This window comes from Lipophrys pholis, assembly GCF_963383615.2.
Source record: "Lipophrys pholis genome assembly, chromosome: 4".
Taxonomy (NCBI): domain Eukaryota; kingdom Metazoa; phylum Chordata; class Actinopteri; order Blenniiformes; family Blenniidae; genus Lipophrys; species Lipophrys pholis.
In genome coordinates, this window is record NC_137637.1 from 15,964,502 (window position 1) to 16,036,003 (window position 71,502).

At 41.6% G+C, this 71,502-nt stretch overlaps 5 protein-coding genes across 7 annotated transcripts in view; 2 read left to right on the forward strand and 3 right to left on the reverse strand.

The window, feature by feature from the left end:
• Positions 1 to 18,794: 18,794 nt before the first annotated feature.
• Positions 18,795 to 27,535, reverse strand: arl8bb (ADP-ribosylation factor-like 8Bb). The gene is made up of 7 exons (XM_080461755.1): positions 27,304 to 27,535; positions 24,970 to 25,050; positions 24,722 to 24,795; positions 24,544 to 24,637; positions 24,104 to 24,171; positions 21,601 to 21,671; positions 18,795 to 20,741 (listed from the first exon to the last, which is right to left on the reverse strand). The coding sequence occupies exons 1-7, from the start codon at positions 27,424 to 27,426 to the stop codon at positions 20,692 to 20,694; spliced, it is 561 nt and encodes a 186-aa protein (XP_080317881.1). The 5' UTR covers positions 27,427 to 27,535; the 3' UTR covers positions 18,795 to 20,691.
• Positions 27,536 to 30,788: 3,253 nt separating this feature from the next.
• On the reverse strand, positions 30,789 to 49,794 carry synpra (synaptoporin a). The gene is made up of 6 exons (XM_080460646.1): positions 49,569 to 49,794; positions 49,413 to 49,478; positions 33,782 to 33,906; positions 33,485 to 33,683; positions 33,123 to 33,314; positions 30,789 to 32,388 (listed from the first exon to the last, which is right to left on the reverse strand). Exons 1-6 carry the CDS (start codon positions 49,584 to 49,586, stop codon positions 32,161 to 32,163), a joined length of 828 nt encoding a protein of 275 aa, XP_080316772.1. The 5' UTR covers positions 49,587 to 49,794; the 3' UTR covers positions 30,789 to 32,160.
• A 4,450-nt stretch (positions 49,795 to 54,244) lies between these two features.
• On the reverse strand, positions 54,245 to 60,574 carry zbtb49 (zinc finger and BTB domain containing 49). The gene is made up of 8 exons (XM_080461768.1): positions 60,511 to 60,574; positions 60,042 to 60,230; positions 57,752 to 58,881; positions 57,613 to 57,659; positions 57,453 to 57,526; positions 57,128 to 57,210; positions 56,416 to 56,577; positions 54,245 to 56,186 (listed from the first exon to the last, which is right to left on the reverse strand). The coding sequence occupies exons 2-8, from the start codon at positions 60,191 to 60,193 to the stop codon at positions 55,459 to 55,461; spliced, it is 2,376 nt and encodes a 791-aa protein (XP_080317894.1). The 5' UTR covers positions 60,194 to 60,230; positions 60,511 to 60,574; the 3' UTR covers positions 54,245 to 55,458.
• A 1,376-nt stretch (positions 60,575 to 61,950) lies between these two features.
• Positions 61,951 to 65,961, forward strand: lyar (Ly1 antibody reactive homolog (mouse)). Its single transcript, XM_080461357.1, has 8 exons — positions 61,951 to 62,392; positions 62,472 to 62,586; positions 63,117 to 63,224; positions 63,341 to 63,421; positions 63,662 to 63,986; positions 64,278 to 64,346; positions 64,737 to 64,822; positions 65,071 to 65,961. The coding sequence occupies exons 1-8, from the start codon at positions 62,271 to 62,273 to the stop codon at positions 65,206 to 65,208; spliced, it is 1,044 nt and encodes a 347-aa protein (XP_080317483.1). The 5' UTR covers positions 61,951 to 62,270; the 3' UTR covers positions 65,209 to 65,961.
• Positions 65,962 to 68,434: 2,473 nt separating this feature from the next.
• tmem128 (transmembrane protein 128) overlaps positions 68,435 to 71,502 on the forward strand; it is a 5,359-nt gene continuing 2,291 nt past the window's right edge. For 2 of the 3 annotated variants that reach the window (XR_013935316.1, XM_080462468.1), the window contains exons 1-3: positions 68,435 to 68,597; positions 70,123 to 70,255; positions 70,510 to 70,671. Coding sequence is in view for 2 of the 3 variants with exons in the window: in XM_080462468.1 (XP_080318594.1) it covers positions 68,498 to 68,597; positions 70,123 to 70,255; positions 70,510 to 70,671 (395 nt within the window). In the remaining variant the exon portion in view is untranslated. The remainder of the gene's footprint in view (positions 68,598 to 70,122; positions 70,256 to 70,509; positions 70,672 to 71,502) is intronic. The other variant, XM_080462469.1, reaches the window with a different exon arrangement.

Below are 71,502 nucleotides of genomic sequence, written 5' to 3' on the forward strand. Positions count from 1 at the left end.
TGGTAAACAAGCCCTTTCTAAAAGTGCTGCGTGGAGCATTTTGGTATCAAGTTGCGATGTTTAGAAAAGAAAATGAGAGTGTGAAAAGAAATTTGGAGTGACTTTTCCATGAGGGATGTCAAAGTGGGGAAAGAAAAGAGAAGAAGAAAAGTGGATTGTTAATGATGTAACAAACAATACATCGTTTGGACTGTTGAATGCTTTGGAATTGGACCTAAAAATATTGGGAAGCAATAAAAACAAATATCAGACAGAAAAGTCACACACAGTTTAAGCCGTTTAACTGACGATCATCACTATCTCTGTTCTCGATTTAGCGCTGAAGGAAACACCACCCTCTTTCCCTACGCACACCAACACCCACACGCACTACGAGTGATGATATTTTCATAACCCGGTTATGGTGAGGTAATCGGCTATAAAGGAAAGGCCTCCGCCAGCAGCTGCAGTGAGGATGACATTGGCCCTGAATCCTAGAATTAAAAAGTAACTGCACCCATTTCCTCACACCTACAAATTATTTTTATTTGCCTGTAAACCACAAAAAAGGAGATTAAGTTCAACTTTAACACTCAAACACCAGATAGTTGTGTGTGGATTGTTTAAAAAGTTTGATCTTCTACATGCCTATAAATGTCTACGAATGATCGAAGTAAACCTGCTTTGTCCTGTTCATAATGTGGACGTGCTGACAGCAATAAGGTGTGGAGCCTCAGTGGGATTTTATTTTCATTGTCCTGATGACACATTACCAGGCAATGACTACGCGCGCAATCACAGAAAGTATGTTTTGTTAATATACTTGTAAGAAATAACAAACTTGAAAAGCAGCTGAACAATTGCCTAATAATGAGGCCACAATTGCATTTGACAAACCGCTTAATGACACCGTTGCAGCGCTGAGATAATAAACAACCAAGAACACTACGGAAATCCGGCTTCGGTCTCTAGTCAGTCATCCAAATACACATTAGTCACGAGTGACGTTATAATCAGCCATCATGCATAAAATAAACACGGCACACATGCATGCTTTATTTTGATAAAGGTGAATGGAAACAATTAACATGGAGCTTCAAGCAGCCAAAGGTTGGAGGAGCTGTCCATGTAAAGCAGGAAGTGCGTGTGTGCATGTTTGCATGTGTGCGTACCCAAAAAGTTTTTTAAAGTTAAGACATAGAATTAAGGCTGAGCTGCAGCTTGCTTCGGAGTCCGTCTGCAGCCTGCAGGAGATGGATGTGAGTCAATGCAACATCCCCAGAAGGTCACGTAAAGCCAAGAGGACAGGAAGGATCATGAGAGCCGGTGAGGTCTTTACCAATCACATATAACAAGAATATCTCAGCACAAATGAGAAAAAAAAAAGAAACACATCCAGAAATGTTGCTTATTGTGCTTTACTTAAAAAAAATCTATTGCATGGCTTGTAAGACAGTGTCTTTGGAAAGATTAGATTCTGCTGAAGAATCTGATGTATCAGACTACAAAGACAAGCATTATTTAGGGGGAATTAGAAACTGAATCTAGAATCTGATAAATCAGGGAATCAGAAAAAGAGCATTTGGAAAGCGGACAATTGAAAAGATGAAATTTCATACACCGACATGGAAACTTAATGTTTTTTAAATTCCTGAGAAAACCATCTTCTGTGCTTACTTTGAGTGAAAACCTATGACTGAAAGTCCACCTTGGACCACCGTAGTGTGTTTGTTTTGCCTTGCTGCTCCTGTAATGTTTGTGGCATGAACAGGGGTCCCCGGGGACAGTTGAGGCAGTCTTCCCCAACCAGAAGGGAACAGGTGGCTATTCCTGTCCGTAGGCCTTTTGCTAATACCAGTGCTCCAGGCGAGCACGGTGTTAACACTTTTACAGCTCCCCCGGGCCGATGGCAGGCCCGTGTAAAAGCCTGTGGTGACAGGTCACCTTGGCAGAGGGTGGCAGTGTCTGCCTGGGCACTGCGCCAGGTCACACAGGTCAAAACTGGAGACAGACACGTAACCACAGCGACAAGATGCAGCTGGAGAGAAACACACAAACAGGTGGTGTGTGTGTGTGTGCCTGAGGCCGCATGACTCAAGGATTTTTTCATGTTGAAATGCAAATATTATGGAGTGTGACGCACAGTGGAAAAAAGCTTGACAAAAGATAAATATGCATCAATGTAAGGAAATTCGAGGAGCTCTTAAAACATTTTTAGCGGCTTCAAATTGTTTATCCTTCGACAACTTTCCGACAGCAAAAGCAGCGACGTGGAGAAACTTTCCATCAAACATTGGTAAGAGCTCCATGTGTAATCACAAGAGATGCTAAACAATAAGTAAATCTCAAACCACTTGCAGCAAGTTGAAAACCCGACCCCAGCCTTAGGAATGAGGTAAAGTGAATAAAACTTGCTCGGCTTCTAAATTACAGCCACATAAGCTCATCGGCCTGAGGTGGCAGATGTGTGTCCTTCATCATGATCGCTACATTAACCTTAGGCATCAAAGGGATTGCCGGTTCATAAATAGTGTTGTCTCCACCATTAATCCTCTAACCTTTTAGCTCAACATTAGCACTGCGATGCTTACACAAGATAGAGCCATCCTGGATTCATGAATCAGCAATAATCACAAGCGGCTCGAGTTTCAGGGGGAACCGGTATTAAGAACACTCTAATGCGCACAACATCCCAGTTAATGTTACAGGTCCAGAAATGTGCCTGCCTTGATCTATATGGGGTGTCAGCTGACGTTACAAGAGACCTTCTGCTGGCTGCGCTCTACAGGCTGGCCTGGATTATACAGTAAGTGCTTCATTTGTTCTACTGAGAAAGCCAGGACTAAAGCTTGACTGAAGAAGCATGTATATGCCAACACAAACTGAGAAAGGGAATATTACCATGCAGGTGTGCAATTTACAAGAAAGTTAATGCTTAAAGTATTTGACGGACTGGCGATCAATCCAGAATGCACTTTGCTGTCCCCCTGGGTTGCCTTGGATTGGCTCCACGCAGTACAGATAAATGAAGATGGATGTCTAGATGGGTCCTACAATAATTTTGCCGTTTTCTATAGTAAACGGAAAACTGCAAATACTTAAATACAGTTAAAAGCTTTTCCTAATGTTTATCAATATTTCTTCTTTTGTGTGGGATTATTTGGGGATTATTTGTATCCAGTGTTTATCCCTAAAGTCTAGCTCTCTTATTGTTCTTTATGTAAGTTCAGTTATGATGGAGTTTCTTTGTGGTCTTGGCTCTTGTAGTATGTAGTTTTGGTATTTCTACTCTACTTTTGTGATTTCACCCCGCCTCATTGACTTAATTCATATTTCCTTCTTTATACTGTACACTGTTTGTATGTAAACACACTTTGTGAACTTCATTTCGTCTCGTTTTGATCTCATCTTGGCACGATTGTCTCCTTCCACTCTTTAGTGTGTGTATGTTGCTCTGTGCTTATCGCCATGTTGATTAAATCTGCCCCTGATTTGACAACTATATATAATTTTCATCTACTCATATGTAAATACAGAGGCTATGTTCACATTGCAGGCAAATGCAGTTCAAATTCAACCAATTATTTCAAATCCATCCAAGGCCACATTCATATGTGGCCCTAAACCAGATACATTTCCAATATTCTACAATGTGGCTTCAATCTGAATGATCATATCCATTTCATCTGACTTTTACGTTATTAAAGCATCACTGCAGCACAATTCTCCAAAGTCTGAGGATATAAAGTAAAACAGTCATCTATAGTGCCTATTGAAGCTGATGTATCAGTGTCGTCGCCATATTGGATGAGGACTCTCTTCACCTCCAAAACATTCACTTTAAAAAACTCACAACTCCCTCAATATTCAGCCTAGTTAGGCTTGTTACAAACTGCAGACATTGAAATATGATATAGGATGCCTTTGTATATCAAAAATGTCATCCTTGATATGAAAATGCTTCCTGCACATTGTAGAAATACTGGTTATGTTACCTCTTCAGGCCACAACACAGCTACTTTTATCAAAAGAAGAATAGTCCAGTATGTGATGTCACTTAAAAAAAATATCAGATCCCAGCTGAAATCTCAAACAAACAAAAACATTGCATTTGAGCAATCAAACGTTATTGCTCAATCAGGGTCGTTTGACCTTTTTAATTATACTACCTGTGTTTTATTCCATCTTGTATTGGTTTTTATGTTGTATTTTCTAACTTTTGTGAGGCGACCTTGGGTGGTTTGAAAGGCACATTTAAATAAATGATTATTATCTATTATTAAAACTTGCAGTGTGACTATAGCTTCAGTCTCTGTCTGTGATAGTGTGGGTTTTTTTTGTTTGTTTTGCCTGCTGATTTTCTGGGTTACCTGCCTCATCTTTTGTCTTTTGCAACATTGCCTCGTCTTCATTCCTGCCAGCAAGCCTTGTTTGTTCGTGAGCACCATCTGCAACTTATTTGTTTTTTTTTTGTTTTTTATTTCTGGTTGTTGCTTTGACTTCCACAGTCTTTGTGTTCATCAGTGAACTTTTGTGGGTGTTTGGATTGGACCATTTTAAATAAAAATAGATTTGGTTTTAATTCAGCATCTGCGCCAGGCTCCTCCATCCAGAACCATTTGACCTTGCCTTTCTAGAGCTAATAATTCCTCCATGATGACATAGCAGAAACTTGTCAGGATGATGAAAAAAAAAAAAAAAAGAAAGAAAAGTACAGCAATATGGACATACCAACAAAAATAAAGCGACACACATATATATTCACAAGTTCGCTGTTCTTTCATAAGTTCAACAAATGTGGGTTGTCTCAGCACAAATTCCATCATCTAACACAATATCAAGGTGCACAGAACCGTCACAATTACTGGGAACAAACTGGCACAATAGCGCTATTGAGACTGGTTATACAAGCCACGGGCTGATGGCCAAGCTATCCACATCTGTTACCTTTTTTTTTTATTTCAACCGGCACAGTATTATTCATAATCTGAAGGTCTTGGGCAGTACATAAAAAACGAGAGTATGAAAAGAGGAATGAAAATGAAAAATGAGTTCTCTTTAGAATCCTGCGAACATATCGGTTTTTTTGTTCGTTTTCTCAACAGACAACACAGATGACTATAAGTGCCCTTGCCCTTACACAGATACAAAGAAGGTTGATCATTTCATCCCGTCGGAGCATTTGCTCACTCGTCACAAATATCCCTGGCCCTGGCTCGAGCAGTGGGAGAAATCAATCTCATTCCTGAAGAAATTACATGCTATTAAATGCAGATGATGGAGGCTGGATGGAAATCAGAGCTCCAGTTCTCCGAGAATGACTGACTGACTGGCCCCATTATGAGTCATAATGCTGATGGACAAAACTTGAATCATAGTGTTGTGTCAGCGTTAGGGAAGCATCCTTGTGGATCCATAAATGCATGATAACCTATTGACCCACTGACCCACATATCAGAAACAGATATCAAAAGTTAGAAACAGCCTGAGCAGTGGTCTCATTGTGCCAGATGACAAAGTGGCGACACGTTGACAGATTACAACACCTGTGAGCGTGACTACAAATAGATTGAACACAGTGTGGAGGGGAAATACAGCTCTTGTCACTATAATTCACATGGCCACTCTCATACAACCAGCACTCATTTACACTCTCACCAAGGAAGCCTCTCGGGGAAATTATTATGAATGCACTCATAGCGAAACAACACCTGGATGGAAACTGCTGAGTGGTCCTAACGAGTCCCTGTTGTCTCAGTTTCAATGGTCACAATCAGCATTAATGGGAGAGAGTCCCCCCCCCATGAGCAGAATGCCATGTTAAACTGTTCACTGCATCTGTGCAATCCAGACCTCAATCACTACACTTTGATGGGAGTGAATGAGACTGTCAATAGGGAACAATATAATGTTTACATTTCATACTCTGCATACCTTAAATGAATGATTATGAATCTTACTTCTGCTTTTTGTTAGTATTAGAATATTTGAAAAAATTCTGAACCACATGAATAAAGCCCAAAATACAAAAATCCTGAAATTAGCAGAGCATATAAGTGTATTCTGAAATCCTGTTCATCTTCAGGCCAATGGTGGCAAAAGCATTCGGTGTGCTTGGCCATGCTTTTTTCTGTAGCCTTCAATTTGCACATATTTGCACAAATTTAATAAACTGAATCCCATAGCAATATTGTTCATGTTGGTGCTATTAGAAGTAAGGTGGCTAACTTTCACTGCTGCATTTCTATTCTATCTCCCCCTCAATCTACCTCTCTCTCTACCTCCCCTACCTGAACCAGGGTGGGTTTCCAAGGTTTGTATCTCCCCCTCAATCTACCTCTCTGTCTATTCTATTCTATCCTTTCCTCTCCTCTATCCCCTCACCCCAACCAGTCAGCAGAAAGCCGCCACCTCTGAGTCTGGTTTCTGCAAAGGTTTCTTCCTGTTAGAGGGAGTTTTTCCTTTCCACAGTCGCAAATAAATCTGCTTGCTCATGTGGATTTGTAGGGTTTTTCTCTTTTCTCTGTTAAAAGCACCTAGAAATGACTGTGTTGTATTTGGTGCAATATAAATAAAGTCATCAACAACTAAAACATTTATATAATTCCAGGATGCAAAATGAAAACGTAGTACTGCCATAGTGCAAAGTGCCTCATAACCTCAGCAGTATTTAAAATCTGATATTGATTGTTAAAGATTGTGCTTTAATACTCTTATTACATATTGTACCATATTTCAAGGATATTTTGAATAGAGTTGGTTCCGAGTTAAACAGGAGACGATCCTCATTCAGGTTAAACAATCATACAAAACTAGAATTGCAATTTTCTCATGAGTTCATTGTCATGGGTGATTTCACACTTTAAGAAGTATATTGGTAAGTCCTGTAAAATTTGCTTCCGGGTTCATTCATAGTGCAATCAGAAAATAATAAAAAAAAAAAAGTATAGTCTTCATATTTAGAGTCATCTTGAGGCTTTTCGGATACAAACACACATACATTCATAATGCAGATTGATAACACCCAGGGTGGCTGTTTGACACACGTGTAATTATGCCTATATACCATTGGTAAAAATGTACAAAGCAAAATAAACACATGCAGCGTGTTTGTGGTTACTAAACACACTCCGACACACTGTCAATCCCTCCTTTTCCGACGGCTGAACAAAAGCTGCTCTGTTTGAAACATCAGAATGTGCAAGAGGCCCCAGACTTCACTTGGCTTACCCCCAAGCTCTCCAATGGCTCATCAAAGTGAGAATAAGGAAGGAACTCCGCTGTGGTTTTATGGCAAGCTCAAACATGGACTCGGCTTTTCGGAATATGTTTGAAAAATTGCCATCTTTTTCTGTCCTTTTTTCACTCCGGATTAGTAGTGTGAACAGTAGATAAAGAGGCATATATGCTATTAAAATGTGTTTGAAAATTGTGTCCTTTAAGCACACAAAACAAACTTCCGAGGAAGTGGCTTTTGCCCACACTCAAGGCCTATCTACATATGAAATATGAACGTTGACGCCTGAAGTTAATACCACTTGGCAAAAGAGAGACACTTAAAACAGGCCATCTCACACTCAAGGGTGGGGTTGACAGATCAAGACAAGTTTGTTAATGCATTTGTCCCTGGGTGGGTGGGAGGTAGGCATCAGGCTTGTCAAACAGGCAGTCATGCAGGCCAAGGTCCCTGGGTGGCTGCGTGACAGACGGGGGGGGGGGGGGGGGGAGTTTACTGAACAAGGTGCCTGGGAACCTTGTTTTAAAAGGATGACAGCTCTATAAGTTAGGCCCTGATAAACCAGTCAGGAGTGACAATCTCTGGGCCCCAGCCAACGCAGCGTCCGTCCTGCTCAGATAAAGTCAGACAGGCCATCCATCAGTCCGGAGACACAGAGCTCTCCCATGCTCTCGCACCCCAATGGAAACAACTCAATGACCAGCCACTGAAGGAATGTATGGAGCGGAGCCTCTTGCTCTGGAGAGGTAGCGTTGGCAGGAAACAAAGATGGCTGAGAACTTTCATTGGCGGCATCGTGCATAGAGATTAGCTGCAGTTTGTGACATATCGCCTGGTGAGAGGTAGAGGTGGCATGTTACTGGGTGAAAGGGTGGAGGCTGCAGGAGACAATGGCTGGGACACAGCTCGTCCTTTAGTTGAGCAGACCACCACGACTGCAGTGAGAAGGCCGATTCCAGAAAGCCCTCGTACCATAATGAGAAAGCAATAAGGCATGGAAAACTGCAATTGTCACATAATACATTCCACATGTCAAGTCTGTGTAAAGGCAAACAAAGCCACTGTCGCAGGGACATTAAAGAAAATACCATCTGCAAGTTTCCCTTTCTAAAGGACATGTGCATACATGGGTGACATATTTTCAATTACAAGAGGAGACGTGCGCTGAGATAAAAGTCACAGGAATGAATGCAGGAAAGAACCTCTTTTAAAATATAATAAATAAATAAAAAGCCACAAACACGTCACTGTAGATCCAAATATTGGGACAAATATCTTCACTGGAACAGCCTTTTTTGTTTCCTCTTCAGTATGGATAACCTCTCACTTTTCCTCTGCCGTCTATCACAGAGCTTTCCATTGTGGTCTCAAGCCAAAAACCTGTCTCTGTATCTCTCCAAAGAAAATACAACCGATTTCACAAGAACAAACAACAATTTCCCCCTCCTGTTTACTCAGAAGTAGCCCCTTGCAGTTGCAGTTGTATGTGATATGATTCGAACAGGAGGTATGCATTAGGTTACGGATGATTTGAACTCAGTTCCGCTACAATGTTTTATAATGATTGTGTTTTTCAAGCATCAAATTAATGCGTGCGCACGACATATATTGCCAAATATGTAAGTGCTTGTTTAGTTGGCCAGAGACAGAAAGGCTTCCACTAAATGAGCTTGTTTTTTTTTCTGTTCGATGAGACAATTATTGTAGGGTGTATGTTCTTAAGACTGCTGCCAAAAGTGATATTCCATCATTTATATACAAATATTTTTATTAGGAATTGCTCAGGTTTTGTATAATATAGTTTTCCTGTTTTGAAAAAGATGAGATGATTGATGACAACATCTGGTGGCTCTGGCAGGTTAAATATGTGGTTACAAGTTAACATAAATTTCCAAATCTATAGCTCAAACCATAGAATTTCAATATAGATTTTGGATTTATTTTCTCATTGGATTGTTAAGTTTGAATTTGTGCTTCTGGGCACACAAATATATATATTTTTTTGTCATTTTAATTTGAAAGAGAAAGAAAAAAAGAAAGAAAGAATGTTTATACATTTCCCACAGATCTTTATGATGTGTCAAGAGATTCTTGTCTTAATGAATGTGTATGAATCCATTTCTTTCAGGAGCAAGTGACTGAATATACGAATCAGTTATATGACCAAAGGTGAGCGTTCCAGCTCCTGGAGACTACATGTTTTCTCTGCCATTCCTGCTCCGACATGCCTGGATTTAATGAATGTGTCGTCATGTAACTCTCCAGAAAGCCTGACAACAAGCCACTCATTACAATTTAGTGTTTTGAAGGTGGACATGTAAACCACGCGGGACAGCAGAACCTTCAAGACCAGGAGACGTCATCAGGATACAGCCTCTGTAAGAACCGATACATTCAGGTTTTGATTGAGGTGGTAAGAGCAAAGACCAAGTTAATTCTGGCCAGGACAATTAATACTTCATGACAAAGTCGAGAACTCTTGGGAGGAAGTTAGTGAATGTGGATTTTCAGAGGCATAGGCATGACAGTGGGTTTGACTGCACAACGTCACTCTCCACTGAATCAGATGTGATGGCCATTCAACGTGCAGCACTGTGACACGGACCTCTGAGAAGCTTTCTCACTTCATACGGGGCAAAACATTTTAAGCTTTTTTATTATTCAGTAGCCAAAACCACACAGTGCATTACAATGTTACAGCAACACTACAGAATGGGAAGTAATAGCAAGCAATTTTTATGAGTAACTAAATACTGATAACCAGTGAGTAACTACTCACTGGAATCAACTCACGATGAAATCAAGTTGTGATCAAGATCACGTGGTGTTTTGAAAGACACTTGACAAAGTTTTCTGCAATTCATCTTTTAAATTGCATATCTGTCCGTCCATCCATCCATCCATCCATCCATCCATCCATCCATCCATCCATGAAGCACTGAGGAATCTTGAGTGTCCTCTACAATCACTCTTGCTATAGATAGAACCTGCATCATTATAGGCAAAAACCCCGCATGGAGCCATTTATAGGCCACAGTGAGTGTTTTTGACGAAGCACTAGTCTCTGGTGGCGTTGTTTTAGGCTCACCGCTTCTTCTCTGTTAGAGCTGGTGCAAATGCCTATTTCAGTCCCTGGCTTGCAAAGCTGAGGCCAACAGGTTATTATTTGCCTGCAAGCTCATCGAGGTGTCACCTTCAGAGGAGACTGTGCTTATTGTGGCATGACACAATGACTTGGAGTCATTTCCCCCCCCCAGAAATAGTAACCGTGTCTTCACTTCTGAGCCAAATGCCAACAGCAAGGAAACAACATTCCAGAAAAACAATGGCATTCCAGTCCTGCTTCATCGTGCTTCTTTTAATGAAAGGACCCTGCACTCAGTGACGGGCACATGTTGAACTTGAGTGTTGTTCTGTAGGCAACTATTAATCAGACCCACCGAGACGCTTTCAACTTGGCAGCAGGGCGAGTGTGAAGGACGTGCTAACTATGTCAAAGAATGTAATTCTTTCTGTGGCTGTGATTGCCATGCCTCGTCTCCTTTCCCGTGTACCCACATACTTCTTATCATCAGACCACGTTCAAACAAAATCCTTAATTAAACCACAACACCTAGAAATGTTTGGACAGACAATCTCTCGCGCAGAAAATGGCCGTGGAAATAATTACAGGAAAGCTTGCTTTGGAAAAGTCTCAGTGACAATATCCTGTAGCAAACCTACTACTTGGAAACGAGTGTGGGCAGGTTGCAGACATTATAATGGACAATGTATTAACGTCACACGCTCATCCGGATCGCCTTCATACAGCCCATTTCTCTGTGTTTCTCTGACTGCTTGTGGCTGAAACGCATGTCTGTTCAGGCAGGTGGTTAAAAGTTGCCAAGTGGCTATTTTCCCTATTCCTGTGACCGAGGTAGCTTTTTCTACAGCTGTTTCTCATCAGCAAGACGTTAGCCTTCATGCCGTTCATAATGGAGCACAAACCTGCAGGGAAAACCATTGCTTGTACTATATGAGCGAGAGTAAATCATGTTGCTCAAGAGACAGCACTGCAGATATTTCCCTCAAGTAATAAAAAAAACAACAAAAAAAAAACAAGAAGGGGAACAAAAATCCAAACTAGTGCAGCAGGAGGATTAAGGCCGAAGAAGAGCAGCAGATCACGCACCGTCTCCTCACATGCTAAAGGCCTCTTCGCAAATCGCTTTTCATCCGGAGCTGCGCTAAACTCTGTCAGGCTCATTCAACTTGACATGCAATAGGAATGAATATACGATCACCCCGTGTCTCCTCCGACTCCAGGGAGTTGCAGGAGGTGCCCTGGCAGGGGATCAAACCCAAGGTATAGGCTGTTCTTCAAGGTGATTGACCTCATGTTGTGTTCCAAGGCCAGATACCTGCAGTGGAAAGTCTCTGTTGATATCAAAGGCGGGATACTTGGTCCAAATCCAGCTGTCGCTGGGTTTCTAGTTCATCTGGCCCGAGGGAACATCTGTCCCTCTCATTGAACTGAATCCAAAGTATCATCAAACCCTCATTTAGTAGAGTGGAGGTGGCTGAAAAGATGTCTGACTCTTTCTAGAAGCCAGATTCATCACTTAAAGGAAGGTAAACATGTATTTGACCCTGTGCCTTAACGTGTGCTTTTCATTGTGAGCTTCAATAATGATCAAACTAAAACAATGAATATTGGATCATATTATTCAACACTACATTTTTGCTGCAATAGTTCATAATTAATATTTTCACAACATTCCAGCCTGTGGTGCACCATTTGTCCTGTCACATGTTCTATTCACAACCCACAGGGGTTTTTCAGCCATTGTCAACCTGACGCTATGGCAAATGGATGATAAAGGACTCATACGGCCCGTGCGGAGTCTTCTCAACACATTCATACCTGAGCAAACAATGAGCAGCCATTGCTTCAAACCTCCTGCTATGAAAGCTGTGGGCACACAATGAAAACATCCTTTGTGGGGATTTCCAAACCTTTGTCAGAAACACACAATTAAGACATTTATTTTTGTTTGAGTCTTTGTTGTAGTTTAAAAACCTCCCAGGGCACTTTATGCATGTTACTGAATAATCCAGCCTAATTACACTGTATTCAACACTTTTGTTTGATAACTTGTGAAGAAAATGAATTGTAATCATGGAGTACCAATGATTCTGCATTCATCGCAGCAGCATTGCCGTACATTTGTTCAAGTAATGCACTGGCCCGCCTGTCTGACTTTACACAGGACAGAGGGAAACGAGGGTACACGTGCTACCATCTGAACTTTGACTGTGATGGGCCAACGTCACCCTCAATGCATTCGTCGTGGCAAAGGCCTGAGCACGGTGAACTGACCGCCAACTGCCACCTTGCTCATGAAGTCGACGGGAACTTAATGTCAGTTTTCTTCGCCTTCCTAACACCCAGAACCATGGTCTACGCGGTATAACAGTACAGAAACTGTATTATTTAATTTGAATAAATGATTACCATTGTAAGTGAAAAGTTCTGCGTTTAAACAATTGAGGCTGTTATTGTAGCATATGACTTAGCAACACTTTGTAGTGTTTTTTGTTTGGGTTCATTTTGGTTGTGTCGGTGGTGGTGGTGGTGGTGGTGGGGGTGTTGGATTACAAAAAGAAACACTAACATGGTAAACCTGACCAAACCACACCAAAGATATTTAAAGGCTGAGATATAAAGTTCACTTGTGCATAGCCCCTCCATTACTATTCAGCCCACATACCAAGTATACTCCCTTGTTCAAAGAATTACACTCCCTACATCAACTTTTCATTAAATATACATAAATCCAACATGGTTTAATAAAGTGGACTACAGTGAATCTGCCTTAAAAATGCAGACTGATAAATACTCAATCTATATGTAAATATGAGGTACACTGGAAAAAAAAAAAATCAAAATGCAGAGAAAATGCATTAGCCGGCCTATTTGATCAGAGCCCCAGGAGCTGAAGTTATGATTTTTAATGGAATCTGAGGAGGGGAGGGTCTCAGAGCCGAGGCAGGGAGGTGAGAGTATGAAAGCGTCCACAGGGGAGCTGGCTATCTGAGAGGACACCGGATAACAGAGTGAACCCGAAAGATTACTCTCGGTGAGCGGAAACCAAATTATTGCATTTGGAGGTCTCAGCAGCTTTTCAGCACTCCCACAATCAGAAAACGAAGAGAAAGTCACAGTTTATGTCAAATCAAAATGAACTTTCTCGGTTTGCAACCACTCAAACTAAAGCATTGCCCACTAAAACTCTCTGTGAAGCAGGCGTAGAACATATTAGTTCTTCAATTGCCTTTAAACTAACACATTTGAAATACAGTTCCCTCGTCGATAAGATGCAGTCGCTGTCGAATCTCGGGAATTATTGAAGTTACCTGCATATAAAAGATCCGATATCCATAGCTTCTCATCTTTCAGTTTCACTGCAGAAAGAGATCAGACGATGGTATCTGTGTAACTGTATCAAAAGTGTCCAGTTTTGATAAATCTGGCAAAGACAAGAGGACATTTTCAGTCATTCTAATGATGTGATGATAACAGATCATGCTTGAATAACACTTGCACACTGAAATGGGAAGACTTTCAACAAAGCAAGATAAAGTTCTAGTTTGGGTGCCCCATGTATGAAAGCTCTTCAGGAACATGGGGAGCGACTGTGATTGTCGCCGTCCTCTGCAACACGCTGACCAGGTCATCAGAATTCTGTCATGACTGGTTCATAATGACATATCGACTCATCACTAGTGGTTAAATGGATCAGCTCATGCTGCCTGCTTGTACTAAACAGCAATGATAATTATTTACACATCATTCACTTGAGCTCAAGCAGATAAAATCCCACGTAAGTCAATAATGTGCATGCTGACTACGTGAAATTGTAGAGTCTGAGCATCGCGGGTCCAAACAGGATGGGAGTGACCAAGTTTATGTTAATATTATACTGTATTTATGCCACATTGGTCTAACTTTAGACTTTTGATATTCTCATGTTGGATCAGCAAAACATTTTAAAACTTTTATGTGTTTTCATTTTATTTTTCAAATAGTTTAGTTGTACTATTATTTACCTTCATATAAATTGTCATTATTCAAGTATTGCCTAGACAGTATGCGATTTTTTTATTTTTTTTTTACAGATAAAGCAAGATAAATTAAAATGATAAAAGACATGACAGACCTTCAAAGCCATCCATAGAAGCATGCTACTGAAAGAGCTGAGGGTTATTTATTTCAAAAAGTATAACCATCATACGTGATGCAGAAAAATTTAACTATTTTGCTTAAAGACGAGTCAAATTAATATCACATTAACCCAAACGCTCACTAGCGCATTCACGACAATAAACATCAATAAATGCCAGGCTAAACCAGCTAAGCAGAGGAACGTATTCGTCTGCAGAGTCCCGTTAAATTGGGTTATTGCAGGGTTGCATGCGCGTAGCCATCTGTCTTTTACAGGGTGCGGAGCGCTAAAGGATGTCGATATGTGCCATGCAGCTCTATATGAATCATGTGACATTCCACACATAGTGATTAGAGCCAAATTATGGTCCGCACAGGGAGCTGAATGAAGTGCTTGCAGATGCCCGTTGATGCTGAGTCTCCAACCCTCTAATCAAAACACTGTAGTTTAACAACTTTGGAACACATCATTTGTGTATCATAAAACAAGTCATACAGATCCCTGGACAAATTACCCAATAGTTAGCTCGGCATAACATGGCCACGCTCTAACGTCACGCTGAACAAAGAAAAGCTGACAAACAGGAGGAAAAAAAAGAAGATTTTTTCTAAATTATGTGATTTTCACCCCAAGAAGTAGTATCTTATAGGTTCAGGTCAAGAGGTGAGTCTCTCACAGATTAGATTAAATTCAATTGATACATCTCTAGATCATCCTTGTAATCCTTGATTTGATATGGTGCGGTTTAAAACTCGCCAACAGGTGGCCTATAAATCAGACATCAAATGACCTTCACCTCTGGAGCCGCATGATCCTCGCCTTGAGATTGACTCCAATGCTCCATGGGGGCACAGTAAATGCTGTATGTTGTAAATATTATGACCAAACTAGTGTATTTACTGAGTGTGAGGCAAATATTATTAGAGGCCTGTCTAGAAGATGTAAAACCTGTTTAAAATCACCCAGTGAATAAAAACAACTGAAGAAAGAGGGAGGTTTTTGATTGGGGCGAGTGACTAAGTCACTACTGAATCCATGGTACCTTCTAATTCTAAATAACCTCAAAAGCAAACATGTTGGACTGAAGAGAACCCCATTAAGTTGAATAAAATCTGAATTAAAGTCACAGCCTTGCAGTTTATGCCAACGGTTGTTAAGTCTCCTGCATGAAATGTGGCAAACGGTAATACTTTACTTATAAAGCACATTTTTTATTGCCTGAGTGAGCTCAGTGCCCTTTGCATGATCCAACACACACTCACATACATATGGTACATACTTTGTTTATAGCAGAAATAAGTGAAAACATGGGTCCACATTAAGTTTACTCAGCTTAGCCTCCTTACCTTGGTTGTTGTGCTCCCGCACTGACAAACATAAGAGGGAAGTTAAGCACATACTGTAGGTGTGTGATGGTGGAGCATACCATGTGGTTATTGATCAGGGGTTCTCTCTTACTATTCATTGAATTTACGTGTTTATTTGCAACACATGAATGGGGACATGTGGAGAATGATTTTGATGGTTTGAACATGCTTTTTCATACGTGTTTCATTTGTGTTGTGTGTTTTGAGGGTAATGTTTCAGAAGGAGATTGTGAAGACGGCAGGTCCAGAGAGGGAGGGCCTGTGGCCTCCATGTCTCTGGGGTGAGTTAAAGACTGAGGGTGGCAATCCAGAGACACGCAAACCTTTGAGGGATAAAACCTTGCGATATGTTGTTTGTTTTGGTATTCTGGACATCCATCTGCTCAGAGTTTTACCACAGTTTTTTGTAAATAAAAGCACATCACAAAAAGAGGGTTCAAGGAATGTAGGAAGAAACCTTGGCAGAACAGAGCTCAGAGGTAGCGGCTTTCTGCTATTAAGTGAGACGATCTCTGGTCCAGTTGGGGCCTTTTTGTGTGAAGCTTAATTTAGTGACTCTAAATTGTCTGCCTGTGTGAATATGAACTTGTGTCTATGTCAGTCTCTGTTTACCCCGTGATGGACTAGTAGCCTGTCCTGGGTGTATCCTGCCTTCACGCATTTTAAGGTGGATTGGCTCCAGTATCCAACAACCCTGAACTGGAGGAAAACGTACAAAACAAATGGATGGTTAGATGCTAATTTGTATTTACTGTATCCTCAAATTACAGCTGTTCGCATCAGGCATGAAAACATCTTCCAGAAAGTGGTGGAGCAAAGTACCTGATTACTAATAAAAAGTGAAACAGTACTTAACATTACTGACATTTCCATTTTGTTGTTGTCTAACTTCCTTAGCCAGCATTTAGCATTGGTGATAACGAACATTAGTGAATGAATCCATTATCCTCAAGAACGGGTGTTATGCTGAGTTCTCGAACAATGACTGGTTAATTCAAACAGGTCAAAATATTATGTTGCACCATCAGACCCGTTTACACGACAACGAATAAGAGTGTAACCGGAAAACTTTCTTCACTTTTGGGGAGTTCGTTTACACGGCCCCAGTGTGCGGATGCACTGTATCCACAAAGTTTTTATCTCGGCTCCCAAGGTGGAAAGATTCTTTCATGGTCACTATTCCCTCCTGCAGAGACTCCCGGAGGCTACGGAGCGCCTGTTTCTGCGCATGCGCTTCTCTCCCCCTCCCTCCCCTTCTGCTCTTCCACTTGTAAACAAACATGGCGGACCCTTAGTGGTATGACTTGCAGTCCATATTCTAGTTTTATCCTCCATATCAGTAGTTTTATAGTTGAGACTCACCCCTGATAGCATCCGATGCGTCGTCAGTCCACGTGGATGTCGGGCTCTTTCCATTTTCTTCTGGTTTATAGTGTTTTGTTCTCTGCACACACGTGTGTAGTTTCATGACAAAATCAAGCAACAGCGCCTTCCAGTGGCCCGGCATACTAACTACATTGTTGTCTCTGTGTCCGCTGCTGCAATGGAAACACACTCCCTTTTTTTTTTTTAACGGATTAGGTGTTGTCACGTGAAATGTCGGGTAAACGGGGCCTTACACAGAGTGCTACATTACAGCTTCATGCACATCATTACATTTAAAGTAAACATAAATCCAGAGATACCAACGCGAGCTCTCCCGGCTTGATATATTCACCGGCAGCTTCTCACACCTGCAGTGCAGAGTGACACCGTCTAGAAGTGAAACAGCTTCAATCTGGGAACGCTTTTGTGCATCCCATAGACCACTGTGCTGAATGGATGGAACACAGCTGCTTTATGTTGCTGTGGTTCAATATTCATTTAGGAAACTCAATCTTGGCGTATATATCATATCACCATGTGCATCTCTGTAAAGAAGTGGAGTTACTTCTGTACTTTGAAAGATATCCATCAAGGTCTTAGAGAGGCTGTATTTAGCTCTGAGTTTGTCTCAGTTAAGTCAAGTGGAGACTACAAGGGAGTGAATCATGTCTGGAGGAATATTCAATACTTCAATTTAAAAGAGACCAGTGATTTTGGTGATGAATGCTCTTTCCTGGGACACGCTTGATAGTTTGGACTCTAAAGAAACGCAAAGAAGTGCAGTTGTGACAGGTGGGAGGTGTTGAACATGTTGTGTTACATAATGACCCCACTGGTAATGGAGTGGAACTACATTAATTGTGTGTCACGCCTTCGGGTCGTCTCCCTGACCTTCTCTCTACATAAATCCCTACGGCACACTCGGAACCACTATTCAATCACTTGGAAACCACACACATGCAAGCACACATGCATTAAAGTTCCCACTGTGGACGCACACACGCTACACCCTCCAATGACCCGTGGAATTTGTCCGATAGCACCTGGGTCTGTCTGCACCTTCTAACTACCACCCTGGCAGACAATAAATGCCAGCAGCTGTTCATTAAATGCCGCGTTTAAGAAATGAGATTAATCAAGCTGTTCCTGTTGTAGCCACGCGGGCCTGCCTGATCTCCGAAGACCAGGGCTCACTTTATTACCCCCCAGTTCGCCACATGCTCCCCACGTTACATGAGCGTTGCATTTCCAGGCCAAGAAACACCGAAAGGTGTTAACCACCCATTGTGGGAAATGTGAGGCTGTGTGATTGAAAATACAGCACCAGCTGTCAACAAAGAAACCTCCCCGAGAAAATCTGCGGGATTGGAACTGTGAGAACCAAACGCCTTTATGGAGGTCAGATCCAGTGTGGGTGAATCACTTTATTCCTAAATAAACACAACTTTTTTTATTTTAGAACACTTGTGGAGATGTGCAAGGAAACAACGTCCTCTCATCACTGAATAGAAAAACAAACGCAAGTCAGTGGTCTCTTTTTTAGTACTCTGCTTCCATCTAGTGGGGAATAATTGAACTGCCCCCACAAAAAAAAAAAAAAAAAAAAAGTAAACTAAAAATCACACGCTGAAAAATTGTGGAATCCTTAAAAATAAAAACAAATTTATTTGCAATCACAGGGAACGAATGCATGACATCTACAGGAGCCTTTGTTGGAATAAAAATGCTAACTTCTTATTTACAAAGTCTGCAATTGAATGTGGATAAATTGAGCACATGCACATACAAATTGCAAATAGGCTTATATTATTAGACAGGTAACAAAGCTTTTCCCCAAAATTTTACCCACACAGTCACCCAGTTGTACGGCCCCTCACCGCTGCTGTGGTCCCAACAATCGACCTTTATGAGTATGACAATCACCAAGACACAGAACAACATGTGAGAAAAGAGACCGTGATTGATCGGTGGGCAATAATACACTGAACCACAAAAGCAGTGTAAGCCTACGTACAGTATCAGGGAGGATTAACCCAATTTGAAGACGCTTGCGCAACCAAAATATAATAAATTGATCCAAGATGCACGGGCCAAGCAAGGAGCGGGTCAATATACATGTGGTCGATGCTGTGAGGAGTAATTGTCTTGTCACTGGAAAGCGACCGCAAATCAATTTCTTTTAAAGACAAAGTTGTAGCTGCTTTTTTTTTTTTTTTTTTTTTTCCCCCTCCCCAAAAGTAAGAAAAAAAAACGACATCAGGATTGAGACAAGGGCGCAGCGTCAAATATCCGATGCTTTCATCTCAGCGGCTGTGCTCTGTTCCCTATAAGCTCAGTCATCACGATTAACTCTGGATTACGGGACAGACACTTGGGGCACACCCACTCCACTTTCAGACCATTTCATGTTTTCCTTTTCTGTTTAAATCCTTTAACAACCTGAGAACTGCAAGCAAAAGTCAGCCCACATTTCAAAGCTACATTACAGAGTCACAGGCTACAGGTGAAGCAGCATTCAAAATTTAGAAAAAAAAACAAAACAAAAAAAACAATCACCCAACAACAAAAAAAAAGAAAATGTAACATTGTTTTTCATTCAGCCATGTCTTCACTCCTCATTCTTAATGGTTTATACAGTACTGCCTTTTCTCAGACATCACAGCATGTTGACGCGATTACAGAACAGAAAATGAGATTGTCGAGTGGCGGCGTTAAGTGTGATTAAGGGATTTATTCTGAGTCTGTAACTAAAGTGTTTATTTATAATAGCGGGTTAGAGATTAAATTGGGCAATAACTGTCTGATTGGGGCGCTCTCTTTTAGCCGAAGGCACTTAAAAACTTTGCTGAGGATTTTCGCATCAGACACAGCAGCCACTCCAAAAGTTGCACCTCTATTGATCTTTAAGTTGTGTGTAAACTTTAAATCAAGCGACTTAACAATACAGATACTCCCAACAAGCCGGCAAAGTGAGACGCAGGCTCCATTGCTCAAAGTTGATCAGGAATCGAAGGCATTAGCATAAGCGACCATCGTCATTTTGGCAAATAATTGCTAAAAAAAAACCCAACTACAATCACACAATGTCACGTAAACACCAAATGTTGACTGGCAACTGAAACGAGAGTCTGATCGAAAGATTACAGGGGTGCTCCATTCTAGTGTAGCCGGGGCAACAGTACACTGCGTTATCATTAGATTCCTGTACAAAGAAAGAAAAACATAAATCCTCCATGATGTACACATATGCAGAGAAACGTCAAGCGGTAAGGCAATGATGGGCGTGGACAGTCCGCCTTCGAGCAGAGTAGTGAGACGACCTTTCAGGACTTCCGACGGGCTGAGGGAGATGGTAGTGCTGTACAGGAGCTCCACAGCTGTGGTAGTGTGCTGCGGGTGGCGCGGGGTGCAGGGCGGAGAGCTGGATCACTTCACGGAGGCAGTGGAAAGAGATGACTGTCGAGGACCCAAGACCGTAAAGAGGGGGAAGGGCTGAGGCCAGAGCTGCGACTGGAGGACCGCGGTGCCGCGTTCAATTTCAGCTTCTCCGAGACTTTGAATGCTGGATGAGCCACTGCAGTGTGATATCTGTGGGGAGGGACGGATTATTGATGACGTCAGCAGGTTCAAACTTTATTAAAAAAAACTAAAAAACTAAAAAACTTTTGTGTTCATGAGGTTGGTTGCAGAACTCTTTAAAATGATTCGGCCTCGGTGGAGTCCTCTGTTGGCCCGCTGTGGTGCAGAGCTCTGCGGTAATCGTCTTCTGGCTCAGGTTTAACGTTATGTGTGAGTTATGTGGGATTTTATGTAATAAAAGTGCACATTAGGGGGTGGCTGATGTGGGCCTGAAATCTGATCACATTATTTTTATGACGGTATTCTTTTTTGGCTGGTCTACAAACCAATTTCAACATGCTGGCCCCGTCTTTCACGTAGCAATTTCCAAAAAAAGTAATTTTCTACCATTTTTAGGCAGGAAAACTAATATTTCACACAGAGTAGCAGAGAGTTTTTGTAAACTATAAATGACCCAGTCAGATCTGTGCTTAAACATCTCTCTGAAGGCATGAAAAGGCATGTATGACGACACGTGGACAACTCGAGACAACACGCAATTATATGAGAGTAGACTTTCAACAGAATATGTATTTGAAGGATGACAGACTATAATAACTAGTTTTCAATGTTTTGACCCAACTTTTCATCTCCATTAGATGTTTAAGCTGCTTTGCCTCACTGTTTGTGTGATCAGATGTTTAGTAAATCAGCAATAAATGATTGCACTAAGAGGACGTTGAAGCGTCAGGTGAAACAGCACCACCTGTAGGTCAGGTCATTTACAGCAATGGAAGATCTCCATGTGTGAGGTCTTCTTCATTAGTGGGACTATACTAATGCAGATTACTGCAGGTCTCGATTTACTTTACACAACTCACATGCCTACCTATGTTGTCTTTCTCTTTGCAGGAGACAGAGTAGCAGCAGATCTCTCGATCCTGAATGGCAGATAAGTTCCTGTAAGACACAAAGACAGATGTGAATTCCACTGTGACCAGCCCCTGTGGATACTTTGTTCATATTAAAGCACTGAAGTAGTCTTGATGACCACTTGTTTTTTTTAAGCACCATGTTCATATGTCATAGTTTCATCTTCAAAGCATAGAGAGCGCTGGACGGAACTGATTGATTATCAACTGCCTGCAAAAATATTGACGAGGCACTTTGCATTGAGCCTTTATGGTGGAAAGTGGGCATGTTGAGGGCGGGATTTGAACCACGCAACCTTCCAGGTGGACTGGGATCTAGAAAAGGAAAGTGCGTGCAAGTGTGCACACGCACGGTTTTACCGATTTGAATTTGTTTGGGGGGCAGAATCTCAAGTGTTGTGTTACGACTGCTGATCTTATCAAGGCAACCAGAAACAGACCAAATAGGAGTAGCAGTTGATATTATATTAAATAAATTAACCATCAAATGATTAAATCCTGGGTGAGGTTCGCATTAGTTTTTGCAGAGTAACAAAAAAACAACTCTGACCTGAGGACGCTCGACCTCGTATCCACTAGATTTTATGTAGAAAAAGGTGCTGGAAAGTTAGAACGTCCATTATTCGACCGAGATAAGCAGTCATGTGATAATAGCATCCGCACCGCGGTGGCTAATGTCAAGTGGTGTGAGGAAATATTTTGCAATAGAAAGCAAAAATAGTTCAACGGCCATTATCTCTGATGCCGCCACTTCAAGAGGATGAAACCCGGCCATGTTAAGGTCGACCTTCGACCTGGTTGAGTTCCTGATCTGAACACAGTCAGTGGAAAGCGAAACTCTATAGACTGCAAAGGAAATGCCTTTGAAAATGAAAAGCTATAAACAATAGTGGTATTGTATGATATGAAATCGGTTCTTGGAGAATTAAAAAAAAACAAAAACATTCCTGTCTGTATCCACGTGACGATGACGCTTGTTAACCAGCGTTACGTCCTGCAGTCACAACTTTATCATTACAGCCAACAGGAAGAGGCATAAAAGAAAACAGGATTGCTACCACACACACACACACACACACACACACACACACACACACACACACACACACACACACACACACACACACACACACACACACACACACACACACACACACACACACACACACACACACACACACACACACACACACACACACACACACACACACACACACACACACACACACACACACACACACACACACACACACACACACACACACACACCTCACTGCTGAGCCTCACTGCTGAGCCTCACTGCTGAGCCTCACTGCTGAGCCTCACTGTGCACACACGGCATTGATTCTGACATTTTGCTTTAATTCACCAATGTTGCAAACTCACCAGTTTCACAGGTCTAAGGATCAATAAATCCAACCTCAATCTAAAATCCATAGTGATTTAAAAGGATGTATTTTTTTATTATCTATCTAAACGAGCCAAGTAGCAAAGTAAGAAGGTTAAAGCAGATGTTTTAAATACCCTTTTTTTCCCCGTTATGAGTTAGTATTGCAGCTGAGTTTTGAACATGTAATGGATGAACAGTCTTACGAGTAGAAATACACCAATCCACATTTTTTCACATCCGATCCCGATACCTAAATTTGGATACCCGCCGATACCGATATTACGCCGATACCAGAGCCGTTTGGTTTAATATCATTATCATTAGTTGATTTTATAAGCGGCTGTAATAAACTCCTCTCTACAGTAAAGTATGCAATGTAGGAATGTATGCATGTATCTTCCTAAAAGGCAACTTAAGTATGACGTCAGAAAAGGAAGCAGTGCAAACTACTTTTGTTCAATATGTACAATGTGGGGGTCTGCGTGACGTCATCATCTCATAATAAACTTGTTCTATCTTTAAAACCTCAGAATCACTTTAGTAATCTTTGGAGAAATTATTTAGCAACGCAGCACAAACAGCAATTTTTCCAGCACAACAATTGGGACTATTTTGACAGATTTTTGCTTTCTGGGGGTCTGAATCGCCCGCTACGGCGTAGAGGAACCGCTTTCTGGATTTCTTCCCTCATTAATCTAAGTCTCATAGAGACTCGCCTCCGTTCAGGAAATCCAGTCCACATTTGGTATCCAGCGAGCAGAGCAGCAGCGGGGAAACACTTGTGGAGTCATTTCAGCAACAGTAAAGCACAAATGTGGCTTCATGGATCAGGAAATGTCCGATCCGTGAATTACGTCATCAGTATTAGTATCCCAATACTGGATCGGCCCCATCCCTACTTATGAGGTAGGCATGTTAAAGCGTTGCAGTAGTCCGGTTGTGACCGACATTTCTTAGCATTGTGATGTTTAGAAATATCAGACATGACAAATATTTGTTAAGCTTAAACTATAACTTGGTTTGCAAACTATAACCAGTAATTAAAAAAAACAAACAAACACAGTTCTCACATTTTTTCAATGAGCTGCTTCTCATCGAGTGCGTTGGGGAGGTCTCGTTTGTTTCCAAGAACTAGAACCTGAAAGTGACAATAAAAGAAAGAGCTGATCAATACCCCGTACAGCCAAGTATCAGCATTATCACAGCATTATCACAGCATTATCACAGCGTTTAAAGGATTCCTTTCACCCGTCACACAGTCTATACCACCAATACAAAACAAACTGAGCAGTCGGAAGTCACGGCAGGAAGGAGCCTGTCCATAGTGCAAATCAGATCACCAACAATCCAATAATACCACTGAACTTGAAATGAATAAAAGGCTGGCGTAGTTTCAAATGGTCACTTTAGCCAGACTTTATCATGCATGAGTCACTGCAACGAAAGACGACTGTAAATTATGAGTTTAATCAGTGTTTCTAAAAGCCTTTATCGCTCCCAAAACTCTTACAGGGATTCCTTGTAGCTGTGGTTTTTCTAAAAGGTTGTGCAGTTCGTTTCTGGAGGCTTCTATCTTCTCTCGGTCAGCTGCATCCACCATATAACTGCAGATGAAATTGTTGTTGCTTAGACGTACATCGCAAGAGCTTATGTAAATGTGCGTGTACGATTTTGATTGGCAGACTTACACAATGGCGTTGACCCCTCGACAGTAGCGTTCCCACATGCTCCTGAAGCGGGGCTGACCTCCGATGTCCCATATCTAATGCAGGGGAGAAGACGGAATCAAGTGTCAGAAGCCGTGCAACATTTTGAGTCAGTGATAAAGTGATTCTACCACCATTACAGCTTTTGGGGGGGGGGGGGGGGGCTGGCAGAGTACACAGTGTGAGTCAGTCAAATATTGATCTCAGTGGAACAAGAAGAGTTATCTTACCTTTATTGTCACATTGCCTTTAGTGACCTTCCGCATGTTGAAACCGACCGTGGGGATCATGTCTTCGCTGAACTGTCCTGACTGGACAAGAAAGACAGACAGACAGACGGCGTGTTAGTCAATAGAGCGTTCTACTTTCCAGAAATCTCGAGGATTTCATCTAATTCAAAAACCACATAGAAGGCAATGTGGGTATGAGTTGCTTTTTTTTCTCTCCCTTTTAAATAATGAATCATGTTCCAATGATTTCATCTCTGCGTCAACATCAGCTCAGATCTACGAGCTGGGAAAAGAAGCATCGTTGAATTGTCAGATTTCCTGAGCTACAGGAGACAATCAATGAGAAATGTGATCATGGATACCAAGTTTCAGCAGTAGTAGGCGTGCGTGTGTGTGTGTGTGTGTGTGTGTGTGTGGTCGCCCTTCATACACAATGCCAACAGCTCAAGGGATTAAAGATATCCCATTTAGTCAAGTCAAGTAAAATCATTCCATGTGCAGTAGGGATTCCTGCAACTCGTTGGCTAAACAATGAGACTTTATTTCAATTTACAAGTCAATAAACTCAGGGGCTACAAAGCTATTTATTTCTCAGCGACAAGTCTTAATTACAGTTCTTTTGCTTAGACAACAGAGACATTCGTTGCTTGGAAGATATCTAATTCTTATTGCCGGTAATGAAAGCCTCGAGTTGTTTAGATCCATCAAACCCCAAACACGTCTCTTCAACGTTTGCTCACAAAGATTTGGAATAATAAATCAAGTTGTTTATTTTGATATTTTAAGGGGGTGGTGGTTGTATATAAGCTATAGCACAAGCACACCTGCATTCCAAACATGGGGTTTCATTCTTCACCAACAAAACTGTTCTTTCCCATCAGTTTCTCAGCTTTCTTTCTGTACATCAAATTGTTTTGTTTTTTAACAATTCTAGACAACCCTTTTTTCCCCATCAAAGACAAACAATAGGTTTCACTCAAACATGACCTCAGGCTCACACGCCTGCACGGGTAGAAAATGCAACAATGAGCCACAAATCACAGTTGTTTTTTTAACTGTGGGCCAAAAGTACTGAGCATTAAACCAGAATGGACAACTTCTTCCAATATTGTTCCTTCTTCGTTTGTCACTGTAGAGCAGACACCTGCTACATCACCAAAACACATCAAAATGAATCAAAGCTAAGATATGAGTAGTTCTGATTAATGTGTTCTTCACAGTGTCATTAGTAGAGGAGTTCAGTAAATAGTCAGTGATGTGAAAAAAAAACCAATCTGCTTCTCTAAATGAATGTGGTGAAGGGTTAACTGGATATCGGGAAACTGGAATTGTAGCCAGTCATGATGACGCCACAGACTGTCATCACTTGTATGAGTAGGAATGAAGCTGAGGAGGAACTGGAAACAGTTGAAACACAAAACAACAACAACAACAACAAGTTAATCCCCGAAACGATGTGTTGCAACCAAATACTCCACTGGCTTTGCAGGTCGGGTTTGTGGCGTTTGGATCTGGCCTGTGCCCTGAGCTCCAACCAGCAGCATGAAAGTGACTGTGTGAGGAGAAGGAAGCTTTGTTTCAATCTAATAACAGATCACCTGACATGACCACAGCTGAGCTTGGTGTGTGTGTGTGTGTGTGTGTGTGTGTGTGTGTGTGTGTGTGTGTATAAAGAGGAACCCAAAGCAATGTGGCCACAAGACATATTCACTGAGGCTGCACCAAGGCCCCGATAACACAAACATAAGCAACGACCATATAGACCTCACAATGCCCTTATCTATGTAGAGACTGGCAGCAATAACACAAGTCAGACACGGATAATAATAATAAGAGGGACGATCAGCGACCTCTGACACAACTAGTTAGATGTTTTTAACCCAAACCGGATCACATGGATCCTGAGCACAACGGAGCAGCAGGTACCAGTGGACCTACATGTGAGACAGCTGGCAGCCCCAAAGCTGTGACTAGTAGTTACCATTATTTCATGACAGACACACTGTTGTGATCCGTGTTGTGTCTGCAGACACCCAACCAGCTTGTTGAAACCACTGACAGGTCCGTTCACATGACCGGTTTCATGAGTAAGCACAGACACACCAAGAACTTCGTCATTCCAGTTCGCCCAGTGAAACCAAGCGGAGCGGCACATCAACACCAACAGTCCCGGTCACGGCTTCGCTTCGCGTCACCGAATAAGCTCCAGACCGAAACACGTCCTGGTCCTTGGTGATAAAGTCATGACAGTCCCAGTAAAACCTCCGACCAAAGCCTCGAGCAGGTATCAGCCTGGGCCCGAAATACACGTCTGCGCTGACTTTAGCTACTTACTGCGATCACGTTCACAAATGTGGTTTTTCCGGAGTACTGGAGTCCCACTAATGTCAGCTCCATCTCCTCCTTCCAGAAGAGCGACCTGAACCAGTCCAGCAGCCTGTTTATGAGAGCCAGCATCTTGAACCACACGGTAGTCGCAGTCTCTGCGGCCGTCTTAACTGAGTGTGAACTGCTGCTAGCAGTCCGCAGGAAGCAGCTAGCTGCTTGGTCATATCATGTGATCAGCGCGGGGGCGCGCACCGCCGGCGGGCGCGCGGGAGCGCAACAACCACGGGGGGCACGAGGACTGACTTTTAAAGTTGCAGTTACAAGTAAAAAAAAATAATATCAAGGGTTTTAATCAGACCTAAAGAAAATCAGTGTCAGCTACACATCTGGACTTTGGAGGCACTGGAGGCAGTCCTTGTGGGTTATGATATTCTAATTTATTGCTGACTGTGTTTGCTGTTTTTAGTGTTCACTGTTCATTGTTGTTGTTGTTGTTTTTTTTTCAGTTTTTAAAAAGGCCTAAGAGTCTGAAATAAAGATTGACTGATTGATATTTATTCAACGCATTTCTTTTTGGCATTTCCAGCAATAGCTTACAAAAGCTCCAAATTCATACAGATTAGTGCTGCCAGACTGCTGAGAAGGCTGTTTGGTGGATAAGTGGTTAGTCAGGGTTCAATTACGAGCTGGGCTTTCCTGTGTAGAGTTTGCATATTCTCCGTGTGTGTGTGTGTGGTGTGTGTGTGTGTGTGTGTGTGTGTGTGTGTGTGTGTGTGTGTGTGTGTGTGTGTGTGTGTGTGTGTGTGTGTGTGTGTGTGTGTGTGTGTGTGCAGTTAATTGGTGACCCTAAATTCCCCCTAAGTGTGAATGTGACTGTGTGTCTCTCTGTGTTTTCCCTGTGATGGACTGACGACCTGGCTGTATTCTGCACCGCCCCTCACCCATAGTTAGCTGGGATTGACCAGCGTTACAATTAAGTGGAGTAAAGATCAATGGACGGATGGATGGATGGATGGATAGATGAACTGCTGATAAATGCAAAACCACATCACGTATGTCCTGCATTCCCTCAATAATAATAATAATAATAAGCTTGGATTTAAATAGTGCTTTTATATGGCGTTTTTTAATTACTATTAATTCACACATTGTACTTTGAGGTTGCAAATATAAATATAAATAAAATGTATTATTATTATTATTATTATTATTATTATTATTATTATTATTATTATTATTATTATTATTATCATTATCATTATTATCATTATTGTCATCATTTTACTTGGACATGCTGGTAGAGAACTAGTTGATAACTGCAGAGTGAATATTTGCTTTCCATTTCCCCCCTCTCTGTTCTCCATTCTTGTAGTTGGTTCCTGTTTTGTCTTCTTCCCTTTTCAGGCTGCCTGACAGGGGTTAATCTCTAAACCACACAGAAACTAACCATCTTCCCTTGCTAGAACTGATAACGTGTTGCTTTGTACTTTAATCAGCAACTATGCCTGAGTACAGCCTGGTGTTGCATTTTAATGTTGCAAAGCTTCATCATGCTTTTTTCAAATGTTTGTGTGGCCATCTGCCAGGAATCTCTCTCAGTATCACTTCCTGTGAGGCCAGTTATGGCAGAATTACTGCAAAAACGAAACCAAACAACAGATCTTACTACGACAAGTATATTCACTTAACCTCATACTTTGAAGTATTCAGACTCAATCATTTCCACAAATCACACTTAATTATTATTAAATGTTATCATTATTGTGGGTGTTTCCTGAATGCATTTATATTTTATCAATCATACTGGTCCTACAATTTGTACATTTGTAAATCCCTTCACAGAAATGTTAAAACTCTTGATTGATTTACTCAACGGAACTTGGTAAGATGAAATGTTCAACTCCAGTAACCACAACAGAAAACATTTGGGATACATCGAATCAAAACAAAACAATCTTATTTCATATGAGTTATATAATCTTGTGCTTTACAGCAATATGCTTCCCTTAAATGCTTTAAGCGTAACTAAGTTGTGAGGTTTTACAACAGTATTATGGACTTTGACTGAACTTTAGTAGTTTATCAGTGCTGTTTTTGTAAGCTTCAAAATGCCACAAGTTCAATGTTACAAACTTTGTAGTGTAACATTTATTTATACACAAACTCCAGTGTTGATTGCGTTCAGTATTATGAGCCACTTTGGCTGCAGAGACTGGCACCCCCGTAACACTTGAATGTCAAAACCTTGTCAGCGGTTCACCCCTCAAAAAGAGGTAATTTAAAAGAGGACTACTAACCATGGGCTCTTTTATTTGCATGTGGTACCTCCGTCCAGGAATAAAATATGGCTGACTAAAGTTACATGTAAACAGTGGAAACATTGAAGCAACAAAACTTGTTCTTTCACGTCAGAAGGCCTAATGTCTAAACACTTTCCAGAATATTCAAATACAAAGACGAGGCTCTCACAAGACTGCCATTTTAAATTACACCCATGATGCAGAATAGTGGGATGTCTCGTGAAGATCTTGTGATTGGAGAAGTTAGTGTGACCAACTGTATGGATGATGGTAATGATGATCAGTTTCAGGAGATATGGTTATACGTCAAATCTAAAACACACAATTGGTCATATTTTTTCTTTACCTATTTTACAAGATTAACTGAGAGTTCATCTGTAAGTTCATTTGGTAATTTCTAACAATGATAAGTTTGTTAAAGTGTTGTTGTACATTGAAATAAGGGTAGCAAAACAACTTATAACAACACTTAATGAGTGTCCTATGAAGGGTTGCGTATTTACATAAGGATGATGAAGCAAATTTAATAAAATGTTTGACAAAGAGCAGTGAATTTACAAAACCAGAATTATTTTCATAATAGGCAGGTCAGCCTGGCGACTTGGCAGACGAGGAGCATTTTTTTACTAACCTTTCACCTTGATTTAGTGATTCCAGTTATTGGGTCCAAGTATTCTTCACATGTGTATGTGCACACCAGATCCACAGCAGCCACAAGATGGCCTCACCACACCAGTAGTTCTGTTACTACTACCACTGATACCAATACGCATAGATTTGACATAAATATTAGCTTTGCTTTGAGACTTTACCAAGCCTACATTTTAATTGCGGGTTTTTATCTTTAGACTATATTACATGTGATAGTAATTGAACAAAATGAAAAAAAATTGAGTCTTCATTTGATTTTTGGACATTTTCACAATTAGTTCAGTAGAAATATTGAGGTTTTGCTGCCTCGTTAATAACTAATAGAGTACTCCGCAATTGATTACTTTTTTTTACAGTGAAAGAATAGCTCTTATGGGTGCACCAGTGGAACCAGATTACACTCTAGAATCTGGACAATTCTGGAATAATTTTGCACATCGAAGGTTTTGGTAATTGCCAGAAAAAGAGCATTTTGGACATCAAGGGTCAAATGTCACAAGTGAACCACACAGAAAGAAAAAAAAAATCCTAATTCATAGGGATGAGCAATTTATGGACAAATTTGTACATCTTTATTAGCCTTAATTCCTTTCAAAAATCCACACTGAATGTACACTTCTTTTCATGACTAATATACACACATGGATGTTCAATCTACTTTGTAACACTGATGCAAGCCACATGCCATAGAAGATCAAAAACAGGATTGCACAAGTTAGGTCAATGTAAACAAACAGCAATCAAGCATTATCCATAGATTATGACTATACAGTATGTGAATGCACAGATCGGTGATTTGACAAAGAAGAAAGCTCAGTGTTAATTACAGGCATGCCCACTATTTTTCTCTTCTTTATCTTCACTGTGGTACTGGTAAGCTTTTTTGCTGGGCTTTAAAAGTTCATATGGAAACTGTGAACATGCTGTGAAGAGGCGTAACATGTCAGGATATTTTGATGACAGAGACAACAGTCGCGGTAATCTGTAGCGGGACAGGGCCCTTGTAAACAGTAAAGGAGACAATCTCCCTCTTTGCATCACAAAAGTAAAATGGCACTGGGATGGTGTTTGTGAAGCAGGAATGAAAAGCATAGAGACAAACTGCATGGTTGTATAAACATTGTGTGGCGTAAGTTTCAGAATGCAGTTATTGCTGTTGGTTTTTGCTTTCTAACATTTTTCAAACCCGATATCAGGAATACATTTTACTGTAATTGTAGCAAATATAACACATCACTAAAATATACAGGATCAAAATTTGTATTATAAATGCCTGTCATCAAAATATATTTCCTGTTTGATTAAAAAGATGATGTACATTTACAGTACTAACCTGATAAACCTTCAATAATGAATCAGGGCTGTGTGTAATACTGTGTTGTAAACTTTCAGTGATTGACTACGTGTTTTGTGCCCCCCCCCCCCCCTCCCCTCACAGTTTCACAGAGAGCATAACAGCACAGAGTACATATAACATCATGCAATTCAAAAAATTCAAAACCTGAAGATATTCAAAAATGTACTGTAGAGCACGTTTCCTTCCACGACAGTGTGAACCAGTTTGAAAGAGACATCCAGTGAATACAGTGTATGTCAGTTACGTAGCACAGAGAAAGAAACTCACTAACTAATCTGCCTCAAACTACAAGAAACACAACATTCAGTAAACAACACCTCTGAAGGAGAAAGCGTCAAAGACTTTTTTTTTTTTTTTAGAAGAATTTTGTACAATTCCCAACGTTTACTTCTATATACAATGGGTGCACATTGAAACTCTTTTTTTTTTTTTTAAATGACCACCCATTTTGTTATTTTTTGCAGACAAATTGATGACAAACTCTTCTCAGCTCGTCTCAGCTGATTGCCCTGGTTAAAGACGCAGATTTGCCGCTCACTGAATAAAAAGGCACGACTACATCTGATTGGAGTAGGAGGTGGGCCCTCCCACCTGGCTGTACTCGGACGGCTGGCCCTGGGTGCTGTAGCTCCCTGACTGGTCGAAGCTTCCCTGGTTGAAGGTGCCGGCCTGCTTCTCGGATGCTCCGCCTGACAATCGGGAAGCACCTTTGTGCCAGCCCGTCTCCTTGAAGACAAACCAGATGTTTCCAGCCCACAGCACAAAGTTGAGATACCCAAATGCCTAAGAAGAAAAGGAGTACAAGTAGCACAAGGTCAATTTTTATTAGACTTCAAAAAGGAAATTTAAAAAAAAGAAACAACAGTCTCGATGTCATTCAGTTGATGTCAATGTGCTGTAGATATGGCTTGTGAAGACGGTACTTTAAACAGTTAACTCAAGTCTGTGCAGTTTTGTGTCAAGCATCGAGTCTATCCTCCATCCAATAGGAAAATATCAGACTGAATAATGAACACATCAGAAAGAAAAGACAATCTAAAAAAAAACCTTTCAAACTAATGGATTGAAAAATACTGGATGCTTCAGTGAATTATCACCTTATGCTCAAAAATGTTCAAATTGTTTAATCACTTCAACACACAACTTTTGTTGAAACATACATTTTTTTTGGTGTTCAGCAATAACGTACCATTTATTTACTGTGATACGGATTTGCAATTCTTTTCATTTCTCTTTGTTTTGTACTTTTTATTTTCCTCAAACAAAAATAGCTCGAAGTGAAAGTCAAGTTGTTTTCAAAGCTTTTTGAAGTTTCACAGGCTTTCAGTCTTTATTGTTTACTGGAATTTCTTTCAGGCACTGCTGCAACTGGTTTAATATAGCGGAATTCAAGCATATGTGTTATTTAATTCTCTACAAACTTAACTGTGACTTAAAAAAAAAAAAAAAAGCTCAGTCAGCTCAGTGGTTAATTATTCAAAAAGTGTTTGAAGCCTTTCTTTCGAATGGCTACATACCACCGAGGTGTTGACCCCAGACCACCGCGGCCCGTGCACAGAGCTGCACTTGTTGCTTTGCATTTTGCAGGCGGGGATGAGGAGCTGCACCTCATCTGGATCAGTGGCCAGTTTGACATCAGACAAAGCCTTGGCCCATGCAGAGGAGCCGACCAGCCACATGAAGGAGAACACAACCGTCACTATAAAGTCCTAGAAGACAGTGGAGACGATTGGAAACCATCAAGTTATGAATGACACTGTGAAATTAGTTAGTTTGCATGCCGGGATTCAGACGTCAGAAGAATGGATGCTTGGAAAATACCGTTCAACTAAATTACTACATGCTAAAAGTGAAACAGTAGTAAGTCCACTGTACTCACAATGAGCGGCGCCCGGCTGATTTCACGATACTTGTTCAGAAAGAAAACGTAGACAACGGTGGCCGTGAGAGAATACAGGAAGGCAAAGACAGCAATGGTAACAAAGAACTCGGCAGAGGACGAATAGTCTCCAATGAGGAACACCCGCTCCCTCCTTGTGGCCTCACATGCGGGGGCTTCAAATGACACCTGGTGCAACCTTGAGCACGTACAAAGACACAGGTCAAGCACAAACACATGTATTAGTGTACGATCGCCTGAAGAACTGTCAAACAGACACAGATGGAGCCCACTCACCTGAAGGGATAAGCAAAGTCAATGCCAATGCTGAGGTTGCTGCTGGCCTTCTCCATGCAGTCCACACTAACCCGCAGCTGCCCGGTGTATCCACCACAGGTTGCAAAAGCAAATATGGCAAAGAGCTGCAGAATGACAAAGGAAAACCCTTAAACATCAGACGCTGGCTTTGAAAACAACCCGTTTTCTAATGGAAACCACAATATGCACCATGATGTGTCTCAGGGGCTTTGCGGGAGAGCAAAGCCATCAGCTTTAATGAAATACATGAGCTTAAGAGCTGATGTGCCTCTTAGATTGGGAATTTCCTGACTTGCAGTCGAGCCATTCAATCAGTAGACAGGAGAAGATGGAACCATCAATACTGCAAGTCAGGTGGAAGTGTGTCACTACAATAGTTTTTACGGGCAGAATAATCTACAAAGAAGACACACTAATATGTCAGGCGATCGAGGCAACACAGAGAGGAGAGCTTCACATTCCTTGGCGCCAACATCCCCATCTCAGCTGAACTGCAAATATCTACCATGAGGTGAAGAAGGCTCAGCTTCCTCAATAAGTTAAAGCATCCTTGCTTCCCTCATCCTCTGCTGTGTTGGATCTGCAGATCTGGTGAAGGTGGCAGAGCACATCGTAGGCAGACCCGTCCTTCCATTCAAAGATATTTAAATTGATATACTACAAAAGAAAGGCAGATGTACCTTAAAGGAGCCCATCCACACAATTGACATGAATTAATCTCCCAGCCTTATGGAAGGAGACGCAGGCTTTTAAATTCTCAACAAATTAACCCAGAAATAGCTTCTATCCAGAATTATTTTTAATTAGGTATCTTCAGCTTTAAAATCTTTTATAACTTGTTAGAAAAAGTAATACATTCTATTCTAATATATGTTCTTCGGAAGCCCAGTTGAGATATTTGCATATAAATTAGGTTTCAAAATGAATACTATTTTTTGATCTGGCATCCTGATGAACATGGGCTTTAATGCTGCCCTGGGTGGTATGATGTGACATTTGTGACAGAATAAACTGCACAGACAACCCTGAGATATCTTTGCTCTTTGAAGTTCTGACTGGCTTAAATCACCACATCCTCTGGTCTGATGAGAATATTTTTGCCTTCAGTGTTTGACGCGATAACAGAAATATCATAATCCCAAAATAACATTTTAAATCCAACACATTTTGAGGTCTTTAAGAAACATTTAGCATGATATATTGTATAGCAGCACCTCAGATATTTGCTGTTTTTACTTTGTAACCTCCATTCTGACTTCTTGTCCAGCTGAAATTTAACTTTACAGAATCAAGATTCTGAATTTTTTCACATCTGAACCTGAAGCTGTTATTGTACAGACAGGAATCTTTCCATCATCTTTAGTTATGAAGAGACAGAGGTGTCCTTTGACCTGAGGTCCTACATTCAATGTCTTTCACCTCTGTTCTCCTCCATCATCATAAAGACAATTCTTCAAACTAACTGCCTGCTGGTGCTGAAAATGAATGTGAATGAATACTTGTGACATTTGAACAAAAACGGTGTTAAAAAAGAAGAAAACCTTTGTTCGACTTGTGATTGCCGTCCTCACAAAATAGCTGCCATTAAGTAAATACTTCATTAGTGGAGCCATAATAATATGAGGACATCCAGATCCATTAGTTTTACAGTATCAGTTTTCATATCTGAATGAAGGATTTGTAATCCTCTCAATCTCAAATGGGCCCACGAAGCGGGGTGCAAGTTTTCTTGACTCCACTCTTGGCTCCATCCTGTGACAGGACCGGAGGAGTGCAGCCCGGGCCCATTTCCAAATCCTTCCGCACCTCCTGATGTGGACCTGAAGTGAAGGCACTGCCAACTCAGTCTCTTGCGATGGGAACATGGGGGGTTGATACCCCAGGGAGCACTGAAAAGGAGATCGACCAGAGGAAGAGTTGACGAGAGAGTTATGCACATACTCGACCCAGGTCAGCTGGTTGCTCCAAGCGGTGGGGATCCCTGACATAACGCATCTGAGGAAGGTCTCAAATTCTTGGTTCAGACACCCCATTTGGCCATTGGACTGAGGCACGGAAACCAGAGGACAGGCTCACCTTGGCCCCTAGGGCTTTGCAGAAGCCTCTCCACGCCTCTGAGGTGAACTGAGGACAGCGATCTGAAACTATGTCTGCCGGGATGCCATGCAAGCAGAACACCTCAGACACCAACAGTTCCGCTGTCTCCTTGGCTGTAGGAAGCTTGGGGAGAGCCACAAAGTGTGCAGACTTCAAAAACCGGTCCACAATGGTCAGGATAGTGGTCTTACCATTGGATGGTGGGAGACCGGTGATGAAGTCCACAATGCGACCAGGGCCATTAGGCACAGGCAGGGGTTGGCGCAGACCAGAGCAGGGCTGATTGGAGGTCTTGTTCCAGGCACAAGTGGTGCAGGATTCAACAAACCTCCGGGTGTCCTTGTCCATGGTGGGCTACCGAAACTTCTGCCAGAGGACTCCAAGGGTGCGGGTGACACCAAGATGGCAGAAGATGAGTGAGGAGTGGGCCCACTGCAGGACCTGAGACCGGACAGAATGAGGCACAAACAGGACCATTACCAGGGTTGGGTTGCTGGAGGAGAGCCTGCTGGACCAGAGCGTGGCCACCGTGCAGGTCCTGGGCAGGGTCCATAACTCGATCGCAAACTCTGCCACACTGCAGGATCCCTGGCACAGCAAGGTGAGCCGATCACTGGCCTCCCTCCCTCTGACTGGATGATCGAACATTTTCTACATCTCATCTATAAACGCCTGGCAGGAGTGGCACAACGGGGACTGGCTCTCCCACTCAGTGGTTCCTCAGGCTTTGGCGGACCCGGACAGAAGTCCAATGAGGTAGGCTATGCGGGCTCGATCAGTAGAGTAGGAATGAGGCTGTAGTTCGAATATCAGACCCACTTGGGTCAGGAAAGCCTGGCAGAATCCCAAGTACCTCTCGGGAGCAGGAGCAGATGGTTCACGGGGGTGGCTGCTGACCTGAGGGTTCTGGTCCATGACTGGTGCAGCTGGACCCTGGGCTGTGCTGTTCAGCTGGGCAGATAGTGCAGCCACTTAGGAGGTCAGCCGTGTAACCTGGTCCAACACGGCTCTGTTGCTCTCAACCAAGTTCTGCAGAAGTGCATCATGCTGCTTTAATTTAGGGTTCTGCTGGGCTAACGCATGCATAATAGCTGGGCTGGCTTTTGTACTGAGGTACTGAGGTTCAGGTGCGGAAAACAAACCAGGAAGCTGAGGTAGAGTTCAAGGGTGTTTATTATAAAACTGAGTAAATCCAGAAGTGGGTTGAGCACAAGCAAGCAGGAAGATCTTCTTAGCAGAGCAGGTCCACAACAGGCGAGTGATTTATGTAGCAGACCTGGTACAGAGAAGAACTGGAGCAGAGTCGGGTCGAGGTGGGGGGTCTGGGACTGAGCTGGTGCCGGTGGGCAGGTGGTCGAGGTGGTGCCGGAGACATGGCGCAGTAGATTAGCTGGCTGCCGAGCAGTGCAGCAAGAAGTCGACAGAGTGTGAAGATGTACAAGGTTCCAGCATCGAGGGAAGTCTGGAGCCCGGTTATATAGCCAAACTCCTAACCAGCCAGACGGTCCTCACCCAGGGACAGCACCTGCACCGAATCTCCCATTAGAGCTCAGTGAACATGGACCCTCGCCACGCCCACCTGAAGATAGAGCAGAGAGACGCAGCAGCAGGGCAACAGCACCTCTATGTGGACATTGCTGTGCAGGGTGTGACCGTGTCAGCAGTTTCACCATTATAACGTTTTGCTTATTGACGTCTCAACAATTTTCTTCTCCCTGAAGCCTGTTTTTAGCCATATCAGCACATTGACTACAATAGCTGCAGAGAGCGTGTGGGCTGTGCCGAAAAAGGCCAATCAGGGACAGAGAGTTGGAGCAGAGCAATGCTACTTGAGGAAAAATTCGCTTCTAGATTCCTGTTCTTTCTTAAACACCTGTGGGCTTACCATTCCTTGTTTGTATTGCATATATATTATTAGCAATTAACTCAATTAACAAATACGACATGAATGAAGACACATTGAAATATAACGACACATTTTTATGGCTACGATAACTGATGATGCATCGCATTTTGGCATGGGGAACAGGCAAAATTGATGCTAGATTTGATGTGATGCTGTTCTTATGCTCTGTTCTCTCTGTATGAAAGGAATGAGCAGATGGATAGACGAACAGTCAGACAAGTCTCGCATGGACCAGAGTTGAAAGAGCATACATCACAATTAATGTTTAAATAAATATGAAGGGACTCTCTAACTTTGATTCAAGGCATTACACACTGTCAAGAAGGTCTTCTAAGAAAAACAAAAGACCCAACTAGTTGTTTGTGAAAATATGAAAACAGCAATAGGGTTGGGCTTTGGGAACGGGTCAACAAAAAAGGGGACTCACCTCTTACCAGACTAAATAGAATTAATTACATGACCTGAACTGTCCTGGTATTGCTGTCCATACTCAAATATATAACCCAAACACCCATAACTCATTCATTCCATGTGTCAAGCCTGCACCCACTGATAGGGAACGTGAACTGGGATTAGTCGGTCGTGAGACAGGTTATTTTTACCCTACTTATGATGTGTTATTGCAATTGTAATGTGGGTGGGAAAAAGTGTAAAAAGTCACAAGTAAAATCGAACAGATGGTAATGGTATGTTTCTTTTTCCTGTTTTGATTGTTCTGATTGAATGAAAGGAGACAATCCTTGGGATGAAAGCCAAAGTCATAATCTGTCCGATAAAGAGTATCCCTGTTAAAATCAGGTTGCATTAAAATACAGCAAACATGATCAGGTTCATATAGTCTGCCCTTAACTCTCTCTCTCTCCATCTCTCTCTCTCTCTCTCTCTCTCTCTCTCTCTCTCTCTCTCTCTCTCTCTCTCTCTCTCTCTCTCTCTCTCTCAGCCCAGTTATCCATATGAAGCCCCCATAGCCCAGAGAGTTCTCACAGCCATAATAACCATAATCAGACCTGACGCCTGGATAGCATGAACCTCCCTACTCCCATATTACATGCAGCTGGACATGCAGCTGGACATGCAGCTTGCCAGCAGCGGGGGTAATATTTATTTCTCTCCCAGTGTGAGAGAGCCTTTACCTCTGGAGGGCACTATCAGATCACTGAGCTGGACTATATACCCCCATCTTGGAAATATGCATTAGCAAGTTGTTGAAGTGCAAAAACATAGATTGTGTGCATGTCACACACTCAATGGTATGTAAAGTTATATCAGAGAAGCTCCTATCATTGACACCAGAAATTCATCTTATGCCCCCAGAAAACTAACAAAACCATATAACAATCATAATTATTATTATTATTAACCAAAACCCTAAAATAATGGCACAGGCGAGTTTGAAACCCAAAATGATTCTTAAGGATAATTTCCAAAACTCTAAAACCGAACTCAGTACAAAGGGGTCACAAATACAATCTCCATCAAACCCCCAGAAATGTAAATAAACAACAGCAGGAAATTAAAAAGATCGATACATGTAAAACAACGGTGATGACAGCAGGTTGTCATCCTGTTGGATTGGCCCACACAAGCAGCAATCAGCCTCCAACGGCAGCTACCAGGTTACTGCTTATGCTTCTTTGGATCACTTGACTCTGGAATCTCTGGACACCAGAAATGTTTTGACCCCCGGGCATTAAGCCATCACCATTGGCGTCTTGTCAAATTCACTCAAATCCTTCTGAATGCTTATTCCTGCTTTGAAAAATTTACTTTGAGAACTATCAAAGATCATAAAGTTATGTCCGTTCAGTGTATTTGTCAGCTTGTACCAGTGATTCTCATGAGAGCCTGGTTGCTGCTGTAACAGAAGCATATCCCACAAAGCTCAGGCATGCTTGGTTGGCCAGACCTGTCTGAAAAGGGGCTACGTTTCGTTTGGGTTCCATCAGCCCACATCAAAGCCAAATGTAAGAAAAACGAAAATGCCTAATTTTCATTATATTCTTGCAGCTTCAGGCTTCACGCTGAATTCTCCCTTGCCTGACTGCGATGTTGCACATCTAGAAGCTCTTCACACTGAAACATTATTACCCCCTCCAATGATCTGCTTTGGCGTCTGTCTATGTGACATACCCCACCAACATGTCTAGAACAAAAAACAAATTTAGCCAATTTGCATATAACCTACAGAAGAACTGACACTGTACATGAAAACCACAGCATGCGGTGGTCTGAAGGGAAGAAACAAATGGCACTGAACAATGAGAGAATGAAAACTCCATCCTAATCATCACAAGCACTCCCAGATAAACATCTCTTTCTCTATCTTGCTTTGTGTATCTCTATACTTTCTCCTGCAGCTGTCTAAACTGCCTGTGATTTTCGGCTCGGGTTGAGCCCCTCTCATTTCTGGCTGGGGCTTTTTAACAGGAGAGCGTGGCATTGTGGAAGGAGGGTGGATGCTAAGCTCTGCGCCCCCGTGTGTTTATCTGCCTCTCCCAGCTGGGCTCCTCAGGGAACAAGAGAGAGAGAGAGAGAGAGAGAGAGAGAGAGAGAGATGAGGGGAGAGGAGGGGGGGGAGGAAAAAGCGACTGAGAGAAGAGGGAAAAGCCACAGCACAGGAATGAAGCCCGTCTGAAGTGCAAACAAAGCTCTGAAACATCTCCCTGTTTGCCTTTTTCTCCAATGACCTACATGGCTGTGAAAAGCGCAGCACTTATGTGACGATCACACATTGATTTCCAAACCAGTGGACTTCAATCAAAGATGAATAAAGTGACTTGCGATATTAGGTACTGACAGAAATGAATGGACGCGAAGAGATCTGGAGGCTCAGATGAATGCAACAGAGGTGGCGACAGATGGGAAGGTTAGGATCGGCAAATGAGCGCTGAGATACATTCGTTGATGAGATGCACTTGACATTTTCAAAAACCTGATCGCTGACGCTTCACACTCACGTACAAACAACGTCCACCTGCTCTATTCAAGTAAATGGGAATCATAGCGATGTCAAGTGGCTGCCTCAGGAGAAGGAAAATGTCTCAGATGTTCAAACCTCTCCCTGCCTCACTGGAAATGTGTGCGAATCTAGGACATTCTTTATGAATCTAGAGATGAAGGAAAAGATGAAACAGTGAGGGGGACAGAGATTCGGCGAAGGAGGCATATTTCATTCAAACTGCTTATCCCTAACTGTAATTTAGAGTCAGGCTGCTTGACACACTACACAAATAGATCATACAGAAAGGGTGGATTGAAAAGAAAACAAATGTGGGGAAATAAAATGAGGGGGATGATCAGAAATGTCAAATACATCGATCAGAATGTGTTTTTTAATGCTTGTAGGTTAATAAAATACATCCTATTATTCATATGTCCTTGTTTGTGTGTGCATGATTGCACGTGTGGCCCTGATTTAGTGCAAAGCAGCGCACGTGTATCGAAGTGTGTAAGGGCCACAATGTGAGCAAAGCAATGTGTATGTATGTGAACGTGGAGCAAAAATATCTCACTCCCTCCACTCAGGCAGAAGCATTAACCAGAGTCCTCACACACGCACACACACACACACACACACACACACACACACACACACACACACACACACGCTACGCAAACATGAGCAATTTTACAGCAAGTAGTTAAGTACAAAACAAAATGACAAACAGGGATCAGAAATGGAGGCACAGTGAGGCGAGCAAACAGAAGCACATTTCAACTGAACCTTGTTGATTGATATTATTCAAACTGAAGTATGAGGGTACGGGCTATTTTTCATTTATATACTCGATGCAGCAAAACGTTTTTTTTTTTTTTTTTTTAAATGTTATTATTTGTTGTTGTCTTGTCCAATCTGTCCTACCAAACATTGGTGTGTGGTGACCTGGAGGTTGGAGAAGTGGGCTTTGTGTTTGTAGGTTTGCAGGTTTGAATCCTCCTGACAACACGTCACAACCGTCGCTCCCTGTGCAAGACCCTTGACTCCCAGCGCTCAGCCCAGTGCTCAGCCCAGTGCTCAGCCCAGTGCTCAGCCCAGTGCTCAGCCCAGTGCTCAGCCCAGTGCTCAGCCCAGTGCTCAGCCCAGTGCAGAATTTTTTTTTTTTTAAATATATATATATATATATATATATATATAAAATATGCTTAAGCTGAACTGATTCCTTTTTTATTTCACATTCTTGCAAAAACCTGAAGGTGAAAGAAATATAGCAAGCAGGTAACAGAAACGCACCACATCCCCAACACCCTTAATTTTTTAGAAAACCCCGTGTCACATAAACTAAGCTCAAACGAACCGTGAATTAGGTGAACCACCCCCGAAGACCAAATGACAAAAGCATCAATATAGGCTTTACTATCCTCTATCACATCTTTAATTTCACAACTGAGCACCAAATCCTCAAGGCTTTCATGCCTCTACACACAGATGTGGATACACTTCAGTGATACTGATCTCAGCTGCCTACGTTAGTCGGAAAATCCCACTTTTTTTCACAGAAATAGGCTGAGTTACACAAAGAGTCAAAGAATACAAGCCTTCAGCAGAAAGCCGTCTGATCATTGCTTCAGTACCAGCACGGCAGAACAAAATCAGCAGCTCATTTAGTGGTGGCTAATCCACCCCAGCACAGGGAGCGCTTTGTGCCAAGCACAGCCCAGATTCATCTTTCCCCTCTATCTCTCCGTTCGTACCCAGCGGTAAGCTTGACTGACCACGAGACACATTTCCATTTATTCTTGTAACTGTGTCCCTTCTTGGAACTCTCCGTGGCCTGATGGAGTTTCCTTTGTTACTTTGCCAGGTGACCTAGCTGGAACCATGTGCCTTGTTTCCTGCAATGACTCTCCATATGAAGCTGGACACGGGCCTCCAGTGTCAAGGTGTCACCAAACCCACTGTGTTTGTGGTCATTTGTGTTTTGTGGGGGAGATTTTTACAGGACAGGGAAAAAGATGTTCGGATGGAGAACATTGTATAAATTCATGTCACTGCCTTTACTCTCACATCTTCAATGAACTTAGTCAATTTTCAGGGACCAGGGTGTAGAATTCTAATTACATCTATAAAATGCTTATTTATGCTGTGGATATGATTTAATTGCTTTTCTGTATAAATAACAAAAAATTATTTAAATCTTGTAATATGTTCTTGTGATTGTGCAACTTATGTTTCTAGAAATGATGGACATTATCTATGACTATATCTCCAATTAACGGTGTCTTTTTGCTGTGCGGTACCCTGATTCCGACTTACAAAAGATCATTTGTCCAGTGGTCTCAAAACGTGTCACAACATCTTACTGTCTGGATGGTTTCCCCATGTCAATACGATTTTTATGAGTTCGCACAGTGCTTAGCATTGTGACAGATGCTTTCCTTTTAACAAAACATTTGAAAGAATCTAGGAAGATTGAGAAGTAAGATGTCATATCACCATATTAGTAGCTTGTGACTTATGTACAGCTTTAGAAAGCAGCACCGGTCAAATGCAGATGATCAAGCATCTCACAGCCTTCAACAGTGAATATTGTGCTTCAAATATACGCTTTTGGAAACCATTTCATCCAGGAAATGTTAGACAATTCCTAAAACTATGAGGTCTTTTTGATGGCATTAAAGACAGTGAAATGTTGTCTCTCAAAGTCTTTGATGCCGTGAAATTGCATTCATGATGACGCCTGGATTTGTTGACAATATTGGGAAAAACATTTGAAATTTTGCACACTTGTAAGCAAGTTCAGACATTTCAGATTTTGGGATTTGTGTTGCCAGTATTAGTATTAGCTGTTCTATTTCCCTGATGTCTCTACAAAGAAAGACAGGTTAACGATTTCTCATCCGAGTCACAGATAACAGAGGGTTGAGAGGAAGGCAGAGCTCCAGCTCTGGCCTGATTGGTTAAGAATGGCCATGTCACATCCAGGACATCATGAGCTATCATAACCCGCAACCCTTTCCATACTTACTTAACATTTTAAAAGCCTTCCAGTCATGAAGTGATATTATCACTTTTAGAAACGTCACTGATACACTGCGATACGGAGCGGCTGTGGCTTATTTGATAGGGTGGGTTGTCTTCCAGGCCCAAAACTGTGGGTTTGATTTCCATCTCACCTAGTTTATATTTTATAGTGTCCCTGAGGAAGACACTGAACCACAAATTGCTTCCGATGGACTCGCATGGCAGCTGTTGCCATTGTTGTATCTGTGTGCCTGATTGACTGAGAGTCAGTGGAAAGTGTTTTACTATTTAAAAATCGAAAAGTGTTTTTGGTTAAAGCCTATCAATGAATAGGTTCGGCCAAACACAGCAGTGCAGTGTTAAGTTCTGCCGCCTCACAGTAACAAGATTCCCAAACTAAACTTGCAGGACATGGATGGATGGATGGATGGATGGATGGATGGATGGATGGATGGATGGATGGATGGATGGATGGATGGATGGATGGATGGATGGATGGATGGATGGATGGATGGATGGATGGATGGATGGATAAGGCAATATGTTCACTTTCAGTTTAAAGTTAAACTGTGTCTGCATTAAACTTCAGTGTAAGATCAAAAGTATATAGTTCCACTGTGACTGTTAATCAGCCTGCATAATAATTTCAGTTAAAATTGTCTAACATAGCTCCGGGCTCCCATCCAGAGTCTGGATCATATACTTCTGGGTAGATTTGGCTCTATATTTTCCAGCTGGATTACTGGCGTATATTTCCAAACTGGTGCAGATGTGGGAGTAATACCAGACAAGTATTCTGCGCATTGGCCGGAAACAGGTTGGAGAATTAAACATAAAGTATATTGAGTCAGAGAAACACAAACGGTTGGCCAACGCAGGAGCTTGAAAAAAAAAAAAAATCCTGTCAACATTGTGAATTAAAAATCACAGTCGAAAGTAAGAAGCTGTTTATTTTGTGTTCAGTACCAAGATCTTTTCTGATGAATAACTGAGATGACAAATAACGTCTTCAGCCAGCTAATCAGCTTACTGAATTGTACCAACCAGGAGTCAGAGCTGAGGCAGTGTGACTGAATCAGTTCTCAGATTGGTACTCAGCAGTTCTCACTGACATGCAGTGACATCCTCGCAGTGAGCAGCAGTGCAGCAAGGTCAATGTGCAAAAAAACTCACAATAAACAGTCATTTAATCTTGTGATTCACGCCACACAGTTTTAGTTTGTGGATCCTATTTTCACACGCATGATTACAATCATTGTGTGGTACAGCGGGAGTTTATTTAAAAAAAAAAAAAAAAAAAAAAACTGCCAATGGTTAAGAAACATCGCTCACAAATAAACAATAACAAAGTTGTTATAAAAATGTTGTGACAATAAATATTAAGTTAAAAAGTTGTAGAGACCGACGGTGCAGCAACAACACAGAATCTGACAAAAAGCCACAACACTGACAGGAAAATAGACGTGAGGCTGATGTGTCTAATGTTGTCATAAGACTTTCAGTATGTGGCACGTCTTCCTCATATGAAGCTTCAGTACATTAGTGCATGTTGCTACTAAAGTGCATTTAAAGAAAGTTTAGTGTCTTGAATCTTCAAATATGCAGTGGTTGTTCCATTAACAGACTCCAGCATCACCACTAAAACTAAAAGAAAAGAAAAAACATGGGATAGCAGCAGGCAGAACTTCTGCTACACGAATAGACTTCTTTTATTCTTCAAATTAAATTCTTAGTAGGTTGCCCATTGAACAATTAGAAGCAATTAAATGAAAAACACAAACATTTTGTTCTGACCATCCTGGGGCAAACTGAGCCGGTGTACAGTTTCATACTAAAGTGGACATCATAGTATAGTGGATCAGCCGTGGGTTTTAGATCAGATAGGGGTCTTTAGTCATGAACTAGACTCCTGATGGGACTCTGGCTCAGGCTGATGAGTCTCTGTGACTCACCAGCCGGAGTTTTGCAACAGTACAGGAGGCCAATGAGTTGATACAGTACTGGTAAAACTCCTGTATGGGAGATGGTACAATGGCCTGGTGACGCTTTAGTGCACAACAAAAAGCATGTTTATCATTTGCATCATGTGCTCAAGCAACTGTACAATTTTGCTCTCTTTTCCCATATTTCCATCCTTCTCAAACACACACACAAACACACACACACACACACACACACACACACACACACACACACACACACACACACACACACACACACACACACACACTGAAGACACAAACAGTGAAGAGTTTGGGCACATCTCAAAGGACAGTTTCTGCATGAGTTGGTCCATGGTGGAGAGGAGGGACCTTACAGCTGTTTGCAGTGGAATATGCCAGCCACTGACAGTGTGCCAAACAGGCCAAGAGCCTGCATGCAGTAGAGGCACACACACACACACACACACACACACACACACACACACGCACGCACGCACACCATCCTCCAGTATTTCCTGCAGACATCACTGATTAAGGATGCGGCTTCTCGTGATGCAAATGTAGCGTTGACGGACGATGGAGGAAACCCACTAGTTTTCTACAACATCTTAACTAAGCTTACGATAGCCTTTAAACAACTCTGTTTGTCTTCATAACCAATCAGCCGTGGAGTCAAGGGCTCATCATTAGCAAAATAAATGTCAATTGCTGCCTCAACAATAGCTTTCGGGGCCCGTGGACACGTAAACAAACAAAGCTGACACACATTTAGGGTTATACTGCAAGAAGGAACTGACTGCTGGGATTTTAAACACAAAAAGTACTGTGACTTGGATTGTTTTTCATGGTTTGAAAAAAATTCTCCTGAAAACAGCAAACTGGAAATCCTTCTTCGTAGTGAATCATACTGAGGAGATTAATGGATACATTTACAACCTGTGATTTACAATGTAAGAAAATATGTTTGTTACCTATGATTGCATATGTTTTTAATGTGTTTGAAAAAGGAAGTGCAAATTGGCTCAAGCTTTTGCAAAGACATTGTTTGTATTGTACTGAAAGGTATTTCGTCATCTGGCTCACCACAACTTGTAATTGCAGACTATGCGTCAATATATTTTTTGTATTGTAACCACTAGTCGTTTTCATTTTTTCTGTTCTGATGCATTTCTTTTCCTCCAGCTTTAACTTTGAGACTGATCACAGTCTACATTTTGCTGTTTTTTTCCTTTTCTTTTTTTCTTTTGTTCTTTTGTTTTTGCTGTACTGCTCCCTCATGCTCAATAACCAATATGTCAAAGTACGCATTAACTGGTGGCTTGAATGATTGTAGACTGATGAAATGGTACAACTTATGATATAACATTTAATTCATAAACAGAAGCTTCAGTAGCGTGTAGAAGAATCACACACAGGCAAAGTGCCCTGACACCTCCCACTCACCAGCCTGGTCACACTCGAGACAGAAACAGGCTTTCCAATAGTATAGCAATGATTGCCAAGGAGCACTGCTTGAACAAATATGTAATCTACCAAACTGAAATTTCTTTATTTTTTGTGTGATCATGTTTTATGGACTTTCTATATTTTCATGTACATACTTCATGATAATTTATGTCTTTGCAGTTGCTGCTGTAAATATCATGCATTTCCAAAAATATTCACCATTAAAAAAATGGAAATTGTGTTTGGTCAGACAAAAACACAACATGCACTATCACCAACAGCCTGGTGCTTTTACTGGCAGCCATCATTTATTTATGTTCTTCGTGGGTTTAAAGCGCTGCAGAGGTCTTACTCAGTTAAATGCCTCCCATCAGTGTGAGCAGATTTTATTCATAAATTCATTTTTTTTAAACTATTTTTATTTACAAGGTAAGACTGTTTTAGCTGACTTCAATGCATATTTTTCTGTATCTTTTAATTCTGAGACAGAAGTAACGTATTAACTTCATCAATACTGGAGATATTGTGTGGTGAGGGAAAATCCTAATGTGTGTAACTATTAGAGGAGTTCTTGTACATATCTGAATGTCCTCAGCCTGGAGTAAAACTGACCTGGAGTCAAACCCTAATGTAAAATCCAAATGAAGACGGATAGTACAGTGACATCATGTAAACTCCAGGTAGGGACAGAAAAGTATATTGACGATGATGCGTGGAGTGGAGAACCTTTTCCTCTGTGATATTTTAAAGAAATAGCCTCGCTACAAGTGCACCACTGCTGGTGATGTGGAATAAATCTGAGTTGCTGGGTCATAATTTGAATTGTTTTGAGGCCACTGGCCAGAAGAGACAAAGAGAAAGTTTCCATCTGCTAAGGTGAGAGTGGGAGTGTAGAAAAGAGAATGTCGCTTTTATAATGATGGTGAAAAGGTGTATGTGTGTGTGTGTGTGTGTGTGTGTGTGTGTGTGTGTGTGTGTGTGTGTGTGTGTGTGTGTGTGCCATCCTGATCATGTATGAACACATACAACCAGCTGTATCACTGTTACAAGTTTGCATGTGCACACACACACACACACACATACACACACACACACACACACACACACACACACACACACACACACACACACACACACACACACACACACACACACACACACACACACACACACACACACACACACACACACACACCATCTGCAACAAGCAGTCAGTGGCAGGCAGCTACAGCAGAGTGTTATCTTCATCATACAGATGGTGCTTTGGATCATCTGCTCATTCTCTGGCTCAGTCCCACAAATATCACAGTCAATATTCACAAAGCCAAAAAGGACACAATTCACTCACCTCACAGATAGACATCTCTGTCGTCTCAGTCAAAATATATTGTGAGTCTCAGCTCGCTTCATTCAGTGTGAAACAAATTAGTTTATGGGGTAAAATCAGCTATGAGTGGAACCTCCACAAATATGATGCTATTTGCAAAATTGGGAAATACAAGCTCATAAACACACACACACATGCACGCACACACACACACCACACACACACACACACACACACACACACACACACACACACACACACACACACACACACACACACACACACACACATGCACACACAGCATCTTAGCAGAAGCTGAATACCCTCATGGCTACAGTAATTTTCTCTAAACTCACATCAAAGAAATGCAGTTCTCTTTTTGGGCTCCAGGCTCCTTTGCACTGTACAATAAACACAAGAGTCTACAACCAGCACACAGAGAGACAGAGGGAGTAAAGCTTTGAGCCAGTCAGACTAGGACACCCCGTTCTTATTGTGGATTCCTGTGATATCATTTCACTTTGGGTTAAATTGGGGCAGTTTTTGTGGAGTGGCGCAAGACGCACATGGATTGGCACAGCGCATCCAAATTACGCACAAGTGAAAAGGGACATCGCGGTTTTCCTTTGCACGTCGTTCTCACGGAACTATAAATCCTTGGATAAACTTAAGCCGTTCAGTCACGGTGAGGAGAACCATAGCTGATATATTTGCAGGTAAAGGTGTGAAGTGACATAATATTCATATATCAAAAATAATAAAGAAGGGGGCGAGATGAAGTTTCATCTTTACCAGCGAGAATCTGATCAATGCTCTATTGTTTACTGGGAGGGAAAACGCAGGCTTTGATATCGCCACACAGCGGACACCCTAAATTACATAACCCGTGGTGCATTTCATGATCAAGTTAATAACAAGTTCAAACTCACCCACTCCAAAACACGGATAAATCCCAGGGGTAATTTCAGCACTTGAAATGTCCCTCCAGACGCAAGCTGCAAGAAGACGGAGAAGGAAAACATCTTATTTCTGCCACCAATTAACGGCAACATAGTCAAAACTGTTTTAGTCGATGTTTCTCTCACCTGGTTAGCGGTGTCCATTTCAGCTGCGGGTTACTTTGTTTTGTTTTTTTTATTCCTCGTTTGTTTGGATGTAAACAACCTGAAAACCTTCAAACCAGGACCAGATTGAAGAGTGCGCGGCGCGTAAACAGTCAGGCGCTCCGAGCTGTCAGTCCGACTTCGTCCGGAAAAACCCGATCAGTCCTTGTGCTTTTCTCTTTTCTTTTCTTTCTTTTTTTCTTCTCTTGATATACCGTATTTTCCATGGAGATAGCCGTGGATTGGCCTTCGGAAAAAGGAGTGGCGTCTATTTTTTTTTGCCATTGGATGGCACTCATTCGGCTTTTTATCGAGTTTACGCGCTTCATTTCATATTTGGGGGTTCATTCTTGTGTTGCGTTTCAACGCACCGATTACGTTTTGCTTTTCAAACAAGTGCATTATGAATATAATTTTCCAATATATCTAATAAAATCACACGGATAATGGCAACATGTTGAACAACATTTCCAGTCTAATTGGGCTGGAGACTTTTTGAGTGTTTATATCATGAGGATAACAGCACAGAGGAAATGTCACCGTCGAAGCTGTTGACTTTAGGCCAGTCTGACCCAACTCCAAAAAATAATATGTCATAAATGTGTTTTATTTAATGTAATCACCTAATAAGGTCACGTGTGGCTGAATACTATGCTCCGCAAGTCAAATTCATTTTGACAATATCTGATATACAAAAGGTTTGACAGGTTTCAACACAGTATCCAATGCTTTTTACTTTAAAATGTAGTTTGATGTAAATTAGGGCTACTATACCATACATCACGAGGAAGGTGTCACAATGTGTACATTTAATATCTGAAGCTTTGGGAGCAGTCAAAACACACATCTCAGTTTGTCCTGGGAGGACACAAGGTGTGTAGTAAATGGGAAGACAAAACAAAAGACATTTACAAATAAGTTTGAACCACGTGAGATAATTTAAACTATGTAATGTAGAAATATAGAAAATTTAACTGAAACAAAAAAATGTTTTGTTTAGCTGCTGTCACTTTGTCATATTGTGGCTCTATTTGTGTTGTCAGATAAAAACAAGTCAAAAAAAATATATTATAATATAAATATGATTATTGTAGATCATGCTGTTATACTGAGTATCCTAATGGCTTCAGGCTAATTATCTACTGTGACTGAATCACAGCTCTATAAAGATGAACCAACCATAATCAAACCCTAAATCAAATGATTGGAAAATTCAAGTACATGTCCTAAATGTAAAAGAGAGAGAGAGAGAGAGAGAGAGAGAGAGAGAGAGAGAGAGAGAGAGAGAGAGAGAGAGAGAGAGAGCGAGAGAGAGAGAGAGGTTCATGTGTACAGACACATTCTATGATGACTGAGTGACCAGGCCACTTACTGCCAAACTTTGGAGCAATTTCTTAGAAGTCACAGTTTCCTAAAAGCAAATCATATCACTCACACTGCACACACACGACTCACTGTTTGCAATAATCTGCAATATGTGACATCCAGGAACCAAACGGGGCTTCGCTCATGCATGCACTCTTTCACATATGAATGAACTCAAACACACAGTCACATGCGCGAGCGTGCACACACTAACGCATAAACACACACAGGTAACTTTGGGTGACGATTCTTTGGTTGTCTGCATGGCCTTATTTATCCAGATCTAAAAGGATCTGGGGCCGTTTGACATCTAATGAGTTTGCCAAGGCAAAGCGAGGGAAAATGAAAGGAGAAAGCTCGAGTCTCACTGCGGGCAAAATGATAGCGAGAGCTAGGGGGGCTTCCCTGACTCTGCTCCACTGATGACAATTCCTTTAAAGCGAAGTGCAAACTGCTCTGACAGCGTGGCTAATTTTACAACATCTCCCCCATTGCTACTTCCTCCTTCAATTTACCCCCTCCACCCTCACGCACAATCTGCCCGAAGGGCTTTGTCCATGTGATTAGGGAATTCTTGGGTCTGATTGGTTGATATTTGCTCCAGAGGAAATCAAAAGAATCTAAACGAAAGGAACGAGGTCTCTCATATGGTCTCCATCCATTAGTTATGATCTGTTTCCAATAATATGCTGTGGTCTGTCCATCCCCTTTTGTGAGAGTTTGACGTTTGATCTGCGGGGAATATTAGCCTATAATATTATAATATTATAATTGAATGCCTTCGATGCCTTCTGCCTCGTCATAGTCATCGAGCCTCCACCATAATGCACAGAGAACCAATAGAAACAGGCTTTTCACTTTATTGCACAACACACCGTTATCTACAATCTCATCTTGCATCATAAGCAGCAGTGGACCGTTTGATGGCCTCCCCAATCTTCTTAGGGACATCCTGAGAGATACAACCACAAAGTGTGCATATATTTCGAATAGGGTTCCTGGTGGCATCTATGCTGACAAGCCACTTGATGATTACCTGCGAAGCCAGCTCTCCCCTTCCTCCAAGTCCTGAGTTGAACTGCGCGTGCATTTCATTGCCGGAGGGGGAAAACGGAGAATAACCTCATGCACACTGACAGGTGTCCGGATATCTCAAAGAACTCAGCGTACTGCAGACCTAGAGAGAAAACACACCTGGGTACAGGAGCCAAAGGCCAGTGTGTGTGTGTGTGTGTGTGTGTGTGTGTGTGTGTGTGTGTGTGTGTGTGTGTGTGTGTGTGTGTGTGTGTGTGTGTGTGTGGGTGTGTGTGTGTGTGTGTGTGTGTGTGTGTGTGTGTGTGTGTGTGTGTGTGTGTGTGTGTGTGTGTGTGTGTGTGTGTGTGTGTGTGTTCGGTGCAGAAGAGCACCAGATTTAGAGGAAGTAGAGCAGCAGATATTGAGCAGGAGAGAAACGTTCCGGGCTGGTATTTCTCCAAGACATGAGTCCTTAAAGCAGAAACCCTCTCCACAGGACAGACGCTTTGCAGCACCTTTTAGCATTCGAACCTGATGATAACTTCAAATGAACCCGTGTGAATGAATCTATGCTTATAATAGCCTCGGTCTAGTCGTGTATTGCATGAATGGCACCCTCCAGGGCGATCTGTGCGTTTTGGAACGGATACTGTCAGGTACTGTCTGAGTCGGAGTGAAAAGCAGTTAAAAAAAAAAAAACGGAGCAGAGCGCGACGGCAGAGCAACAGTGGGAACAATTGCCATTCTCCTCCGCTTAAGCCTCTTTTATATTGTGACACACAGAGGAATTATAGCGCGAAGACTAGGTCAGCCACTTATCCATCTCATCCAACACAGCAACAAGCCACAGCTCTGCAGCAATTACTGCTCAGCTTGGAACCGCTGCCAGAACATGTCTGCATCTTCTGCTGCTGATGCAAGAGCAATAATCATAAACAAGAATGCTGCGCTGCAGAGCTGGACAGTTGGTCTCGTTTGTCACTGCAGAATCAAGAAGTGGACCGAGGATCTTTTCTTGCAAATGTGTGTTGAGGTTGCTCATTTTTCTGCAGTAAAAAAAAAAAAAAAAAAAAGATCAAATAAAAAAATCACAGTTGCCCAAATTTGAATGGATTTATACATCTGACATGATTAAACCTATCCTGATATGCTGAGACGACACAAAGCAATGAAACGTGATTAGATATTGGAACAAAAGGGGTGGCTTTGGAAAGGTTTCTGCGTAAAATGGAATTAGAATGGTTTGACGGTGCACATAATCAGGATTAACTTTAGTGTGATGGGGAAGAGAGCAAGCAGCGGAGAGAGAGAGAGAGAGAGAGAGAGAGAGAGAGAGAGAGAGAGAGAGAGAGAGAGAGAGAGAGAGAGAGAGAGAGAGAGAGAGACAGAGTCACTCAGCTTACCAACTTACACGTTATGGCCCCATTATCATACTATGAATACATAATAAGCACTTTTGTACTGGTAATAAACATCAGACTGCCTTAAAATAATTTACTTGTGTATTTATTATATATATGGATAGATGAAAATAAAATCAAAATGAATGCTTAAGATTTGGTCAAATACTCTCATAAAACTGTAAACTGTTCATTAGAAACCATTAAGGCTGAATTTAAGAAATGAATCATGTGACCTACTTTGGTTTACAAGGGCAGTAGACACGAGGCAAGACGCAGTTTCACCTATATTGTTTGCTGAATTTTAAATGTGGCAATTTATTTAAAGGTGCAGAGTATTTTAGGCTGCTTATTACAGATTGATCGATTTATGCAAATGAAGTGCTGGGGCGCTTAAGTTGATCTTCTTCTTGGACTGACACAAACCAATACTATTTATAACGCCTCAGAATAACACTTTATTATTATTCTATTATCGTGAAAGTGCTTGTAACCCAAAATATGCTGCTGCTTATTATTGATGTGTGGAACTGCTGACATTTCAACAAAGTTATAAAATATTAAGTTCAAAAACATTAATGTTGTAAATAAGGAAATGTGTTCTGCCATTTTTTGAAGGTAGGATTTGTGAATCTTGGGGTGTTTAAATTTAAATTATTACAATTGGTGGGATGCAATGGTGCAGTGGTAACCCGTCATCTGGAGAATTTGAACCCACAACCCTAGTCTGCCTCTGACATGTTGGCCCTCACAGCCTCCTGTGGTATTTCATGACCCCCCCCCCCCCCCCACCCCAATGCTTTTAATGGCCTTCTGTAGAAATGCTGAAAAGCCAGAAAACATTTTTGCGGCGCTATAAAATCCAACAATAAACATTTTAGTTTGCAAAGTGCGGCTCAGAAGCACCCATTTTTATTACAGCGATTGCCATTCTAAACACAAGAGCACGTTTCCAGGTGACAATAAGTCATATTATTATGAAGGTACGAGGCTCAGTTGTGGTTTGTGGTTCGACCCACCAGCTCATCCTCTAAATTGTGTTACGAGCACCTTGAACGGCAGCACTCACCACCAGTGCATGGACGCTTGTGTGAATGAATGGGTATTTGCAATCGATCAGACATTTACCATTTGTTTTGTACTCTTATAGGACAAGTTTCTGCAAATCAAAAACGCATTTTTTCCCCCTTCAAAATCAAGGAAACTTGAGGTCAGATATTCAGGTCTTAGGTATTCAGATTTGAGGGTTTTGACTCATATTTAAGTTGTTTCTCATAATCATCCCTTCAAACTGCAGACAGATGTGACATTCAGAGTGGCTGCAATGTGATTGAGTATTTATGTGTTTTGTGAAGCGACAGGGAGCAGCACACAGAGATGTATGTCGCTCCAGAGCCACAGCCTGCAGACCCCTGTCCTGTAAGAGTTCTCACTTTAGTGACTGACGTCTGTTACGACCAATCAGAACTGTGGTGAAAAACCTAACTGAAAGGTAAATGTCAGAGAAAAGTGCAAACTCCATTGTTGTCCACAAAACTACACACAAAAGGTGTGTGCTTGGTGGATTACTGGTTTGAGGTAACAATGCATTTAAGTGATATATCCTATACATGTAAAAAGTCTGGTTATTTCACTTTCATAGGCAGCCACGTTAGAAAGAAACATGCATTTGTGGGAGGAGCAGAAGAGTGGGTTGTTTGTCTCCATGAAAGATTTGCCGAATCCCCTCTGCCAGAGAAGCAAACCTGTGCTCAGAGGTTTGAATCTCACTGCAGACAGATTAACACCGAGGGTCCCTGAGCATGACCTTTGACCCCTGCAGCATCACAACTGGCAACATGCGTATTTATAGAATAATGGGAGAAAGAAGATTAGATAGTATCTAATCATTGATGGCAATTTCACAATTTACTCTTCCACCAGCATTGGGCTCTGATGTTCATCCCACAAATGCATATGTACAAATGTTGCACCAGGTAATTAAACAGCTTCTCCAAAGGTTTAAGATTTAATGCCATAATTCATTGCCAACAAAGAATCATGTCACCAAACAGAAATCTTCAGACTTTCTGTGCAAAGTTTGGGTCTTGTTTTCACTGCTCCATGTCATTATCATTCTGCAAAGTTTTCATTGCGAGCCCCCACAGAGTTACACTGGAGGTAAACTGGCCCTCGCTGGATCTGTAGGGTCTGGAAGACCCCGTGAGAGAACTGCTGTGATTGTCTGCGGGAGGCAAGTAGGACCTCCCCACCAGGCCTCGGCCCATGTCCACCGCCATGCTGCCGTTCTCCTCATACGGCTCGTAGTCGGCCTCCTGAGGTAGGTGGGGCTTGTTCAGCTTCAGGCGGTCGGCGGTGGGCAGGGTTGCACTCCTGTCCTGGTGGCCAGACGAGAGGAGGTGGTGGGGAACCAGCGAGCGCAGCTCTGGAAGTGGGGTGGACGCCGGACTGAGATGCATGCCGGGGGACGGAGTCTCCATTTGTGGAGTCGAAGGCGGGCTTGAAGCTGTGGATGGTGGGGATTTCTCCAACCCGGCGGGAGGCGTCATGGTGGAGAAATGTGGCTCAGTGGCAGCAGGTGGAGTTTTGCTGTGGCTGGCAGGTTTGCAGAACTCCGTCCCTCTGTCCGAGCTTTGTGTCTGCTCAGCGCTGACGCTGACCGGGCTGTCCACCGGAGGACCCTTACAGCGCATGTTGCTGTGTCGCCTCAGCATTGCAGAGCGGGTGAAGCTCTTACCGCAGGTGTCACAGATGTAGGGCTTCTCACCGGTGTGCGATCGTATGTGACGCTGCAAGTCTCCTGAGCCAATGAAGCACTTCCCTGCATTCGTTTACAAAAAAAAAAAAAAGATTGCAGACATAAACAAATCAGAGCAACACACACTAGTACGCTTAATGTCAAGTTAACTAGTGAATACAATAAGTGCATTTGATTTTTGAATGCAAATCATTTCTAAATAAACTGGGAGTTTATAGTCAGAACTATAATATTGTGACGTTTTGTATGGAATCAAATTGCAGGCACGCGAACAACACTTGATACTTCTTACCACAGGTTGCACAGCTGTGCGGCTTCTCTCCGGTGTGGCGAGCTTTGTGCTTCAGTAGTTTTCTATGTGTGTTGAAGGACTTTCCACATTGGTCACAGGTGAACGTTTTATCCGTTGCATGAGTCCTCTTGTGCTCCTTCAGATTGCTCAAGTTGTTAAATCCTGAGCAAGAATCACAATCAGAATCACTTTATTAATCCCTGGGAGAAATTATTCAATAATGACAATGAAATCTTCTTCAGTTAACACAGTGTCGCGCTCGTGTCTTTAGGCAGCTGAGGCTCTGTTTTAGAGGGAGTTGATGACAGGAAGTTTTTTTGCAAATTATGAAATAACAGACAATATACATTCCTTCAATATTCAATTTCACAGCAAAAACAAGAAGAGACGTGACCTCCTACCACCAAGCAACTCAATTTATTTTAAGCCTTCAGTGTAAAACACACACTGCTGTGCAGTCCATCGTCCAAATAGAGATCGCAGCGCCTCCTACAGACCAAATGAAATTCTACACAAACGGTGTCGGAACTCATTTTAGGGAAGAAGCCACCGAGCCCCAGAGTTTTACACTTTCCAAGTCCCTCCTACGGCCTGGATTAGACCCTCAGGCAGATAAATGTGAGCCCACTAGGCTGTGTGTTTGACAGCCACGTCATAGAGAAGTGGCTCCTACAGATAAAGAAGATTATGGATGCTGAAAGGACTTGCATACCTCTACCACATATATCACAAAGATGAGGCTTTTCTCCCGTGTGGACCACTTTGTGGCGATGGACGTCACCTGATGCAGTAAAACTAGAAAATACAGACAAACACAGTTACGAGCAGTAAGAGAAACTGCAGGCACTATCAGGATTGTGTACAACAGATGAACATGTCAATTTACAAGCGTTACAGAAAGATAATTACATAATACAATAAAATGTACACAGTATTCCTAAAATAACTGCAATTGACCAGGTGGTTGTTTAAGACGTGGAATGTTTTTGAAGTCATGTTATTTTGTGATCATATGCAGAAAAGGGAAGAGAGTTTACCTTTTACCACATAACTCACAGATATATGGTTTTTCTCCAGAATGCCGTCGCAAATGTGTTTGTAAATTTCCAGCCTGCAAGACAGAATCAGTAAAACCTTAAGATAATCTCACCACCTTTGACCAACTGTGTCAAATTGGAATGATACGCAAGAAAATACCTGAGAGAAGTTTCTCCCACAGATGTTACACTGGAACGGTTTCTCTCCTCCAAAAGAAAATAAATGTGGTTAAAACTACAATGGTCTATTACAATTAGTCCGATCGTCGTGATTACAAAGCAAATAGAACAACAGATACCAGTGTGCGAGCGCTTGTGCAGCTCCAGGTTACTAGGGTGTTTGAAAATCTTCCCACAAACTTCACAACAGTACTGCTTGTTCCCAGTCGGCTGCGGCGGCTCCGGTACAGACTGCTCCAGATCCTGCTCATCCTGGCTCACGGGTGGAGGACTAGGAAGTGAAGCATCTGCTGCAGTCACAGGACTCTCCTCTCTTTCTGCGGTGGTGATTTCTGCAGGAGCTTCTGGAGCTTCAGACTGGACCACGGACTCTTCCTGATGGCTCTCTTTGGGGCAGCTGAGGACGGGTCCAATAACCGACTCATTGTACATCTCCTCCAGGGCCTTCTGAGACCGAAGGTAATTATATTTCTTCAGATACACAGTTTTCTTTGGTCGGACTGGATTGTTGAGCATGGAGTCTGCCGGGTCTGTGTCAGGCGTGTTTAAATTATCCGAGGGTGTTAGAGAGGAGATGGGGTTCTTTTCTGTGACCATGGATGTGCAAGGTGTGCTGGACTGAACTGTACTGCCTGAGTTCACAGGAGTAGTGCTGCTTCCCTGGTTCATTCCCAGCTGGCACTGCTGCTCCTCCACCACCGCCAATGGGCCCGTGCCTTGATTTGAGGCTGCATTGTTTGTGAGAATTGCACTTTGTTTGAAGTACTGTTTACTGTAAAAGTTACGAAGTTTGTAACCATGAACTAGCTGTTTCTCGGCAGGCGCATGCGAGCTGTTTACTAAGTCACAACTTGAGCTGCTGTTAGGCACAGGAACGGGCAACCTTCTGGTGTGATCCAGATCACTGCTGAAGCTGGGCCTATGGGATTCGGCGGGACAGTGGAGATCGACATCGTGAGGAAGACCACTCCCCAGGAGGCAGTCGGCCTCTGAGCCCAGCATGCCCGGGAGAGAAAAGGAAGGTATTTCCACTGGTGGAGGACAAGGCTTGAGAAAAGTGTTACACAAGCTCTGTACATTTGGAACCTGCAAACACTGAGCGATGTCCAGCAGTGCTTGTACATTATCCTGGTTTATATCCAGATGGGAGGTATACATGTAGTCCAATATTTGACCGATGCCACTGACATCTTGGATGATCAGGTTGAATACTTCATTCTTCTGACTGGGGGAGTTTTGGAACAAAGACCTGCAAACATGAATATTCTACATTTAGAAAACTTAGACAACATATTTTTGTTTTGTATGTTATGCTAAACCCACGCTGTGTGTAGTGCTTAGGACAGAATGTCACAGGGTCATGGCTGAAAATCTTCAGTCTACATGTGAAGTACGTACACATGTTCACTCAGTGTAGTCCAGTTCCCCCCACCAATTCAAAAACACGCAATTCAGGCTAAAGTGTGACTCTAGTATTGCCTGTAGGTAGTGTGTGTGTGACTGTGTGTCTCTGTTTGCCCCGTGATGACTGTCAACCTGTCTATAATGTAACCTGTTGTGAACTGGGATTGACTCAAGCGCCCTGTGATCTTTGGTTGGACTCAGTGGTCCAAAAGATGGATGGTTGGATGGATACATGGCTATTTAACAAGATGGTGTGTTTACATGCGTGCATGTATACAAGTGATAGTCAAATTCTCTGTGTTAGCCATGTAAATGGTGACCTTTCTTAGGTGTATGCCTCTAACTCGATATGACTCATCCTGACCCCTTAGGTCATCAGGAAGAGGGTTACCAAGGGCTTCAGAGTCAGAAGCAATAATGGTGAAGCAGCATTTAATTATTACGCTCCTTGCCTGAGAAACAAACTTCCTGTTGACATTAAAACACTATTATTTACTCAGGATTTTCATTAAACAATAGCTTATATATTATTACTAAAATAAAACCTTTAATGTAATTTTCCTCCTTCTTAATTGCTATGTTTTAATGTTTTTCATCATCCTAATCCCTTAAGATTATGAATCAACTTGTATTTATTTTATTCCCACGTAAACCCATGTGAATTCCCTTGTGTCTGAATGGTGCTATATGAATACACATGCCTGCCTAATGGGATTTGCTCTAGCCCTCATTGCCCAAAGCCAAACTGAGTCATGGAGAATTCTTTTAGGTGGATGATTTGGACATATGGGTGAATTCGTGTGGTTGTCAAGCCTCTACAGAAGCTCTGGAATAAACAATGCCTGAAGATACAGCGCATCACAGTATCTCTAGCCTGCCTTTTGTCCATTTTCAGACAGTAGATAGAAAATAGATGCATAGATTTCCCCCTATTGAAAGTGTTAACCATAGAGCAGGATCAGTAGATTTGTGTCACTGATGTGTTTAGAAATGAGACCAAGGTACCTGAAATACGAGCTGAAAGCAGCCAGGACATTTTTGTGGGCTTTGAAGCAGACCCCTTTAACCACCAGCATACAGTCACAGAGCAGTCCCTGAATCCTCTGCTCCTGGAGCTGCTGGAGGAGGTAGGAGCTGTGGCTGGACAGGGTGTCCATGGCTCAACTTCTCAGCCCTAGCTTCTCCTTTACCGGCCTAAACAAGAAGGCAACACGTGAAAAAGAACATCTCCTTTATAGTCATTCATAAATCCACCGCCGGCTCAGACTCCGGCACGTCTGAACTCCGAGACCACCCAGGCAAAAATTGTTATGCTAACTCCGAAGCTAAGCTAACCCACCGCAGCGGTCATTAAAGTAAACCGGAGCAGCAACAACTTAATAAAGACTGACATCTCCAGCCTACGACTGGTCCTGATACCAGCTGCTGGCTTTGAGTACAAAGATAAGTCCAAACTGTTTTTAAAGAAGCCCACCTTTTATTTGGATGATGGGTCACTTCATCACAGTAAACATTGCATCACTTCCTGTACAACTCGTATTAGAGGCCGGGTCGAACACGCTCCTTTCAAGTTTATTGATTTATTGATTTTTTTAATCTTTACCTTGTTTAATCCATTAACTTAATGGCAAACATTTTTTTATACATTACCTGACCATGGAAAAGGAACCAGCTTAGACCAATGGCTTATTTATGCCCTCCCATTAATTCTGTGAATAACGTAGAATTTGTATACCTTACAAACAACAAAATCAACAACAAAAAGGAAAATAAAAACACCTGGAAATGTAAAGAACATAACATAAGAAAACCATACTTAATGATATTCCTTTTCTCTTATTATAAGTCTGACCTTAACCCTTAATCATTTTGTAATTTACAGCTTTGTTAAACGTAAACAGCGAGTTCATCACTAATAATTTAACTCCCAGAACAGAAATGCATTTTGTACACTTGTTTTTAATTTATGTACATCAAAAATTAATAATCCTCTTAGAATACATTTGCCTTTTCTGAACTTAAAAGAAAATAAAACTATTGAATACAAACAGGAAGGCTTTTATGCAGAACATGATATAATATTTCACATGTTTTTAAATACACAATGTCTGGAAATGTGAATTCTATGGCTATTGTCTCATAATCTGTCTTACTTGCATTGTGTTTCTTGTTCTAATATTTCAACATCACTATTTACCTACTCATGTAGCTTTATTGTTTGTTCTCACATAGTGTTTTCATGGATGCCATGCCTTTTGTAACATGCATGCTCATCTTAAATCAAAAATCAATGACTACTTCTTACACCAAAAAGTTTTTTTTAAGAATGATCTCACATTCTTTGAGACAAGAGTCAATTGATCCTTTGTTTAAAATATAGAACATTTAGCAAATTGTGTCTATTAATACTCTATAAACATGAATATGTATGCAATAATTAATTAATTAAGAATAAACGAGACCTTACTGGCACATCTCACAACTTTTTTCTCTTATCATCAGAAATTCACTCCGACCCAACGAGGAACCCAAAATACATTCATTTGCCACTTTGTCTACTGCAAGCATCACATTTTCATCACATTTTGAGGAGCTAAACTCTAAAACATTATTGACAAATTTAAAGCGCTTTCCTCTTTGGCTCTTTTAAAAGCTCCATTATTTAATTGTCTCCTGTCCAAATAGTGTTTGAATGATTCTTTGTTTATATGTTGCGAATGTTTTCTGCCTGTTGTTCCTTAATCTGTTTTTTCCCTCTCCTGCCCTGTCAGCTTTTGTTGTTCTGAAATACATACTTATTTTGTGCAAAGAAAAAAAAAGTAATTAATAGTAATTTATTAAATAGTGATTATGAATAAGAATTGTTTGTTTTTTGTATCCACCCTCCTCGGAACGTATTATTGGCTTCGCTTTCACACGGAAGACTAAAAGTGTAGCTGCCGTGTCTTGGCGTATAGTCACGTGTGTTTTGAAAAGTTTGCAGCGACGAAGCGTGAACATTGAAACTGAATTATTCTATCAGAGCAGTTGCTAATGCTCAGGGTTTTTATTCCTTTGTGCATTTTTAAATGTTGAGGCAGCATTAGCTTCTCTTGTTTCCCGCCCGGCTCCGCTCCGTGTGCTGCCGATTCATGTGCAGATCCATCGCTTCCTGTACGTCGGTGCCGGTTAGTGTTCGTCTCACGTGTTACGTATCCGTTATAGTTCTGGTTCAAGCGGAGAGGAGTCGTTAAAATGGTGTTTTTCACCTGCAATGCTTGTGGAGAGTCTTTGAAGAAAGGTCAGGTTGAGAAACACGTGAGCTGGTGCCGGGGTTGCCAGGTCCTGTCCTGCATCGACTGTGGAAAAGACTTTTGGTGAGTCGGCGTTTCAATATTGTCTCGAAGTGTCCACACTTGTGTGTCTAATGTTGAGGCCTCTCTATGTGTTGATCAGGGGCGAGGACTACAAAACACACGTCAAATGCATCAGCGAAGATCAGAAATATGGAGGCAAAGGGTTTGAGGCCAAGGCAAACAAAGGAGACGTGAAACAGCAGCAGTGGATACAGGTAACGGCTGTTCAACAGTAACTAAACCGGCCCCTATGTACTGATGCAGTAACCATGAATGTGGAGAAGAAATAATGACCTTAAAAATGAATAACACATTTTATTTATCGCCACCTTTCAAGACACCCATGGTCACTACAACGATGGACATCTTAAAAAAAAAAAAAAAAAGTATAGAACTTTGTTATAACGTTTAATCAATCAGGGATTGGCACAAGACCAACAGAGTTGACAAGCATATATTTGTTTGAAAAGATATGTTTTAAGACATTAGTGTTTGAATGTTTCAGATGTCCGGCAGGAGAGAATTCCAGTCGTGAGGTTACTTTTATGATCTATTGAAGCTGTTTAAGTCTTTCAAGTCCCTTTTAGGGTACATGGGCTCATTACAGCATATTAAATTATAATATTAGTGACAAAATAAACCATGGCATAATTAAACAGAAATAGAAATATTGTTCAATGTCAGCTCTGTTAAAGTTTGTTTTTTTTCCTCCCCCACACATGATTTACTGTTTTTGTTCCCAAAGAGAGTCCATGAGGCCATGAACAAACCTGGAGTCAGTGCGAAGCTGAAAAATGTGCTCGAGCAGATCAGCACGTACGATAATGTGCCAAGGAAGAAAGCAAAGTTTCAGGTGAGTGTGATTCAAAACAGAAAGAATAATTATGTGCGTATTTCTAATTTGACCATATTAGTGTGTGTGTGCATGGATTAATGTTTTTTATTTTTGTAATTTCTTTTCTTCTTTAGAACTGGATAAGGAATAGTGTTAAAATAACCAACACCAGTCTCCAAGAAGAAGTATGGGAAATAATCGCTGCATCTGATAATGTAAGATCACTTGTTTATTGGTTAATTAAGTTGTTATATTTTGGTGGAAAAAAACAACTTTCTACAAATAGTGTTAGGAATGAAAGTCAGCTTATTTCTTTTGAGATTAAAGCCGTTATGGATTGTTTAGTTTATTTTAACTTGGTAAGAAACATGTAAAGAATTTCCAATTTGTTAATGCAGTTGTCTCATAGAAATGAGAAAGACCTTAACTTTTGCTATCTGACTATCATGTGACAGGCTGTGGACACTGACCAGGAGACAAAAACATCCGTAGAGGAAACCCCTGATGTTAAAGCGAACACAAATGGAAACACAGAACAGAACAGCCAACCAAATGTCGAGGAGAAGAAAAAGCTGAACAAACGGGAACGCAAAGAGCTCCGGAAACAAAAAAACAAGAAAGCTGCGAAAGGAGCTGATGAGGCAGTGGAGCCGGGACCAAAGGAAGCAGAAGCTGGGAAAAAGAAAAAAGAGAGGAAGAGGAAGCACAGAGAAGAAGCTGGAGATGAAGAGCAGAGCATGCCTGATGCTGAAAATGAGACTTGTAGCAAGAAAATGAAGCGTAAGTTAGACATATTTTTGTCATAAAGAGTCTGATGGTTGCTCAGTAAATGTTGCCTCACACTTACTATACTGTTATAATTGGTCTGAGCATGTGTTTGATTTTCTTTAGTAAAAGTGTTTCTTTCACAATGAAAGCCTCAAGATAGACAGTTTCATTTAATGCTTAGTGACTCATAGTGTCTTAATCTGAAAGTCTTCATACTTACCCGGTGCCATCACAAGGTTAGTTTTTATCCTACTGATGATGTGTAGTTGCAATAGTAATCCTGAGCTGTTGTTGTTTTTCCAGTGGGCAAAGCAGCAGAGAATGTGAATAACATCCCACCAGAGGAGAGTGAGGATCAATCTGCATCAACAGGTAACATGCCTGACGACATTGGCTCAGTGTTAACAGTGTTTTGAAAGACATCAAGTTCAAATGAATAAGTTGTGCACTCTGCAACCCCATCCTGGGACTATAGATGTAAAGCAATGTTTGTACATCATTGTTGGATAAGGAAATTAAGTAGCTGTGACAACCTGATTTTAACTGGTCCTTTCAAAGCGGATGTATTGGAGCAGTAGCTCTTTAAATCATACCGGTGAACAGTAAAGCAAAGAACATGGAGTTTAGTCTGCTGGACTTTTGGGAATGAACAAGAAAGCCACCAGAGGTCGCTAGTGTTCGTTTTATGTGCAGAAAGGCAATGGCCTTCAGTTCCAGATTCTTCATCCTGGAAATTCATTTATGCTTTTGTTTGCTTTCCAGGAAAATTCAACTGGAAGGGGAACATCAAGGCGATACTGAGAGAGTCACCTGACCAGGAGCTGCCTGTGAAGAAACTCAGGAAGAAGGTGTGTGTGTGTGTGTGTGTGTGTGTGTGTGTGTGTGTGTGTGTGTGTGTGTGTGTGTGTGTGTGTGTGTGTGTGTGTGTGTGTGTGTGTGTGTGTGTGTGTGTGTGTGTGTGTGTGTGTGTGTGTGTGTGTGTGTGTGTGTGTGTGTGTGTGTGTGTGTGTGTGTGTGTGTGTGTGTGTGTGTTGCATATATTATTTCAATACTAAAGTGAAACTAATGTTTGGTGTAACTTGTTCATCTTTTGCAGATCCTGGCAGCCTACTACTCTTTTACCGGTGATAGGAATTTCAAAACGGAGCAGGACGTGCTTTCCATTTTTAACAAAAAGATCAACGGCAATCCAAAGTTTAGAGTTCTGAAAGAACGAGTTCGACTCATAAAGTAAACCACCTCATCTGTTTTGAGCATCTAAGGCATGTTGTTGTTTGTCTTTAAAATGTAAAAACTATCAATTGTGTTTGTCATCCTCTGTCGGATGTTTTTATACAGATGACATAATCTAAAAGATTAAATGCTTTATTGACAGAATTGTCTGTTATGTCAGTGTTCAGTGCTTTTTGCTGACGGTTGCGAGCCTGGTAAAGCTTCTGCACACTACCTTATGTTGTTTAATGTATAAAATGTTGTTTCCTGGCTACTCTTACACATTCCAAGCGCACGGTAAGGCTGGGAAATGGCACCTTATCTGTGGGATTGGATGTTGGAGTGGGGGAAGGGAAATGGGAGAGGTGCACCTGAGGTGAATTTGACTCTCACACGGGACGAAGCTAATGCACATTCCTCCGCACCGCGAACGGGGTTCACTTGGCCGCGGACACAGAAGCTCCATAGAGGCAAGGCGCTTGGTGTCAGCCTCAGGTGAGGTTTTAATGCTGTCTGATTTTCCACGGCTCGAATGAGTCTCTTTACCCTGTACAAACACACTCGCACGCTCACATGCGCACTCGCACACAACCAAGGAGGAGCTACAGGAGGAAATCTGCCCAGCTTTATGAAGCCCAGCTAATCCCAGCTGGTTTAACACTGATGCTCATTCATCACACTGCTCACCTGTAATTGTATATTGCATACTTTGGGTTTTAGTGAAGCTGTTACTCAGGTTTGCTAGTATTAAAATGATGTTCTCTAGTCCAATGGGGCTCAGTAGTGCTTAATTCTTTTGTTTGAATCTCAACCACACAGGATACTGAAACTAATCCTTTCCTGGAAAGCAAGTCGCAAATATTTTATTTCTTCCAAGAAGATATTCCAAGATGAACTTTGTGACCGAGTGCTAAAGGAAGCTGTTGTTGTCTGAATGTCATTATCTGTTTACCTCCTGTTGAAGGTTCATTGCCAGTACATAGTCATTGCACAAATGGGACGTTGACTATTAAGTTTCTCACTCTCAGGCTTAGTCGCTATGATGTCTCTCATTACAAATGTTGCCAGATATGGGAAACCTTATATTGACTTGCATATCATTTCATTTGCTTTTTGTAGTGAATGTTAATGGTGGCTTGCAGCTGTACTGTAACAAAATGTGAGCCATAAGCAGTTGTGCAGAGGATTAGTAACACGATATCAAGCTACTTCCTGAACATAGTAGTTGCAAGTTGACTTCTACCTTAATCCATTTGTGTTATCTTTGGTGTCAAAGATGTCAGTAAGATATAGTTCAAACAAAGCCTCCACTAACTAGCAGCACTTGAGCTCTCCATCCATCTTCTGAGCAGCTCCATTCAACTCAAGGCCTTGGAGTACTGGAGCCAATCCCACCTGCCTGGGAGCAATCCCTCACAGGGCAAACAGAGACAGTTGCACACACTAACCTTTACTACTAATGAGCATTTTTTGCCCAACTGACTAGGTGAATGCAGAGAAAAACAAACAGCACACACTCATTGTTCTGGATAATTTAGAATCACCAGTTGACCTCAAATGCAAGGATTATTTTGGGGATGTGGGAGAAAACCCACCCACACACAGGGAGTCCATGCAAACTCCAAAGGCAACCGCCAACCAGACTTGGACAGTCACTATCAGACAAGAAGACTAACCACTACAGCACAGTGCCGCCCTGGTTAGGTTTGAGATCTGCAGATGTAAAGGGAGTGGTCAACCAATGGCAAGTAATGAAAGATGCTTAATTTGAGGTATATTTTACTGAACCTGTGGTCATGAAAAAACACATCACACCACTGTGCTGATGGAACTGAAAAATTAACATGGCATGGGTATTTATGATTTTGAGCACCTAAAAGCTGGGACATCTTTAATTGGTAAATGGATTTCACTTAAAAGAGCATTATGTGGTGAATAGAACAAGACTCAATCACTGGACAAAATAGCATGGCGCTATTCTTTATTTCTTTATGGGTAAATGCTGGAGTAGTAGGTTTGTATTCTGTGTTATAATAAACATGCTGAATACCTATCGCAGTAACATTATCAAATAAAAATTTCTTAAAGCAAGTAATTAATAAGGCTGACAAAAGTGGGCAGCCAATTTGCTTCTTGTTTTTTTGCTGCTGAGGTAAAAATAAATGATAGCAGCCATCCATAAAGTATTCTCGTTTCCTTGCTCCACATTCTCTCGTCTCTCTGCCTCAATGAAAGTTTTAATTCAAAGAGTTCAAAAGTAGGACAGCAGTATCAACCGTGTCAAATTCTTGCCAGAGCTATGCAAAGGTAGACATTCAAGATGGCCTTTAGAATACAGCCAGCTACTATGCATCGTACGCAGGTTTTGAGGGATGGTGGCACGTGTACCCTGTAAAACTTGAAAAAGTGCTACCGTAAATGTAGCTATCGGTTACCTGGAAAGTGCTGATGTACTATTTTCAGCTGAATGGTTTATTTTGATCTGTGCTCATTTTGTGACAAATGCATGAACAGAAGAAGTTTGCAAAGCACTTTGGCTGTTCTGCTGATATATTTTCCATCCAGCCAACATGTGATTGCACCTGCCTCTGGAGAAAAGAAAATGTAGTCATACCTGAAAGATGGCCAGTGACAGACATATATCTTTTTTTTTGTATTTTGTTGGTGGGAGGCAGAAAGGCCCTTACAGAAAAAAGAAAAGGCTTTCATGAAGAGCCCAACTTTGAGTGAGTGGATGGACAGCACACTGAACATCTGCAGGCTGGAGAGAATTACATCCATTCATCCATCTTCTGTATCGCTTTGATTCTCTGAAAGAGAATAACTGATTGTGAAATTGCAAGAGGAACATATTTATTTCATATGTAATACCTCACATAGTTTGACTCTAACCTGAGACAATACACATGTGTGTAGCAATAGCCACATGTCACTCCATGCATTAATGTTATCGCAATATTTTTCCCTATCTATGTTACTTTTGTTCATCAAAAAAAGACTTTCAGGTTGATGTGCTGTGACTAGTTATTGAAGTTGATATACATACGATATTTGTCACTGAATTTAAATAAAAAGTACATTTAAAATGGTTTATTGTATAACATCCTAATGTTATCCAGCTTGTTATTCAAGCCCATGCTGCTTGTTTTTGTTTATTTTTCTATTAGCATGCCCAAGCTAAACCAAAAACTACAACTGTCGTTTGTGTATGACGTCACGATTAAGCGCCTTGGTGAGCAGGAAGTGCCGCGTCTATGACTAGTTAGCTCAAATGAAAGGAGGGACTATTCGGATGTACCTTTAGAGTCAAAATGCTGAACGATAACGACCTCGCCACGCTGAGAAATCGATTTAAAAGAGATGTCGATTGTCTTATGCAGGCAGCTGCACCGGGGGAGGAGGGAGAGAAGAGTAAGTGTCGACAACATAAGTTGATACTCGCTGGTTTTGACTGGTTGATCTGATGGAGCCTTCACCACTGATACTGTGATTAGCTCTCAAGTGTCACTGCTGCTAAATGTTGTTTTAAGACTACGCAAGCAGTCAAAGTTTATCCTTTCGCTTCTGACTTTCAGAGAACCTAACATTTGTATTCTCAGACTTGTGTGCAGTGAATGAACAAGTCTGTCAAAGTCCAGTTCGTACTGGTGGTACATGTCACAGCGCAGTCTTTCTTTCTATGTAATTTTGCAGGCCTTTACAGGCCAGTGAACAATTGTCCAACTTCCAGGCCCTGACTGACACTACACCAGCAATTGTTGATTGTTTTTGCTCAAGAAATCCGGGAGAGGAGCAGGAAGGAATTTGCCGGACTTGAGGATGATGACAGTTTATTGCAGATAAAGTTAAGGTACATCTTAGAGAATTCAGAGAAAGCAATACTAGATGGAAGTCAGATAAGTACGTGTGTGGGTATGCTTTGTCTCTAGGGATAAAGTTGACAGCCTTCAGACTGTTTGATTCCTGTCAGTGTCATAAACTGGAACAAACCGTCTTTCATGTGATAAACTAGGGACAAGCTGAAAGTGTAGAGGTCAGACAAAGTTACATGGACTCTATGGAGGAGTGACAGTGGTCAGTTTTCTTTTTCGGTTATAACCTTCATACTTCTACACTGTGTCTAATACAAGACTCATGTCTTTGCCAGTTTAAATCTTTTATAAAACCAAACTTTTGACTGTTTACATGCACAGGCCATCACTGCACAGAACATTTCCCAATAAAATATATGTCGTCTATTGATGATGGAGTAGTAAGTATAATATAAATGAAAAATAAAGGTGAGCTTGCTGTCTGGGGCATCGATTTCATTGTACACCCTCCACAGACTGGACCAGCATGCTGAAGCACTTCAGCAGCCAGCAACAAGCTCTGATACGTTTAATCAGCCAGTAAATTATAGAGATTAATTGCTCTCGGAGAAGCGAGATTATCTCAAAGAAACCTATCGGTTTCACCCGAGATGCCACTCGAACCTGAAAGGCAGGGATTTAGCAGCATTAAGCTATTGCAAGGCAAATCTTATATTTGCTCGCAAATCTTTACTTTTTTCCCTTTTAAACATTTTGGCAGGTCTCAGTTCTCAATTTTCTTTGAGTCATTCAATGTTTTACCATCTATCCATCCATTTTTTCATACCGTTTTATCCAACATCGGCCTTTTTGGGGACAGGAGCCAATTGGAACTGATTACTAGTTTCTGGAGTGTACGCGGAGAAAACCTTTGCTCACACAGAGAGGACCTGCAAAATCCACAATGACCAACACTGTCTGGACTCCAATAAGGGATTTTCTTGACTAGAAACAGGAGGGTTAATCACTACATTACTCCACCCCCCCCCCACATTATTAAATTAACTATTGTTATAATAATGTATGAATGGAATCATACTTTGTGGCTTCATACAAATCCTTCTTGCCTTTTCTTTGCCTTTCAGGTCAAGAAGAAAAGGATGCCAAACCACTCCCTCGCATCAACAAACACTCTGTTTTCTGGATTGTGGCGTCTGTAGCCGTGACTTACTATGTAGATTTTTTTCACAACATCATGGAAAATGATGACATCAAAAGGTGAATGAAGAGGCCGTGGTTGAGTGGCCGCTTCTCAATCAGCTGTTGTGTGTTGTTTGATAGAGTTGGTAAAACACAGATGATTGGCATCATTATTAAATAATTTTTCAAAGGAGATATGTTAATGTTTCATATAAATATACTTGCTCGAAGATTTTTGATTTTCTGTTATTATATGGCCCGTATTGATAAAACTTATGCTGGCTGTCACGTTTGAAGGAACCACCTTCACGTTTCCCCTTTGTTTCTTTCAGTTGGTGGTTTAATGCAGGTCTGGTTCTCCTCGGGATCTGCTTGTCTCTGGCCTCATTTTGCATTGTGTACCTTGAGTGGTTCAAAGGCATCCAGCACTACGACCAAGAGTATCCTGCCATCCCCCCCATCACCACTGCCGCCTTTATTTCTGCATCATGCAGGTAACGCATTGTTCTTATTTAAATATGAGTAGCACGTTAATGGAGAGAATGTATTGTTTATGTATAACATAAAACACCACCAGCGGAGAAGCGGTGCACTTTTCCGAGATTGAGATTCTCAGAAAAGACTAAATTCTCTTGCTCGGCATGGGAAACCTAATGGTGTCAGAGGAACCAGGGTAAAGCAGTCCCAGCAGCATACAGTGTAATGCCTGCCTTCAGTGTACCAAGCATGCAGGCCATGGAAATGAATTTATTTCAGGTTTCAATGGGAGCCTCGGTAAAGAAGGTGCTGGAGGCATGAGGACAGAATAAAGACAAGCAGAAGATAAAACATCATAAGCCGCTTTCACACTTGCACAAAATGCAGTACGCTGTGCCAAATGTATGTTTAAACGGGTTTACAAATGAAGAGCCCCACATCCAACTGGGTCAGGTGGTTCACTTCAGAGGGAGATGAGCTGTGAAGCAGGATGCGATATCAACAATATTCTGACTGTGAAGTTTTTCGAATGGCACAATTCCTTCTAATCATTTCAAGGTACATCTGTCACAAAGTATTTATTAACAATAAGCAAATTGAAAGGGCCTGACTGTGAGCCTCCTTCTCCTTGGACAAATGACTTGTACTACTTTAAAACCACTAAAAGATTCAAAGTATTTTTTCATGGGCCTGGTAAACCGACTAAGTTAATCTGACATGCCTTGAGTTCAAATGTAGAAATAGTGTTTGTTTGTAGATTATTTGCCAGTTTAATGCTGGATTAGCCCTGCTGGTCAGCTAAGAAAATTTCATACGCACTGGATTTTCTCAAAATGAAAAAAGAAACC

Coding starts and splice junctions, on each gene's coding strand:
- arl8bb (XM_080461755.1), bottom strand. CDS start 27,426: ATGCTGGCTCTCATAAACAGGCTGCTGGACTGGTTCAGGTCGCTCTTC. Junction 25,051..27,303: donor CATTTGTGAACGTGATCGCA/GTAAGTAGCTAA, acceptor TTTCTTGTCCAG/TCAGGACAGTTCAGCGAAGA. Junction 21,672..24,103: donor AAGCAGCTCATTGAAAAAAT/GTGAGAACTGTG, acceptor TGTGTCTTACAG/GAACTTATCTGCCATTCAGG.
- synpra (XM_080460646.1), bottom strand. Junction 33,907..49,412: donor TTATCCGTGTTTTGGAGTGG/GTGAGTTTGAAC, acceptor GTCATTCTGCAG/CTCTTTGCCATATTTGCTTT. Junction 32,389..33,122: donor CTGGGGTCAACACCTCGGTG/GTATGTAGCCAT, acceptor TTTTCTTCTTAG/GCATTTGGGTATCTCAACTT.
- zbtb49 (XM_080461768.1), bottom strand. CDS start 60,193: ATGGACACCCTGTCCAGCCACAGCTCCTACCTCCTCCAGCAGCTCCAG. Junction 58,882..60,041: donor GCTTTCAGCTCGTATTTCAG/GTACCTTGGTCT, acceptor TCATGTTTGCAG/GTCTTTGTTCCAAAACTCCC. Junction 56,578..57,127: donor TTGTGATATATGTGGTAGAG/GTATGCAAGTCC, acceptor ATTCTTGCTCAG/GATTTAACAACTTGAGCAAT.
- lyar (XM_080461357.1), top strand. CDS start 62,271: ATGGTGTTTTTCACCTGCAATGCTTGTGGAGAGTCTTTGAAGAAAGGT. Junction 62,587..63,116: donor AACAGCAGCAGTGGATACAG/GTAACGGCTGTT, acceptor TTGTTCCCAAAG/AGAGTCCATGAGGCCATGAA. Junction 63,987..64,277: donor TTGTAGCAAGAAAATGAAGC/GTAAGTTAGACA, acceptor TTGTTTTTCCAG/TGGGCAAAGCAGCAGAGAAT.